The sequence below is a fragment of the Aptenodytes patagonicus genome, chromosome 2 (assembly GCF_965638725.1).
Source record: "Aptenodytes patagonicus chromosome 2, bAptPat1.pri.cur, whole genome shotgun sequence".
In the NCBI taxonomy this organism is placed as follows: Eukaryota; Metazoa; Chordata; class Aves; order Sphenisciformes; family Spheniscidae; genus Aptenodytes; species Aptenodytes patagonicus.
Window position 1 is genome coordinate 74,673,625 of NC_134950.1, and position 63,200 is coordinate 74,736,824.

At 41.6% G+C, this 63,200-nt stretch overlaps 1 protein-coding gene across 1 annotated transcript; it reads right to left on the minus strand.

The window, feature by feature from the left end:
- Positions 1–21,188: 21,188 nt before the first annotated feature.
- INO80C (INO80 complex subunit C) lies at positions 21,189–52,900 on the minus strand. The gene is made up of 5 exons (XM_076330237.1): positions 52,696–52,900; positions 32,013–32,123; positions 29,033–29,144; positions 26,666–26,733; positions 21,189–21,914 (listed from the first exon to the last, which is right to left on the minus strand). The coding sequence occupies exons 1-5, from the start codon at positions 52,828–52,830 to the stop codon at positions 21,783–21,785; spliced, it is 558 nt and encodes a 185-aa protein (XP_076186352.1). The 5' UTR covers positions 52,831–52,900; the 3' UTR covers positions 21,189–21,782.
- Between the last annotated feature and the right edge of the window lie 10,300 nt (positions 52,901–63,200).

Below are 63,200 nucleotides of genomic sequence, written 5' to 3' on the forward strand. Positions count from 1 at the left end.
TGTTGTATGGATGTCCAAAGCTGTCCCCAACAAAATAACCTGCAGGAAGGATTAACACAATCCCTTTTTGTGTTTACACAGGCCCTCTCGCAGGCGAGACCTCATCCACTGCCAGGTGTGGTCGCTGCTGTGGGGAGCTCACTGCTGCGTGTACAGTGCAATGACGAGGGGCAACAAATAGAAAGAAAAGAAACATAAAGGAAAGAAGGTGGTGTTACCACTAAGATGATTCAGCAACGCAGTCTCAGAGAGCTGTGCATTCATTACTTGCCGTATATAATAGTAATTAGTAGAAAGTATTGCCAACCTTTTTTTTTTAATGCGTGTCATCCAACACATTTTTGTATTTTTGCATTTACATTCAGTTTCTTTCTTAAACTGAGTATGAATTGACAGGTTTAGCCCATAGCTGCTTTCAGCGTGCTGGGAGGGGAGAGTGCCGTTTCTTTACCTTTCTGCCGTTTGAGGGAAAAGCAGTCGTTCTTTACACAAAATCTGCATCAGTGGCAGCTTTCAAAGACTTCCTTGCTTGATGTCTGAATTTAGTTTTTAAAAATTTTGAAGTGCCAGCTTTTTCTGCATAAAAGCTGCTTATCCCTCAATTGCAAGAACTTCAAACAGTTTGCTGACAGCATCTAGACAGCCCCAACTGAAATAATTTGAGATGTTTACAGCTTCTCTTTGCAAGTGGGGGAGATTAAGAGCAAAATCCTACGGTGATGAAGATCTTTACACTGAAGTCCCTTTCTGCTGCTGATCTCTACACATCTTCAGGCATGATCACCGCTTTCCACTTTTCCCTGCCTTGCAGTGAGTGTACACTGCCGCTGTGCAGATCCATCTGCAGAAGCGGCCTGTCCCTCTGTGCTCTCTTGATGCTGGACCTTGGCTCAGCCAAGAGGCAGCCTGTGCTCCACAGTGGTGCTTGGTGGTTGTCTCACACCACTTTATGCTAGTTTGCAAAGCCAAAGCGGCTACTTCACCCATTTCAGTGTCTGACATTAATTCATCCCTCCTCCATGCCTCCAGAATAGTAGAGGAGCACAGCGCATTTATGCTTTGTTAAATCTGCACGATAGGTGGTGAGATGCATTTTAATTCTTTTCATCTGCATATGTGCAGCATAGAGGGACAGTGTATCGATTTTTCTGTTTATTTTCCCATCTCTAAATGAATAAATGTTTTTCGCTCAGCAGCTGTAGGCTCATAACCTCAGCCGATATTTGTCTTTTCAGTTGACGCTTCCTTCCAACTTCCACTTACCTGTTGCATACCTTGGGGATCTACCTTTACTCTACACGGTACTCAGAGACATAACATTAAGATACACCTTGATACCAGGCCCCTGTTTGCTGGGATCTGAAAGGAGAAAGCAACTACAGGAATAGGGGCCCGCAGCGGTTAGGAAGCTGACCCCTGTGACTCAGCGTGTACAAAATGCCTGAGTACCTTTGGGAACACGAACCCTGGTGTCTGTGTAAATGGTCTGCTACAATACCAGTACCAGGGTCTATGGCATCTCTGTCTGTCCATCCGTCCCCAGTTTCTACTGGAATAAGCAGAGGCTCCACAGGTCAGTGGATCTGGGCAAGGAATTTTTTACTGAGGGCTTTTGGAGGCAGCTTTTGGATGCAGAGCTCCACATATTAGAAGAGAACAGGGCCTGAACTGAGATAACACGATTTCAAGCAGCAGGTGCTGTGATCCTTCTGTGTCTTACCATCCTTTCAGCGGCTCAACTCTGCACGCATGCACAGGCAGTGGGTATCAAACAAGCATTACGGGCTCATGGCAAGCTGTTTGTCTCCTTTTTAACACAGTGCAAGCACTGTATATCTAAGGAAATGGAAACTCTGCAACAGCAATGGAAACTCTGCAATAGCTGCAAGCTGTTGCTTTAAACCTGGAGGAAACGAGCACCTGCAGCCTTTTGGGGCTTATTTTGTAACAGCTGCTGTTTGCTGGGGCTCTCTCTCTTCCAACTTGCAAGTACTCCTTTCCTTTTTTCCCCCTTTGACGTTATTTTGGACTCCTTTCTTCTTGCCTTTTCATGCCCTCTGTGATTTAAAAGAATTGGTTATGAGAAAAGTTGGGTGGAGGACCCAAGCAACTTTCTTCCCAGCCCCCTTTGCATGGTGGTGTGCTGGGAAACCTTTGTGAAGCCCCTTAGCCCTGTCAGAAGGTGTAAAGCACCAAGTCCCACCATGCTCCTCTGCTTTATCTTCCTCTACCCTGTGCATGGGGTCATTGGTACAAAGGTGGGCCCACGAGCAAAACCTCCTTCCCTTTCCCCCCTCTTTGCCAGCAGCCCCACATGCAGACATCTGCAGGCACAGCTGTGCCAGTACCACCGCAGGGGAAATCTCTGTGCTGGCAGAAGATGGTTCAGCAGTGGCTTTCCTTGCCAGGCCCCCAAGTGTGCCAGTCACTGGTGGAAGCTAGGTTTTGATTTGCTTTTCCTGTCTTTCTGCCAACTCAACATATGAGGTGGTGGTACTTTTTGTGATATTTTAGTAGTTAACAAATATTATGTGCGTGCTGTGAGAGAAATCCTACGCTGAAATGAGATAGTGTGTAATGTATGTCTTCCTTTACAGCACCTTTTAAATGATTCTTCTTTTTTTAAGAAGCCTGTGGAACTGAAGCATAGCAGAGGAAGACGGGAGAAGCTGAGAAGAAACAACAGAGAGGAAAATCTTCGACTTTGTGGCTATGAGAGCAAAAGGCAAAAAGGTAGGATTGCACCTATGTGGTTGTTAATCTTTCACCCACTCACACTGGCTGTAAGGTAGCTGTTGGCTCAGTTTGTGCCACTGCCCATATACTGTCATTGGACCCTCACTTTCTAAAGGTGGAAGCGGACATTAGAAAGCTCCAGAAGATCAGGGAGATGGCAGCCAGATTAAGGCAGGCTTTAGCGGGCTTGTACTCCAAATGGCTTGGCTCCGGGCGAGTGAGAGAAGGTTTGTACTGCTCTGCAAGTGAGTTGGCCCTCACAACCCCTTTTCCCCACCCCAAAGTGTCACTGCCTCTTTGAGACCAGCCCAATTTCACCACCACCTCACATACAAATACATGAAAAAGAGCAAAACTTGGGTTTATTTACTGAAGCAGCTACCTGCTTAGTGTTTAAAACCGTGGTTTCATTTCCATAGTATTATATGGCAGCATCATAACCTTTAACAGTCCATGAATCAAAAGTTGTCAGCTTTTTCCCTTCTGCCATGAGCCTTATGATTCTTGCCGTGTGCTTTAGTTTCTTGTGGTTAGCTGAAGCTTGCTTGCAAATTTTTCCGGTTTAGAAATGTCCATCATTTCCTGTGCTCTTTAACAACAGAGGAATGCCAGCCAAGGGTGCTCTCGGTAAACAGGGTCACTGCCTCTCCCTGTTTTGAAGTGGGCTGCAGTGAGACTCCGCTTTATGCCTTTCCCCTGGCGGGAGTGGGGGATTGGGAGCCTAGAGGGGGAAACTGGCCTGAAAATGTCAAAAAACAAACCAAACCCAAACCCCAAACCCCAAACAACTGAAGAGAACCCCACAACTTTTTCTTCAGTTGTTGAAAAAAAGTCTTATATACTTATGTGGAAATTTTCCTATTATTGTTATTATTTCAGCTTGTAGTTGGCCATGGGAACGTTTCCAAAGAAACCAGTACTCTGGGAAACCTTTTGTTTTCCAGAAAGGCTGTTATTCAAATGCAATTAACATAAAAACATAAAAATTGTCTAACTTCAGAGACAGAAGAATGGAGGAAGGAAATGTGAGAGTGTGTGTGCACGCAGGAGGGAACACGGCAGTCTGGGGTAATGTAAGAGGCAGAAGGGGGAGACCAGGGGGCTCAGGTCAGCGCATGGATGGGCACAATTGCCAAGGAGGGTCGGGATGGGGAGACCACACACACGGGGGATGCAGGAGCAGGGTGGACAGCTCGGGGCTGCTGTCACCTTGGAGGGTAGGACAAGCCAAGGAGAGGTGCAGGGCCCGGGGCAATGGGGTCCCAGGAGCAAGGGTGGAGATGCCCAAGTGTCTCTCCGTTCTTCAGGCCAGGTATGAAATTTGTGTTACGTGTTTTGGCAGCTCTGAGTGCCTGTTGTGATGAGGTGCAGCTGTGGTTTCAAGACCAGGCTTGTGCTCTGGCAGCCCAGGGCAATGCTCCCGAATCATCTCGCTTCCCACCATCAGTGCTGGGCAAGGGCACCAGCAGCTACAGTGTTGATGGTCTTATTTTACATAAGTACAGTGCAAGTTTTCCCCACCATTTCTCCAGTGGGTTTTGAACCAGCTGGCTGACTTCAGTCTCACTCGGGAGGGCAGAAGGTCACTAGATATTAAGGTACTGTCTAGCTGTGTGGAAACGGAGGTCGACCAGAGGGAGTTTCCAGCTGCTGTGAGGCAGATCTGCCTGCCTTTCTCAAAAAAGCGCAACTATTTTAAAGTCTGAACTGCATCATATGCAGCCTGAAGTAAGGCATTTTCTTTTGCAAGGGCGGTGCAACAACTATAAATTTACAGATCATCTGTTTAGGCCTTTCAACCTTTCTACCCTTCTTTCCTCCCCCGATTTTCCCTCATCTCTTACCCTGCTCACATCCACACGCGTCGCTCTCAGCCAGTCAGAAATGTGGAAGAGAGCTCAGTCCTCCTCGGGGGGGACCTAGGGGACTTGAGAAGCAGCCAGAGGTAATGATGCAGGCAGGAGACCTGTGGAAAGGAGAAGTGGCAGTAAATACTGTGAAGGCTGAGATCACCGGGGATGGGAGAGATGAACTGGAGTCACTGGGGCGGAAGGGAGGGACATGGAAGTTGATTAAATATCGCAAACCAGCCAGGATTCCCGAGTTCAGCGACGCTCAGAAGAACCTACCTGTGTCCCAGAAGCACATTTGAAGCAGAAATCCACAAAGACATTTGCTTAAATAAAAATCTGAAATGGGAAAGCTTGTTGTAAGCTAGACAGTGGTCTTGCACTCTGAAAAACCCAGAGAAATGGGGCAAGAAGCATTGCATAAAAAGGCAAAGGGCGTGTGAACAGCAGGGCCGGCAGAGCTGGAAGTGAATCCCAACAGGTGGAGGCTCGGGGGAGCACAGCGTGCTGGTGGCACAGGAGGAGGTGTCCAGGACAGTTCTCCTGCTGCAGAAGGAGGCTCTGCAGGTTTTTGGGGCAGTGTTCCTGTGCTGGTGTTTTCCTGCAAGCCCTCCCTCGCATTCAAAGTGCAGCATAGACTTTTAATAGATGATCAGTAGCGGGTACCGCAAGGTCCCCCCACTTGCATCCTTCTGTCTCGTTTCAAGACCAAATTTTAATTGAAACAACATGTGGCAGACAGGATGAGTTTCTATAAATAGGCTCTAAAATGTTGTCTTAAGAGGAATGTTTTCCTGCAAGCCTTCCCTTGCATTCAAAGTGCAGCATAAACTTTTAATGATGATCAGTAGCCAGTACCGCAGGGTCCCCCCACTTGCATCCTTCTGTCTTGTTTCAAGATCAAATTTTAATTGAAACAAGATGTGGCAGACAGGATGAGTTTCTATAAATAGGCTCTAAAATGTCATCTTAAGAGGAATGTAAATTCCTTAAGAGGAATTAAAATGTGACCCAGTTCAAATACCGATAAGAAAAAAAGTGTTAAACACATAGCCCCATTAGACACAGGAAGGTCTCCTTGTGAATTGTTTTATTCTTTGGCAGATATTTATTTAGGCTCCTTCCAGCAAATGATAACATATTTTCTGCTTTGGTGCCCAGTAAATGTATTTTGCTAATAGTTTCCATTCATATTACACTTTGTATTGTCATTGAATTTGTTGCACAGATAATATGCACTCTTACTAGTTTCTTCTTCTTTCACAATTTTTAAAGAGTTTAATTTATGTCATCTATTACCTGGTATACTGAAGAGACTTTGTTTGGGTTTTCAACCAAATCCTCATTTAAAATGTGTAATTTTTCATGATAGAATATTCTAGGACGACCATATGATTTATCTGAGAAACCATTTAGAACATTGTAGAGGTGGTGATGGAGGGTTTGACACCCACGTAGGGTGTCTAAACTTCCAGTTGCATTTATGTAACACGGTATTTAAGCCATCTGAGTGCCCCCAGAAGTTTACCTGTATGAGTAGCAGAGGCAGCCAGGATTCAGCTTTTGTTATTCAATCTCTTTTCAACATATGAATTGCTCTCAAGCAGCTGGTTATGTAAGTCGAGGTTTGGTAAGGTTATATTTTTTAGTACTTGACTCTCTGCACTGCATATTTTCTCATTTGGTTTGGGTTTTTTTGCCTCGCTTTCTGAGGGGTTGCATGTATCATCCTTATTGCTGAAGTTCTGCAGCAGCATGTGTATTTTGAGGAACATATATATTAGAAGTGTAAATATGTTTTCACTATAAAAAATATAAAGCTAAGAGTGGCTAAAATAAAAGCCCAACGTACATTTTTTTAGTATGCTTATGCAAGTTTAAATAAGTGAAACATAGACTTTTAAAGATTATCTGTACTCAGTGAGCTTGACACACTATTACTATAGATAGTCAGCACTCAGAGCCAGCTACCATTTTAAGACCAGTAAGAACAGTACTGTGTTTCTAGGGGTTATATTAAAATGAACCACTCCTTAACTGTTCCGTGAAGTTAAAGAAAACTTCACCCCATACAGCAGCGCTGTTTATGTACATGCTGCAGAATTTTTCAAATGTTTTGAAATCTGTGTTATACCTGTGTGAAAGCCATTTATATTACATCAAGGTTAAGAAACAACACATTCACCAGTCATAAATGCAGAGTGCAGGCCTAAACATTCAAAATATAGGTGGTTTTTCCCCTTCCTCTTTTTTTTTTTTTTTGACTGGTGGATTTAGACGTAACACTTACACTAATGGAAGCTGTGAGTTTAAATATCTTAGGCAGTCTCTAGCATGAGAAGTCACAGAGCTTATATTACAAAATGAAATATAAAGTTGCCTCAAGCCACAGACAGCAAGCAGTTTGTTTTGGTAAGGTTTTTGGGACAGGCTGACAGTTTGGTTTATTGTGACATTGCTATTGCTTGAATTTGGGCATTAATCTTGCTATCTAGTGGATACATCTTACAATGTGTTTTAAAACTTGTTAGCCTGAGTACCAGGGTATAGGAAAGCAGGATAAGGGGTTGTGGTTGTGGAGGAGCAAAAGAGAGGCCCTCTGCCTAAAAGCACATGGTATGTCTCCTCTCCCTCGAGCATTAAACACACGTTCTTCAGTAGCAAAACACTGAGGACAGAAACCTCAGGAGAAAACAGCGTGCCTGGCACAGGCCCCCTGTTCGGCTTTCTCACCAGTTTGGAGACTTCCCTCCGGGCACAACATCAAAGGGCCTCAATTGCTTCCATCTCATCGTGGTTCTCTGTGGTGGCAAAAAGTGGGCGATAGAGGAGGACTTTTAGCTAGGTGAGGCCTGAAGTTCCCAGGAACCGAGAAGATCCACAGGCTCCTGGACCGTCTTGTGCCCTTTACACACCTGGAGTGCTGTACTTAGTCAGCCACACCACGATATAAAGCAGACACGACCCATTCATTGAACCAGTAAATATGTGAAATAATACGAGGTACGTGCCGTATGGCAGTAAGCATCTCTGTGAACCTTCAAGTTGGCATTTAGATTTGAAAGCAGTAAACTGAGCCAAACTGAGACCTGTCCGCACCTTTTGCAATAAAAAACTCAAAGCATACGTGCACAAGGCAGGACTTGGAGTAGATGTGCTGCGTAAAACACCAGCTAGGCAGGTCTATCTGCAAGTGGAGAAAGAACACGGTTATTTTAAAGTTTGAACTGCACATGTACAGCCTTGTATGAGGTACTTCCTTTTGCAGAGGAGAGAAGATTGCTGAGTTTTCTAAATTTGCCTCTCTCCCTATATCCCCTTTCAATGCCTTTTTTGATTTTTTTCCAGATAGTCCTGGCCTTTGTAGGAATCTGGTTAGGGAATAGAAACCATATTGATTAACGTGGGTGACCAGTCACACAGCATATTTGAATCCTGAACAAAAATACTTGGAGATATTGGTACCGTTCAGCAACCCATCGGCAAAAATTGCTTTCATTGAACCTCTTCACTACATGGTTATAAGAAAAGACTGTAAAACTGTTATCCATTTGTGGTCAGAGCAAGTATCAAGTACAATAAATTACTGAATACTTCTGTAACTGTAGTTGGCAGTGAATTTGCTTTAACTTCAGAAGAGCATTGCAAATGAAATCTTTAGCAGAGATGCAAACCGACTGTGCAATACTGGGCTTTCTGTTCCTCACGCCATAGTCTTGCTCACAGTCCCAGATTCGCTATGCCTACCAGGAAATATATTCTATTGAGGCAGCAGAAAATTTAAGCTGCTTCTAACTGCAGAAGCCAGCATAGCAGCTGAGCTATTTGGGATGAGAGCACCATGAGACAACTGCAGTTCCAGCAGGATTTGGCTCGGGGATCGTGTGGGAAGCCTTTCCACTGCCAGACCAGTGATGAAAAAGAGAGAGGGGGTGAGGGTGACATGAGCTCCAAGTTGTGAATCACCACTCGTGTTGGCCCAGGAGTCCGCAGACGGAAAGGGGAGGGAAGCAACCACTGAAGCTGAGCGCTGTGGACTCGCCTCCCCTGCTCCCCGCTAGGAAGAACTGCGCCTTTTTTTCCCCTCTCTGAGATATGCCTTCCCATACGGCATTCGCCAGCATCAATTGGAGTATCTCCCTCCTGCATCCTAATCAAACGGTGCTGACTCCGCAGAGGCGGTGTTAAGAGTGACTTCTGACATGCTGGCCAAGTCAGCTGGTGGGTTGTTTGCCTCAGGCCTGGCGGGTAGAGGTCTCCGTCTAATTTGATTCAGGATAAAATGATTAACAGCAACGAAGCACGTGCAGACTGTCCAGAAAAGGAAGGAGTCCCTATCATTGAGAGAGCGCTTGACTCTTGGCTTTTCTTTTTTCCTCAAATACATTTAAAATGTTGACTCCTTCTCCCACTGGAGCAAAAAATACCATCAGGTACAAGATGGCAGTGAACATACTAAAATGGGTGTTACACCAAAAATCAACAACAGATGAAAAAAACAGCTGAGGAAGAGGAGTTTAAAATCAGAACTGCGCGCATCCTGAGATGTCCCTCATTCTAGCGAGTACATCTTTCAGCCAGCCACTTTGGAAGTGATTTCCTACTGCAAAGGACAGGTACCCATCCAGCTCCGCGCCAGACCTAAACGTCCTGCAACGGCAATCGGCCAGGAGCGGGATTTTGGCCGTCTCTGCAGTGGAAACGCACGTCAGCCACAAAGTGACTTCCAAGTCTGGGACGTAATTTTCCCCAAATGTGATACAGAAGTGAGATTTTGCCCCTCCCTGTTGTTGGGGCCTGGGCTTATTTACCAAGAAACGCTGGGGAGCTGCACAGGTACTCATGGAGTGAGCTTTAATATAATTTAATTCCCGCGAGGAGCCTGCTTTTCACCCTGTTTCCTGGTCCCTAGGGAAACAACCGGGGAAAGTAGGGCCCTTTGCAGCAGGCTTGACCCCGTGTCGCAATAGATGGAGCCACCTGTGTCTGTGTCACTGTGCCCGCGTCCAACTCAAACAGCTCGCTTCCTGGAGTCCCCGGCCAGAGGGGAATGTCGCGGTGCGTCACCGCTTGGAGCGGAAAGCGGATAGTGCTGTGGGGAGCACACGCTGTGACCGGCTTGGATGTAGGCATTGCTCCTGTGAGCTCACGGCAGCAGATGGCTCGTTCCTGTACTTGATGGCAGGAGAGAGGCAGGGAAGCGGGGGGGGGGGGGGGGGGGAGAGTTTTTCCCTGGAAACCTATCTGTCTGGCAGATATCAAGCCCAGCATCTGTGTGTCCTGTGAAGTTCAGATAGATGTGTTACACCACTGATTCAGCCCTGGAGCTCCCCAGCTGCTTGGCTGGGGGTGGGTTTGGCGGACAGTCTTGCGTGAGCCTATTGCAAAAGTTAAAAAGTTATTTTCTCAGCTCTTCTCCCTTCCCCACCCCCTGCCGAGACACCAAACCTCTGGTTCCTTTCTCAGAAACTAACTGAAGCTTTGCTCCACTAAAGCTTGGCCACCATGGGAAAAAAAGGTATAAAAATATAATGGTTAATCTAATAAAATAGATTTTTCTCTATAGAAATACGTTACAGATTGGATGACAGTCACATTTCTTTCCTTTTTCTGTATTTCTCCCTTTCAGCAGTGCACACACATTTCCTCTGTGATGAGGTTCCCACCACTGCAGTTTTAGGCAACCTCCATCACACAGCCCTGTGCCGGGGCTGGGCCGGGACAGCCAGCAGCAGAGGAGCTGTCTGGGACAGGAGCTGTCCTTTGCGTTCCCCCTGCGTGGAGAGGGAGGGAAGGGGGGTGACACGCCTCTCTACTTGTCTAAATCAGCATATAGGTGGTGATAGATAATGATAAGGCACGCTGAAGAAGTGCGTAAGTCTTTTCATCCAAGATCACCCCTATGGCATGTGCAAAACGGTGGCTTTAATGAGCTACGCTGGCTCTGGGTGGGAGGGAGAAGGTTTTGCAGTACTTTTGCCCACCCCCTGTTCATCCAGCCTGGCTCCCTGCAGGATAACTTGTTTTCAAGGTGTGTGAACAGAGATGCCACTGCCTTCCTCCAAAGCTCAGTAGCTGGCTGACTGCTTTTTTAGCGTGAGTGTTCAGAAAAACAATCTTAAACCATGGTGTCTCCAGAGGTTTGTGGTAAGAAAATAATGTTAATTTGCCCAGACTAGAAGCAGAAAGATGAAAAAAGAGTAAAATACACTGTGTTCTTTGTTCCAAATACCTGGAACTAGTGTCCTTGTTGGAAACAAGTGTGTTAATGGGGTTTTTTTTCCTCTTATTTGTGGAGCAATGCAGTATTGCTGCCACAGCACTGGTGCACTGTACAGCACAATCCACCTATTTTCACTTTTTAAGGAGTAGTGACTCTAATTACTGTAGATACTGCATTGGGTGTGCACCCATGCTTTATTGCATTTTCCAAAGGGGAGTGTTTCGTATCAGCTTCTAGAAAAGTTCAAGATAGCTGCCTGTGTCATGGAAAAATAAGACTTGATTAACAGAGGATGTTGGAAGCCGAAGTAAATACTAGAAATGTGTAAAGCAGTTAAGGTGGTGTAGATTAGTATGTATGAAGTGATGTGTAAATCTGAGCGCTTGACATGATTAATTTTACATTGAAAGGGAAGTCACTGTGTTACTACATTTTTAGTTGGAGGTCCCTGCTGACGGCGTTGGAGCTATTTCAATGTCCCACTCAACTCAAAATCTCAAACACCATGAAGATTTAGACCTGCATTCAGATCTTTCCTGACTTGCAAATACGAAAGGACAAGTAATGAGAGAGGAAAAGTGAAACTTTAAAAAGCACGCCCGTCAGCAGAAAGCACTGGTGTGCACACGTGGCACCTCTTGGTTGAACCGCATACCCAGCGTTTAAAAAAATCCCTCCCCGTGAAAGGTGGAGGTGGTGGTAGCTGGATAACAGGACGGGCTAAAAGGCAGGAGGAGCGCTTTGCAAGCCTTTGAGTCTTGCCTCAGAGCTGCTCTTACCCCTTTTTGTGTTTGTTAGTGGGCTGTCACACACAGCCACAATAAACAAATTGCTGACAAATAAACAGGTGAAAAGCTGCAGTTATTTAAATCAGTCACTGAGACACATCCAGTTAACTCAGTTATGCAGAAAGCATGAATTATCATGTTCTTACCCTGTCGTTTAAAGACAAATGTTTTACAGCACAAACCCCATCATTATGTGTACATATAAAAAAAAAAAAAGGCTTGGTTTTGGTTTGTTTTTTTTTTTTACAGCAATCATAAGACTTTTAGACTTGCTAAGAGGTGGGTCCAACTTGTGGTTAAATCCTGCAGACGATAGTCTTGCTGATCTCAGGATTTTCCAAAGATTAAAACGCAGATGTCTGGATTTCTCAAAACCCCACGAAACTTCAAAAACATTAGACCCATTTCACTCTTCCCCAGATATCCGAGATGGCCATAAACCGCTTGAGCATCCTGGCAAGATTTCTTGTAATAGACAATCTGTTGAATAGCTCTTAGTGGCTTATTAGCAATTTTAGGCTTTATATTTTAGCAAATGAAATAAAAGTTTATCCCTTAGCTTTTGCTTAACTACGATAAATTATTTATAAGGTGCACCCCCATGTGTGTGCAGGTACAATAGTTTTTCCAGTTGTGCTATTTTTATAACAGAGTACCATTCAAAACGCATATATGTGGGGGTTGTTCTGTATAGAGATATATATAAAGTCTGAGCCAAGAAACACAAAGAAATCTCCCAGTAAACACTGGCACTCCTGTGACGGTGATCACCGTGCCATGCCCAGCGCTGCTCGTGGGCCTTGCTTCCTACAGGAGCCTGAGGCCAAGGCGTGGAGGTCTGTACCCACCCACCGCGCGGCCCTGGATGCGGGCTCGTCTAGATGAGAATTTGTGTTAGCTGAATCAAATGAAAGTCACTACCCAGAGATAAGTCTGAAGTGCTCACACACTCTGAGTTCCTGGCAAAATCTTTCCCATGCATATATTTACATTATGGGTTTGTATATATATTTACGTTCAGGGTTTGTAGATAAAGTTACAGTGTGGCAAATATCCCTAATCTAGACAAGTTGGCAGGAAAGAGAGAGTATTAAGAACAGAAGAAGTGCCCGCATGCCTGCTTGAGGGAAATCTGGATGGTCTCAGTGTGCGCGTGCGTCTCTTACATTTACTCGAGTTGTTTTAAGTTTCTCAAGTGGTAACTGCGAGCTGTGGGAAGCCATACAGTTCGAGAAACTTCTTGCTGATGGAAAACACTTTGTATATTAAGATAGCTGGCTGGCTCCACGGCAAGCCATTTTTGATTTTCTGGTGAACTCATTCCATTTTAAGCTTTGCTTCAATGGCCCTTTTGACGGAAGGACTGCTGTAGAGGATGCTTCTGGTTTTGGCCCACCCTGGGGTTTCGATTATCCTTTGCAGAAGGCTGCCTTTTTGGCAACATGGGCCATTAACTTTCCTCTTGTGGTTTCAGCTTTTCTTCTTGCTTTTCCACTTGGGATTTTCCTTCTTCCAGTGCTTCTTTTCTGTTTTCAGTAAGCAGTTTCTGCAGATCTCCAGGTGAATTCTACTGATTTTATATAAACACCTTCTTTTGATTACCTTGGTCATTTATTTTTCAGTCCTTGTTTTTAAGATGAATATCACAGAGCTGTGGTGGTTTGAGGGGTTTTGGTTGGTTGGGTTTTTTGAAGCAGGGAGGGGAAGTGGGAGGTGGAGGGAATCACATCTCCCAGGGAAGGTGCTGTTACTAATTATGCCTTGGAGATTATTTCTTGGTGACTCAGATATAATTACTACTTGATCAAACTTGTATGTGCTATTTAGGACAAAATAAAGCCCCTCCTTTTGTATGACCCCAAAACTAAGCTGTTACTTCAAATATTCATTTTTAGGGGGGTCAGGAAACTGCATCTGTAATTCTTACGCATCCTACAGCCCCTGGACCTCTTCCCACAGAGGCCACCCCTGCAGCCCCCCTCCTACCAAAACCTTGCCACCTACACCCAGTACAGAGGTGCAAAGGAGGACTTTTAGGACACCTCTTACTGCTGGATTCTGGTTATGTCTTTTGAGAACTGCTTAGAAATGTATGTTGTAGGACAGGATTTTTAACTTTGTCCAGTGTCTTGGCTTGACCTTGTGACGTAAGTTTGGAAAAGCTGGAGGTGAAGAGTAGTGTTCAATAGGTCATGAAGGTAACAGAGACGTGGCCTGAAAGGCAGAGAAGTTCTAGGAGAATGACGAGAGGTCCCCTGTCTGCCCTTGATTATTTTTTTTTCCATGGATGCTCATGCTTTCACCACTTCAGATCCAGTACTGGTAGCAATACCAGGTACCTTCTGGTGACAAGAAGTGCTTGCTATATGTGAGCTGGTCAGATGATACGGGTGTTGAGTCAAAATCCACTAAGCTGGTAAGACTCATTCCCAAGTCTTCAGAGAGGAGCAGATCCCCAAAAGGGACCTGGGCTGAGTTTAGACAGTCTGTGCCCAAATCTGCAGTCCTCCGTATCCTCATGCAGCTGCTGACTGGATCCTGGATGGTTACCCAGACATCTGAAGCTCTGCCTTTGAGCGTGCCCGGAGACGTGTCAGCCTCGACAGAGCTGAGCAGCTCAGTGCCAGCCTCCTGCCCGCGTTCTGTCCTGCAGCAGCAGATGCAGCGCCCTTCCAGATCGCACTCTGCAAAAAGGCTATTGTAGGCTATTGCCTTCACTTGAAATACAGCCAGTACAGGGATGCTGCTGCAGTTCCTGCTGTCCTTGTCCAACCGCCCAGGGGTGAGGATGCTTCCTCCCCGCTCTTTGATATGCGCTCAGTCTCCTCTTTCACCTAACAGATTCCAAGCACCTCTCCCATTCTCTGGAGTGGAGTGTCCGAACTACCAGGGCTGTGTAATTGTTTTGCAGTGAGTGCAATCCCATGATTCACAGAGTTGGAGGGATTAATCGAGAGACTGTTGCGTGCAGTGAGCAGAGCATGTGTGCGAGAGGTGGAAGAGCAGGGTTCCGCTGCTTGTTCCAGAAATCATCCATGTGACCTATGCGTATTTTTTACGAGAGATATAAACAGACCTTGGGGTGAGAGTCACTGCCCAAAGGCTCCGGAGACGTCTGCGTGTCCCAGTGGTGCTGTATACAGGAAATGTACAGGAAGAATGGCTTTTGCATCCTCTGTCCCAGTGTGATCTTTCGGCTGGACTTCTCAAGGTCCATGGAGAATTTGGCTTCCAATTCATTATTAGGTAAATTATAAGAATGTAGAGACAGCTGCTGAAATAGTGGGGGTTCGACATGCCATTTCCCAAGGGTTCAGGAAGCATGGGGTACTGGCGTGGAACATCTCATACTTCGCTAAAACGGTGGTAATAATTCTCAATTTACAAAGCTCGTAGGAAGGGCTCGCGTAACGCAGGAAAGGAGTTGCTGGTATTTATTTCTTAGCTCTCTGATTTTGTACAGCCTGGTACAAGAGATGAAGCATGACAAACAAACAAATTCTTGGTTGTGTGAGGCCAAAAATACTTGGTTGATTGTGCTTTGCCATCAGCTTCAGTAACAAAAGCCCGTTTAATACAAGGAGAACAAGGCTTGTGCCTATTAGCTGCTGTCACTTGTGCACATGAGACTGATGGCAGCCATTGACTCCACATCACCAGCTATGACATACCTTCCAGAAAGGCACAATTTGAAGTAGTGAGTTATGCTCTGTTTATGTTCTTTATTCCAAATAGAAAACCACCATAATGCCATATGTGTTATTTCAGAGGATTAAGAAACACCCACAGAGTGTTTTATAAATTATTTTTCTTCGGCATAGCCTTATACTGTCATGGCAATTGCTTCTGCAGTCCCAGTTCCAGTCCTCTCACCTTACTCTAAGTCCAGCTCTTGTTGAAGTTCCTAAGATTTCCTCTTTTATTAAGGTTATTATCAGACCCCACACTGCCTCTGTTGTCCCCCATGCAAGAACTGCTATTCAGGCACATTCCTAGAGGCTGCTGGCTTTTTCCAGTTGTTTGAAAGTAGGTGCCTGCATTTTGGTCCTGAGCTGGAAGGCAGACTTCCACCACGAGGTTGCCTGCACGTATTCACCCCCACCATGCTTGCTTAGCCACCTGGTGAAGGATGCAGCTGTAGTCACAGGACAGGGGAGGTGCACGCTGTACAGCCGGACCTCCACCGTCTCGGTAAGCAGCCATGGCCTGACGGTTTCACACAATTGACCCCTCTAATCATTTGGGTGGAGTTCAGACCACAGGAGCACCCCTCCCTGTGGGTGGGGTCACTCCTTCACTCCTGTGAGCACGCAGGGGTTACCAGCATCCATGTTGTCTAAGTTGGAAGATGAGAGAGGATTTGGGCCAACAGACAATTATATTAAAAAAGATCCTTAATTCTGTTGCCTCTATGTCATCTTGATGCATTACTCATGAAACTAATGACCTGATGCACAGCATGTAGGCAACGTATGTGTGTGTTTATGGTGTCCTTTTAGAGGCATCTTTTCCTGGGAGAAGAGAATCAAGAGAAGCTCTCTTGTAAAACTGCTGTCCCTCGGGATATAAATGGGATCACAGCCAAAATTCAGACATTTCCTATTACCCTTGCTTACCCAGTGCCCGCCAAGTACTGACCAAGCAGACTAGGCCTGCATCTCTGCTCATAAGGGTTTATTGCTACAGATACATCGGGTCTATACGGAGGCAATGAATGTGCACGGATACCAATTTATTTTGATAGGATGAGGCAGGAAACACTTTCTTCCCATGAATGGGTAGGCAGCTTCTTCACAAATTCCAAAACCTGATGCTGAGAACTTGCTTGTGTGTGACCTGTGCTGAAACAGTAGTACCCACACGAGGGGCGCCTAGTCTCCTTCTACACAAACCGTGCTTTGGATTCAAGACTCGCACAGAAAAGGGACGCTGTTCACATGTGCTATGCATGGTTAGCGGCTTGTAAACGATTTCTTCACTTGAGAGAAGAGTAATTTTTGCTTCCCAGATTTGGGACATTGGAGAAGACTTCAGATTGTCCATGAACCAGGTGCAGTTTTCTGGGGTGCTGTGCTGGGCGTACCGCAGTCAAGTAACAGAGCCACAGCAGTCAGCACGCACTGACGGGAGCTCTTGCCCAGAGAACACGCTGGCAAACAGTAACCACAGCCGGTCCCAAAACCAACTTACTGTTTAGTCCACTAGTACTACAATTTTTATGTAGATATTACTGATTTTAGGCTACGGTGTCAGAGAAAGAGATGTTCTATACTTGACACATGATCTCATAGGTCATAAATCGTATACAATTACACAAACACTACTTACCAGTAGTTTAAACAGTGTTTTTTAGTTGTTATTATCTCTCCCAAGAGATTACTGTTATTGCTGTCTGTAGGTTGTGATTTACAGTAGTGTAATCATCTGAAAAGACTGCATTTGTTAAGTTTCTCAGATAATACAAAACCAAGTCAAGCAATACTTACAGATACCAAATGGACTTAAACAAAATGCTTTTCTTAGCTGAAGATGCATTATTTTATTGTGTCCCACCCATCCACTCTCCAACAGGCAGAGAAAAGTTGTTTTTAATTGGGGGACACATACTAAAATGAGAAAAAAATACAAAGGGATTTCTGTGAATTCTAATATTAGTGGTATCATCATCTTAGTGTGACTGAAGTGTTCAGTAACAATACAAATACCGCTTGACTCTTCTTGTTTAAAAGAGCACTAAGTCAGGGTTTTTCTCCCAGAACCTGACATCAGGTCTGTGAAAGTCGTCTTCCCTGAAGTGATTCAGAAAGAAAAACTATGTGCTATTTTGTCTCGAGTATGTAAAACATGGATATTGTTGGAGATTGTAAGAGGCCTGAAAACCCATTGGTAAGTTTTCTAGTAATAAATTATTGTTTATTAATTTACTAAAAATTACTTAGCCCTTCAGGAAAAAGATTGTAATCATGCAGGGAGTTTGAGCTTTTTTCTTAACAGAGTGGAGTTACAAAACCTTTTTAACCTTATACTAGTTAATTTTTACTTTGATATTCTTCACCAGTAAAAAGCCTTCCCCTTTGCTTACCTTAATTTCCTTGTGCTTTGGTGGGGTTTGACACTTACAGGCCTCTACCAAAGGAGATCAAGGCACATCTCCCTGCGTGTGCCTGCTACTCCTGTCCTCCATGGAAGCCCATATATAGCAACTCCATAGGGATCCAGAACGCTATGATGGAGAAAGCCGGGAAATACAGGACAGTGAAATGCAGGGGCTCTGAAATGAGCCGGCCCAAGGCCTGTCTGAATTGAATTTTGCTGCTTTCCCGGACATGGGGCCGAGGTCGTTCCTAGTACAGGTGCAGCGAAGGGCAGGACTGAGGCGGGAGGTTTCCATGGGTACAGACCTGCTGTACAAACCAGCGGTGAAAAATCAAGGCAAGAGCCCTGGAGCTCCAGCATCCTGCTCTCCCATCCACTGGAGAGAATGGGAAGGCGGAGGCAGCAGCTGCAGCTGTTGAGACCTTCACTCCTCTCATCGCCCCCAGCACACCCCTTCCCCTGGGAGCAGTCCTACAGCCCCACGCGACCCAGCCCCCGCCCCAGCTGCAGCACAGCGTCCTTGCAGCACCAGGGCTGTGGCCATACTAGTATGTAGTAGTTCAGTTTTGCTGCCCTGGGCCCGACTGCTGCAGAGGCAGTTGCCTGCTTTGCCCAGGCCTAGAGAGCAAGTAGATCCACCCAAAGCATGGGGTAAATACAAGCTATCACAGTCTTAAAACAAACAAACAAACAAACAAACAACAGAAAACCCCACAGTAAACTGGAGGCGAACCCCCGCCTCCAGTGTTTGCTGGACCAGCAGTGTTTGGGGCAGGTAGCCGCACAGGAAAACAGCTTGGCCTCTGGTGAACATCCTCATTCTTTCTGAGGGATAGGACAGATGAGGCAAGGAAAATATGCTTTCCACCCACGAAAAAGACTAAGGGTAAAGCTTTGCCAGTTGGACTGTACCTTGCGAGTTGCTGGACAAGCGCACTTCCCATTAATGTCAGTGGGATTTCTGGGGGAGCTTAGCAACTGGCATGCTGCAAGCTGTTGCAGGGGCAATGGAGGGGGATGACAGGGGAACATATTAATGCAAATGCATGTGAGGCTGAAGCCATCCATGGTCTGTATTAAGTAACGCATTCAGGTGATACTTCACAGTAACGGTTGTACTTGAACAAATTAGTCCTTAGCCTGACTGCTGGCTTTCTGCTTTACAGATACGGCAGTACTATTAGTCAAAATACATTCTCCCCAAGTCTGAAACGGTATTTGTCACTGCTTCTCTTTTCAAATGCCTTTCTTTTGTCCTCTTTGCAGTTTAAATTCAAGTTATTTATGTTTATCCAGATAACATCCCATAAGTACTTTTAAATATAAATGTACTCCTCAATTTTCACTTCTTCTAAAGCTGGCAATAAAACATACTTTAAAACTACTCCATGGCACAGACCAGCTCTTCACTTAGCCGTATTTTCTCTTACATGCAGCAAGGTAGGTATTGCTCAGTTGTCTCATAGAAGGCATTGAAGAGAGGAGCAGGTCCAGATGCTGTTCGCAAAAAGAACCTAGTCGGACTGACGACGTCGTACATGTTGGCTGCTAGATCTTTTCTGTCCTCGGCTTCCTGCTAAAACAAATGCATTTTGATTGTTCCACATAGTAAACTGTTGTTGATCAATGCAAGGCTGAATGGTGCTGGTGGCTGACTCATCTCTCTTGGCTTGACTACTGCACAGCCTAATGAGTAAAAGTGAGGTACTACCGACTAAGAAAAAAGGGCCAGTAGCCAGCAAAGGAAAAAACAGGCAAAGAAAAGGGATTCTAGCAGCCATCATATGGACAGAAAACATTGAGAGAAGAGTCACTAACGTTTTTGCCAAATCTAAGCTGTATTTAATTTTCTGATGTCGATTGATTCAGTAGGACACAAGTTTTGAAAATGGAATCATAAACATGGTGCGGTAGAAATTAGCTGAGAAGCAACATCTTAACTTACAGCGCAGGAGTGCGTGGAGCACTCACTGGTGGTGAGGGAGCCTGGGTTCCTAAAGTCATCCCAAAGAATGTTAAAAATGTTTGTAGGAGAGAACAAGCTGGTGAAATACGATTTTCTGAGCTGCTGTCTGCTTATTTAAAGCATAAATGATCTTACAGCAGTTCTATGTGTTTTCTTTTCATATCAATGTTAGGCTTATCTTATAACACATCTTTAGTTTGTAAAGTAAGTTAAAAATATCCATTCTAAAACTTGGATGCAAAGAGAATGTAGCTTGGATGCTTACTGGCATGAAGAGAGATATCCTGTCTTATTCTTTTTTGTTCTGTGATACAGTTGTAGCATTATCTGGTATCCAGGGCTTTGAAGGATCTATTGTAAGCATGTCAAAGACTTTTTAAATTACTTTGGTTTAGTAAATATTAGATCACAAAAACTGAGGAATGAGTCCCACGGACGTTCATTAAACAACGTGTCCCATTATTGCTTGTCCTGTTTAGGAGTTGAAACTAAACTAGCATTAGTAACACTCTACATATTTATTCTTTCAATGAGAAAAAAATCTGTTCTAACAATTATCATGTCTATAGAAATGTGCATTCAAGACACAGTTTAGACATTAACTAGTCACCACTGCCTGCTGCTTGTGCACTCAGAGAAAAGAGGTGTCTTGCACAAGATCCCAATGTCCATGATGGAGCTGGGGTGAGACAGGACTGCTGTCCCGTGATCAGTGTCTCACCTCCTTAGCGACCTGGACAATCCAGGACTAACAAGCTATGGGACAAGTGTTCCACTTGGCAGTTTTGCACATGGGAAGAGAGTATTCCCACAGCAAGTGGTAACTCACCTAGCCGCCTTTCTGGCTAACACCCACTGGCTCGGAGAGCTAAGGGAGGTAAGTGCCACAGGTACAGGGCAGTTGGTGGAGCAGGGGCATGAAGGCCGCGTGGTTGGAGGCTAGGAATGGCTGAGCCTGAACTTGGACTCCAGATTAAAACTTGACAAAAGCCTAAGGCCGGGACAAAGATGCAGAAGTGAGAAGACAACAAATCAGCATAAGAAAGAGGACAAAAAGAAAGAATGGGCAGAAAACCCCCTGCCCCCTTGCCCCTAGACCTAGTTTCAGGAAATCATGGTCATTCTGATGTTGGCATATACTTGTCAGCGCCCCCCCAGTAAGAGTCCAAACTCTCCTTCGGTCTCCTTCCTCTAAAGGGTGACAACGTTCAGTCGCTATAAGTTATTCTTCTGGTACCTCATGGTGCAAAGGTCAGTGTCCTGACGTAGGAGGTCTCACCTTGCTGAAGACCATCTGGGTGTCAGAATGCCACTGGACAGTGGAATTCCTGCTTTTTTTAGCATCATTTGTAAAAAGTCTGGGAAATTAGTACTTTTTTGTACTAATTGGTACTAATATTGTACCAACTAGGAAAGGTAGAAGAATAATCAGGTTGTGAAATGAAGCACTCAGAAACTACGAAGTGTCACAATTAAGAGTTACCTGGTGATTTGATTTGATTTGATTCTGTCACACATATTCATTAGGATATTTTAAAAACAAGTTTGAGTCCAACTTTATTTATGCTGACAGTTCTTCAATGCAAATTATTTGTGTGAAGCTGTTCGTTTCCACAGTGCTCAGTACCATAAACAGTCATCACAATAGCAGCACTTGCTAGGTATTTCAGCTTCATTTTACAGATGGGACAAACTTCTTCATAGCCAAGTGGCAAGCGCATCTGGCAAGGCAGGTTTAGAAGTTGGGATACCTTGGTACCTTTTCCTTAATTCAAATGACTGTTTCCTCTGAGCCAGAGCAGTACATGAAATATACAGGGTAGACATGAAATCCCATCTCTACAGAAATTAATATAACTCAGACATTATGGTGCAGATACGTATCCTTAAGGTCTAAGTTATTCTGTTCACCAAACCAAATTGCTTACAAATTGGCAAACTAACAAATATCAGCATTTATCAAAATTAAATCCATATGTTCTTCAAATCCATGTATCATCAACTACTTCCAGATGTAAATATCCATGGATAGTTTTAAGGAACCTCAGTCTCGCAGTCAGTTTCCATCATGATTCTCAAAATTAGCACTGTTCACAAGCGATATACAACAATATTTGGTCTCTTCAGGAAACAATACTCGTTGCTTTCCTTAGAGCCAGGTATCCTGTAACCACATCTGAAGGGAGCATCCGAATATAGGCAAATTCTTCAATAGTACTAAATCTCAGCTTGCTCTGGGGATCTGTGTAATTTGCCTGAAAAAGAAACAATGGCAGAGACACTATTCAAAGAACATCTCGAAACAGAATACTAAAAAAAGCGTCTAATTACAAGACCACAAAATAGTGAATTTCTTTTCCCAGTAACAGCACTGCTGTTCTACCATGTGACCAAAAGTTTGTACTTTTTTCTTTCTCCTCGTGTCAGAACTTATGAGAAGTTAACAGACCCCTATAAAATCACATTAGAAATGCATTAAACATAACAGAGGGCTGAAACAGTTTCATACAAAACACAGAGCAAAAGAAATTCCTCAACTCTCTAAACTCACCCTAGCAACTCTGTGCCTTGTGCAGCCTCTCACAAGGCAGCTCTCCAAAGAGTCAGGCTGCTGCCAATAAATTACCCACAAAGAGGCTGAATTATGGGTGCTCTGATAGCTTTGGACTGAGTTTCTCTTCCTGCATACAACTTAGCTTTTAATTTACTTTAAAGTGGTTGTTAAAGCAAGGGTGTCTCAGCTTATGGTTCTGTGACTGAACTGATAAGAAATTTGAACTCAGCATTGTGCTTTGCTACAGACGCCTGCTTTCAGGGTGGCAGCCTGGCCAGCTAACCCTGAGCTACGCTTGTATCCTCTGCTATATTTGGACCCTGGGCGCCTGGGAGCGGTGCCAGTTTCCGTCCATCCTCTCCCCTTCCCTGTTCCTACAGAAACCTTGAGCTCAGATGAGCTCGGGGGCAGCACGGGAGGCTGGGCTGGAAGAAGGCAGTCTCCAGAGTATCCCCTCTGCACCTTCAGCCTCCAGGACAATCACCGCCCGTTCAGCATTGAATTACCAAGCGCCTGCCAAGGCTCTGGAAGTGTCTTCTGCACCTTTCTTTAACAGGAGACAGTGGCAGGCTGCAAGGCACAGGCAGCTGAGATCCCTTAAGACATTGCTACTAAAAAAGAAAAGGCCAGGAAGAGCTGGAGCATTCCCCCCATCCATACTGTTGAAGTGCAGAGCCCTCCACCATTTTTATGTTGGAAAGGATCTGTTGACCATGGTAACAATCCAGTTAATCGTCTGGCCTGATAAGACTTCGCAGAAAATTAAGTGTTATTTGTAGCTTGTCTCTTTAGAAAGAAATGCTACAAGGTTAATTAAACCTAGTCAGCTAACAGTCAAACCATCAATTAATTTTCAAACAAATGGCAAAGTTAGGACATTAGGAGTGAATTATCCCTGGTGGTAACTTCACGGTTACAGCAGGTATAAATTTATTTTTATTTCACACTTTAAATCTGGCCTCATGTATCTAAGAAAAAGCTAACCAAGTAGACTGCTTTTCAAATGTGCATGATTCTGTAATAAACTAGCCAAGCAATATCTGCAATTTGTGTTGCGCACCAATCTAGGTTAAAAATATTATGGCAGTTCTTCACCATTCTGATACTGGGCTGTAGTGTTTGCACACACTAATGTACGGTAACTAATCATTTATGCCATGACTTCAGTCGGAAAACAAACTACCACTACTTCAGCAATAATTAAAACAGATTAGAAAAGTAAAGTAAGGGGATTTTGCAAAGAAAAAACTCGTCATGTTTAGAAACTAAAGTCAAAGGCCACAGATACATGCTCTTCAAATACAATAAATTAGTTATCATCTCAATCTCTTTCTATAGTAACAAGGCTGATCCATTTTCAGAAAAGGAAGAGAAATATAAACATTTGAAAGTTTGGCCTTTTTTTAATCTGCTTTACAATAAATTACTTTGTTTTGCATGTTAAAATACCTAAATACTCATCTTGCAAGTTTGGAAATAAAGTTTTATTTTGCAGTGTCAATATAGCAGATAATAGCTTTTGAATTCTAGACTGCCCTACAAATATAAATTGGCTGCTCTGCTTAGACCACTGGTAAACTTAATTCCATTTGTGTTACACACAGAAAGAGAAGAGGATCAGTAGAATTTAATTGTGGCATTTAATATAACTGCAGGTATACTGATGAGATATTGTTTTAATACACTTCTCTTTTTTTGTACCTGCTAGACCATTTAATTCTTCCCTAAATGGGTAATGCTAAGGAATTTATTTTACTTTTTTTTTTCCCCATGGGGAATCCAGCATTCCCATAGAAAATATATTCTTACACAAACACTTTCAGATTTTACACAGAAAATACAGGGACATTTTTCTTATACTATATTTCTAAAATATTCTATCACCCCACATATCTTCCTACTAGGAAATGATCTTGAAAATAAATTTAGTGCTTCTTATGAAACATTTCTGGCTTAGCAAATTAAAGGACACACTGTCTCAGTTATCTTAATAAAAAAGATTTTTTTTAAACACGATATTTTTATCATGGTCTGGAGAAACCTTGCAGGCCAGGTAAAATAGGAAACTTGACTCATGATGCAATTAGAGGACGGAAAATTAAGGGGGAAAAAAAAAAGAAAGTGGAAAGACAAAAAAAGGAAACAAAAGCAGCACTGAATGGACTAATATAGAAAGGAGAGTATTTATACCGAGCTAGAATAGTTAAAGTCCATAAATCACGGATGGAGAGGAGGAGCTGGTAAAGAAAAACTGAGGAACTGAAAGGAAGACTCTTATTTCCTATGGCTAAACTGACCCTTAGCTGGTAGGGACACGGTCTTCACTCACACCTATAACCTGCATCATCATCTCGCCATAGGTGCAATGACTGACTAGTTTTGAAATGCATCAAAGGCCAGTGCCGGAAAGCATTATTTGGTTCCTTGGAGAGGGGGCAGTGAAAGGGACTTATGCCCTTATGCTGTCTGCCCCCCATAAGCCCCTCACAGGTCAGAGATGTTGCTGCAGCGCTAATAACACCTGGTGTGAATGCTACTAATACTTGCAAAGCAACTCTAAGGGGAGAGGATAGGGAACAAATGAACACCATTAAGTGACCCAATATGGATTTTTTGCTATTTTGGTGAAATCTACTCCTTATTATTTTACATGTCCACCTATCCCCCCTTCCTCCATCCACTGCATCTTTATATAGAGTAGGGGTACTTACGCAAAGTTCCTTATTCAACTGACCCCTGCTCCTTGTCTGAAAACAAGTTGCTATTATATCAAAACAATACTCTTATGAGTACAAGACTGTAACTCCGCCTGGCTGGAGGGAACTATTTTCCCTGGGTTTGTGAGCAGCCTCTGTCATTTGCTGTCTGCCAGATCATCTGCGAGGGAGATGTTGCTTTCCCATTCCCTCTTGAACACCAAGAGTTACCAGCCTCGATCCGACCAACCCACTCCATTTCTAAATCATGCTCAAAGGCACAGGCTGGAAACATGCCACCTCCTAGGTGCCTTATTTAAATGTGTTACTTAAAAAATAAAAAAGTCAAAGAAAACATACGCTGCCAAATCAAGAACTCAAATGTTAGGATGTGCAGGATTACAGTTGGTGCTATAGCTATTCTTTGATCCCTTGCACTGTGTATCCACTATAAGGCAGTCCTTAATTAAGTGCTCACCCTTTTTTTTTTTCCCCAACAGGGGCTTTCACCTAATTCAGTGAACAGAATGCAAGGTGCTGTGTTAACCTGCATCAACATACATAACAAATGTGTATATTTACAGGCATCTCTATAAGGTGATATCAACCCTGTGAGGTGGGCTAGTGCCCTATGGATGAGAAACAGATTAAACTGGGGGAAGGGACCCAGAAATTCTAAGGCTATATGATGTTACAAAGTTTTCATTACTGTTGTTATTTAGCATAACCATTACTTAACCCTTTTTATAGTCCAAAATACAACATTCCCATTCATTTCAATTGTAATAAATGCATAGGCTTCTGCAAAATAAATCACTGGGGGCTGAAGGTGAAAAGTGAAAAGATATGCTGTTACTAACACCTGTTTTGTTTTAAGTAAAATTATTCATGTCACATAGGAACAGTGTCAGCAGCAGATACAAAATTTTTGTTGGGCAGAATTCAATGACTTTACTCCTGTTTTGTGCCAACAGAATCTTTGGGGAATTCAGGTGCCAAATTGTAACTACTGAGACTTTTTGGAGCATGTGCAAACTGTATCTATGTCAAATGTGGGGATTTTTTTTTCCTTTTCTTTTTCTTTTTTCTTTAACAAAACCATGTAGAAGAGCCCATCTGTGACACACAGGCTATACATCTGCCAAACTCCAAGTTCCAGCTCTGAAGCATGGGGGTATTTGAAATTCTCAAAAGTCCATGCCAAATGTCTGTCTCAGGCTGATTTGTTTGATGGAAAGTTTGAGAGTAATGATAACAAGATTTTTTTTTTTTAACCTGGGCCAATCAATATAACTTTGCCTAATCTCATTCTTGGAAATTGCTGAGCCATCTTTTTGAAACTTTCTCTAAAAGATAAAATTAAATAAATCAGCCTCAGGCAAATACTCAGCATAGAAAGTTTCAGTCAGCTTGGCAAAGTTAGGAGTCATGGAGACTGTGGGCCACCAGCTTTCACTGTAACAATCTAAAGAATCAGAAATGATGGGGACCAATGCAGACTCCACAGCTGGGAGAGTGGTGTGACAGAAGCCACCTGGCAGGACAAGGTACTTAATCTGTCCTGACATATTAACATCCTAAGGATTTTGTGATGTAGTGACAGTATTTGGGATTTGGCCCTAAATCACTGGACAACTATCAAGTGCAAGGCTGAATAGGAACCTTAGCAAGTACAGCTTTTACAAAAGCATGCACCAGCTTTATTTCATTGTGGAAAGTGAGATGCCAATTTTGAAGAGAAAAATACAATACTTACCGGGAGTCCTGAAATGTCTGAGTATTTCTTGGCAGGCTTAAAGGAAGGAGGAGCATCAATATTAAAATCTAGAGAAAAACAAAGGGATAAATTCAGTGTGCTATATATATTTTAAAACACAAACCCCAAATGTAAATAGGTGTCCTGCTTTTGGCTGGGATAGAGTTAATTTTCTTCCTAGTAGCTGGTACAGTGCTGTGGTTTGGATTTAGGATGAGAACAATGTTGATAACACACCGATGTTTTAGTTGTTGCTAGGTAATGCTTACACTAGCCAAGGACTTTTCAGCTTCCCATGCTCTACCGACTGAGAAGGCTGGAGATGTACAAGAAGCCAGGAGGGGGCACAGCCAGGACAGCTGACCCAAACTGGCCAAAGGGACATTCCATACCATGTGACGTCATGCTCAGTATATGAACTGGGGGGAGTTGGCCGGGGGAGGGGTGACCGCTGCTCGGGAACTGGCTGGGCATCGGTCGGCAGGTGGCGAGCAATTGCATTGTGCATCACTTACTTTGTATATTCTTTTATCATTATTATTATTATTTTCCCTTCCTTTTCTGTTCTATTAAGCTGTCTTTATCTCAACCCACAAATTTTACTTTTTTTTTCCGATTCTCTCCCCCATCCCACTGGGGTGGGGGGGGAGTGAAGCGAACGGCTGTGTGGTGTTTAGCTGCCTGCCGGCTTAAACCACAACTGTAGGTAACAGTACTTCTTTAAAATGCCACCTTTACTTTCTGAATTCTCTATTAACTAGCAGCACTAAGGCAAAGAAATACGAAGCAGAATTACCTCTGAATACATTTAGGCTGTTAGCACTGTAAACAACAGCCTGATTTTGCTCACCTCTCTAAATAAGAGTTCAGTAAGCAGAACTGCCCTCCCCAAAAGGAAAAATGCAAGAGAGCTATTTGAAATGTATTGATTTCTTCAAAGTCTTAATGAATTCCCTTGCAGTCAGTTATTTGCAAAGAACAGTCATTATCATATGCATGGTGTATGTTAAGACCTCGAAACATTGCTCAAGACTGCAGGTCTGAAATACTATAATCCAGAAAAGCAAAGTAATCTTTTAAATCAGTTAAATCTTTAAGCATGTACCACTTTAAGGCCAGTCAATGACCTAGAGAATTGTCTGAATGTTTAAATTAAATGATGGAAATTGCTGTTCTTTGGTACCCTTTAGATAGCAACTCTCGTTCATAAACATTTTTAACATACAGTTGGTATGTTTAAGTAGTTAAATCCCCAATTGTGGATGTTTACAAAAATATCTTGTACCTGACTCATTTCTTTCCTCCTTCCTGATCTCCCTTGCACCTCATTCAGATGCTATGATCAATTCAAATGCTCCATGCATATCAAATTTCTAACTCATCGTCTCATAATTCAAAAGACACTAATGCCACAGACAGCTGGTTTTAAATATGCAACTGAATTTTTTTTCCCACCTTCTTAAAAAACAGCCTGTAAATTTACTGTTGCAAACAGAACATAATAGAAATAGCAACATCAGCAGATTGTCAGTTACAATAGCCAGGAACACACAGTAGTCTGCATTTTTCTGTAACAGTTGCATCTAAAACACTTCAAAAAATGGCAAGCTATTTTTGGATAAAGCACCAAGTCTGACAAAAAGTATATGCATATGCTCAATTCTGAGATGTCTCCACTTGCTTAGGTAAAATCTGAGGACCACATTCTGTCTCCAGCTACGTTCACTAGTATCCTACTTTACAAGTAGACTTGAAGTATATCTAGATTAAGACCACTGCTGTAACTCTGCTCCTGTAGATGAACACCAGCTAGCTGTAATCAGGACTGCTAATAGTGTAGTTTCAGCTGTGCTGAGCTGAATAGGGGATGTAGGATTCAAATCTCCCAATAATCTAGGATAAGGAGCTGGATAGGAAGCTTGGGCTGAGGTCTAAGCTTCTGCAGGTACGTGGCTTAGCAGAATCTATTTGAAAATAGTTCAAATATAGCTAATCAAGCAGCAGCCACCTGTCAGAAGACATCTGGGCTGTATGCGGAGGAGGAGGCGGCTCCTCAGCAGTGAAGAGGTGACAAAAACCTGATGGGAATAAGGAGTTTCTGACCTGGTTCGGATAAATACATTTCCTTTATTAAACTCTATCCCCAAATGTATTTGAACTTTCTCACAATACTCCAAATTATTTGCTTCCCCCTACTTTCCACTTAGGGTTGGTGAGTGTGATTGGACTAGTCTTAAATGTACTACTGGACCCTGTTCAAGCAGGATACTGCATGCGCTGATGAAATAATTTAGGTTTGTTTTAAAGAAAGGTATTTGTGTGGATTTTATTATTTATAAATACATGCAAAGCGTCTAAGCAGCTTACAGCTAGGATCATTTAGTTGCCATGGCAATGCCCTTTCAGAAGCAAGAATTTGTTTTAGGTTCTTCCAAGTTCTGTTCTTCTTGCCAGCTGCTGCTCCACCAATGCCGGAGTGCTAGAATTAAAAATATGGTGTTTAGAGAAAAAATAAATAAAGAATACTACTTCAGAGTGTGACACTTCCATTTCATAGTCTTTCTGATACGTCTCATCTTGTCATGAACATTTGTTATCCTCACTTACTTCATCAGCAGGCTAATATACTGTACACTTTAATCTCGGCTGCAAGAAGAACAAAGCTTTTTGGACTGTGTCAAAGCTACTATGTTTGGGATTAACTGAAGGAAATGAAAATCTGCTTTTTACATGGAAATAGAAAATCAATGTGGTTAGGTTTAGCCTGAGATTACAGGATTCTGTATGTACTTCCCATCGTATTAGAACTTATTACTATGAAGTTGTGTTGAAAACTGTGATTACACAGCTAAATTTTCTCTCTCCTTTTTATGGCATATTACAGGTGCAGCTCTAGCTCTTGTAAATTATCCGTGACTGTAGAAAACGTAACTGATCTTGCAAAATGTAATGAATACTATGAGAAACTTTCTGGAAATTGTATTTTTCTTTCAAAGGATAGAAGAAGAATAGAAAAAGAGTAATAAATAGAATGTTGGCTGCCAAGACAATTTTGCATTTTGAAAGGTACACTAATGGAAGGCTTGCCACAGGTACTATAATGGTAGTTTCAGTTATCAAATGTGACTGCTACAAAGTAATTTATTTATGTCCCTCCAGAGACAGAAGCTGCACAACATACTGTACTACTTCTAAATGATCAAAGGACACAGATTTACAGCTTTACTTCAGAAAAGAAAATGTTCTTACAATTGGGGAGTTGTTGCTATTTCTGTTAATAATTACTACCTGCCACATCAGTCCCATCAAAACTCAGCAAAGTTCTGCAAACACACTTCTGCTGTGACTGGTTTATAAATTAGCCTGTTAAATTGCTGAGAATGATAGGAGGGATTCAATGAGAAAGCTTTTTTTTCCGTAGAAGTAAGATATATTCAGAAAAGATGCTCATGAGCTGATGATAGTATCGGGTTTTGGCAATGGGTATCCAATATAGAAAGTACATGCAAATGTTTGCTCTGAGCATAACACCTTAGTAATCTAGAGATCATTGTAAAATAGAGACTGCTGGAATATGAGATGAAAACAGACGTACTACCACAGTACTAATTCAAATTCATTACATGAATTTTCCCAAAAATCATTGCATAATGATTTTTTTTTCAGTAATCTGGTTTCTCAAAAGCAACTATTGGGTTTATATGAACTTATGCCTTCTAGGAATGGGGCTGAGTATCACCTCACATACCTACAATCAAAAGGCAATGACTGCCAAGCGCAAATGAACCAAGCTACCTCTGCACTACTGAAGTTCAGGGAAAGCTAGGACAGGTGGAGCTATTCATTGCTCTACACAATTGTCAGAAGGTCGTCTTCCCCTTCCCCATCGCCAGCAGATGCAAATTCCATTCAGGAAGTTTAGAAAAAGGTAATTTCTTCCTTCTTCTCTGCTTTTAAGTCTATCCTCTGCAGCAAGCTAATGGTTCAAACTTGGTCATATTTATAAGAGACAGACATTAATTGATTTATTTTCTTCCTTTTAAGGTAAATTAGGCTGGAAGGATGCAAAAAGTCAACCAAATTGTTACTACCAGTTCATACCAACAAAAAGCTAGTTAAAACTCAATACATTTTTTCTCAAATTAGTTACTGTATCGGGGAGGACAATTTCATGTTTTTATTATAACCGCTTATTATTTCTGCAGCAGTTGCCAAAGGCCCTGTACATTCATTATTATTTCAAGCATGCAGACATTAGTATTGCCTCTTTGGAAATGGTGACATCCCTCTAAGACGTGCTGAAGGATCAGCACAAGGCCTCATGGCTATTTAAATCCTATATGGAAGCTATATGGAATGCCTCTGGGTGCAAATGGAGCTTTTCCAGTAAGCCCCATTTCTCAAAGACGCTGGTGCTCGCTGGAGGATCAGAGTGAGCCAAGTATACAGTCGTTTGAGTGCCCCTCTCGTGACAGAAGTTGTCTGCAAAGCAGACATAGAGCAACTTGCAAGTCAGAGATTAATTTTATACCCTCTGCCAAACCTGTGCTTAGTGAGCTGTGCGAAGCCCGATTACTCAGGTTTTATGCTGTGAGATATTGTATCTTATTCATACAGAATGAAATCTGGGATAAAATCCTTCTTTCTAAGTACTGGCTTAGGACCAGCAGTCTGAGAAGTTTGCTTGTCTAGAAAGCGTTTGTACAGTGTGCCAATGAGTTGGCCCTGGCACAGCAAGATAAAAAGATACTAAAAACAAACCCAGCAGTGACAGCATTACTAGCTGTAGTCTTCCTTCACCTTCTCCCCCAGTTTAAACCTCACAGAGCGTTTGCTTCTAAATCTAGCAATTACCGGAAGAACGGACACCACAGGTTTATTAGAGTTTCAGGGACTGGGAGAGGAGCAAAATGCCAGTTGCTAGTGACTCTCTGGTTGATTTCTAGTTCAATCGTTTTGCAGCCTGCCTTGGCTAGGAACTGGGAGATGGGATTCCTACATTCACAGCGATATAAATTATTCCTCTCTAGCTGTGGTAGTTTGTGAAATACCACACTATAAAACTTCTGCACTTACCTTAATCTAGCAGGTTTTCTGACTGTTCCAGAGTTTAATATAATAGTTCTGCCTCTGGATCAATGCCATTTTCATGCTATTAATATAGTGTGCACTTTGGACCATGGTGTGACATGGACTTGAGGTTAATTTCTTTAAAATTGCCAACCTTTTATTTGCCCGTTAAGCTGACTTTCTTAATATTTACATTAGCAATATGGTTAAATAGAATCCTAGTTAATGTTCTATTTGAAGAGTTTAGAATTTCAAATTGTTAAAATAATATACTTACAATGAAGTTTGGATCTTTAAATGGTAACGGCTTGACAGTTGTTTCCACTGATCCTGTGCTGGAGTCTGTGTTCAGAAATTTGTTTTCATTCATGGCCTCTCCACCTGCACTCTGAAGAAAAAATACAATCTTATTGCTTGTTACTCTGAGCAAGTTTAACCGGAGACAGAGCCGTCTGCTGTATTACCTACCTGTTGCCTTTTTAGCCTTTCTATCTCTTTTGAATCTTTAAGGATGTTGCATGCCAGCAGTGGGGAAGCATGAAACAGAGTATTTGTCAAGAAATTTACAACTGACACATAAAGGGGAGGAGGGGAATAGAGTAGCCAAAGCCTACTGAGTAAAAACAGCCTTGGGTTTATTTCAGTATTAATGAAAGCCATCTCTATAAAGTGCAAGACGGCATGTAAAACCAGAAACAGCAGAAGTGTACATTGGATTTGTTTCAGAATGTTCAGTACTAGAGCATTAACAGGAATATATAAAATTTATAAAAAGTTTTTTGTCAAGGTTCTAAAGAATAATTGATTAATCAGTTTATTCTCCATACTTGACTTCAATCATGTCTGAGTGAGGAATGAGGGGAAAAAGAGATTTTATTATATATATTATTTCTATACACAAGCCTCACAAAATCTACATTGGTATTAGTTGGTGTTTTCTAGGCTTTTCTTTATGGTTTATTTATTTAGCAGGAAGACATTTAGTCCTTCTCCAACTAACATTTTTAGTTGGAGAAGGGGTGTGTGTGATTGGAAAGCTAAAAAAGTTGTGTGGCAGTCTAAGCAATTTCTGAGAGTTCTGCATGGCTGAGTCTATCTTGTTTTTTTATTTTGCAAGTGCCCTGTAAGTCTCCACCTACCAGAGCTAGCCCATGCTACATACATAAATGTTCCTCATGAAATCCTGATCCATACTGAAGCCAATGAGAATTTTGCCACTGAGTTTAGCAGTTCAGTCAATAGGATTTCATACCTTGATTCTTTTTTCTTGACGAACAAAAAGCTTGGCTAAAAGCTGAATCAATATTTACTGAACGGGTGGTTAAACTGTTTCTTACTTTACCTTCAGTCAGATAATACTTAGAACAAAAAAATGATTTCCTGTGAAAACGTGCACTGCAAAACCTTCTGTGTTGATACAATGCTCTTTTAAGTAGGAGAAAAAAGGATCATTATTATTAGTGAATTATGGGAGTACCTCTAGACACTGAGACTATATAGCAAAGGCCATGATTCAGCATATCCTTCTCCATGTGATTACAAGGGAAGTGTTTGTATTCTTAACTACATGCATAAGTAATTGCAGGATTAGGAACTAGGCAAGCTGAACTCTTCTTTGGGGAAATACATCAGTTATTCAACAGTGCCTGTTTTTAACATAGCAAAGAGAGGTCTTAAATATTCAAAGTATGGTATAAAGAAGCATTCAATTGAAATAGTCACGTTTCTAGTGTCTTATTAAAATATATGAATAGATGATCTATTTTCAAAAGATCATAGTACAGGGGATACTACCATAATAACATTAGTGGAAGCAGCATTGAAGTCTGTAGTTTAAACTTGATTCTTCCCTTGCTGAGGACAACATTAAAAGGCAGTGATTGTCACAGAAACAGAAGAAATGCAGATGGGTGTTTAGAAACGTGCATTATGTGACAGTGAGCAGAGAAAATAGTATCTTCAGCAATCCTGAAGTGGCTTTATATAATGAGTTACTAGGTTTCAAACTATATTCTTGCACATGCACACTTCCAGCACTTTGGATTTCAGCAGCAAACATTAAAGTCAATCTTGAGAAAGACAAGGCTTGAGATACAAGATTATTTTTTATTAATAAATTATCTCCGATACTGCTCATTATCCGTGTAAATTCTGTAAGCGGAGGAATCAGCACTCACAGTTATTCCTCAAAGCATTCTCGCCTTTCATTTGGTACCATTTGGTCGGTTTTAAATCCAAGCCTACAGTTTTTTATTAATTACTTTATCACTTTTGCCCCTTCAGTGATCTTCTCCTAAGTATTCTGTTGTTTATGAAACAGTTTTTGAGTAGCATTTCAACAATATCTCAAAACAGTACCTAGTATTTTGAGATGGAGCAAATATAAATGGTTTATCAGTAAAGGGGAAGAAGCTTCCTTATACATGTAGTCCTTAATTTCTGTAGCTGGGTACATTTACATATTACACTCGCTGTCTTCAGTGGGTTTTTCTGTGTGGATTCAGTGCTAATCTTGCTGGCACATTGGGAAGGAAAGCAAGGAACTGTTCCTGGCAGGACAATTCCTGAACGTAAATTCTACACGTTGTTTCTTTTCCGGACCAAGCCCTAAGGGATTTCAGGTATTAGTGCTGCTGAGTCAGGATAACTCACGTTACAGGCCAGATGTTAATTTTGTTTGTGCTAGTATCGCTTGCACAGGGATGGCAGAGGCAGCAGGATCCGGAGCAGCAGCTGCTGCTTTTCTGGGCCATGTGGACACCCAAGCCATCCTCCAGTCCCACTGAGACATCACGCCAGCAGGAGCTTCTGGATCCGTCATGGACAATTTCAGAGCAGTGGTTTCCTCTCCAAGGCAAAGGGTGCAGGCTGGTGTGCAGGACTGTAAAGCAGCTTGCATACCATAGTGGTATGCAATTGATACCATGATTTCAGAGCCCTGTGATAGACTGGGAAGCAAACAGGACTGAGTACTATGATCCCAGTTAAATGCTGGGAACTGAGATAAAGACATACATACTATAGAGGCATGCCAGTTCCCTCACTCAGCATTGCTTGTATGAAAACTCTGATTTGTAGCAGTAGCACTATGGAAGAGAGTGCTACTCTGAGTGCTACTCAGCTAATGTGTTTTTCTTTCTGGAAAAACATTAAAGAGTTGAGTAGAAGCACTGCTTCCAGAATAACGTGCTACTGCACAGAGGAGTGAACTCCGGCAAGTACAGAGCTTTGAAATGCTCTTTCTGTGCAGCCTGCAGAAGTTTCAGCCGATATCCTCAGCACTTTTTCAGCCACAAACTGAAAGTGTCTCAACAATCTACAAATCTGTCCAGCCTATGTTTTAAAATGCCAGTATTTAAAGCATAAGAAACATCATTTAATGTTTCAGGTTTGTTTTTTGAAAGTTTTTTTAAAGGTGGGGAGGGAGATGCCGAGTGAATTTTAACCAATATGGATCTACCTTTGTACTGCAAACCCCATGTTTCCTGAAAGTGAGTAATACAGTGATAATACAAAACATTATTTAAAGCCTGAAAGAAGATTCCTCAGTGAACAATTACTGTACAGTAAAGGTAATCTTTAACTTTTAACATTTGTTGAACAAATCTCTCCCAAATGTGCTTGTTTGCTTGGTCATTTAGTTTGGAAGATAGTTCATTCTTCACTGTCATGTGTTGGGGCAAACAAACAGGAATGAATTCAAATCCCCTTTGTAGTCCTATGAAGCGATGGCAGTCTTGTGAGTGCAGTGAGGAAGCGCCTGTCACCAGGGAATGTGTACTGCTCAATGTGTGCTGTAACCCAAAGTCACATGTGGGGTAACTTCCCCTTCCTGCCAAATTCACAACTAGTCCACAGCACATTTTCTCTATCCAGCCAGTCTCTTAGCTAACGCCCTCACCCCTGGCGTCCTAGGATAATCCCAAATGCTTTGCAGTAGGGCTAGAAAGTGTGACCATGGGCTGAAACTCTGGATAGCTTCTTTAAAGCTTCTTTTTAACTGATCTTGTAATGTAAACATCCTTTATGGGGAGCTCAATATACACTTCAAGGAGAGAGACAGTGAAGCAGCTTCTAATGTGCACTTTATAACTAAATTGTGTCTTTTAAATGGTGGTTTCTGTAACTAGGGCTAGAGGGAATTTGTGCTAGAATAGTCACTAAGCAGTCTGTATTCCTCCATAGGCTGCTGAAGGTTGTAACAACAAAGACTTTGGAGTGGCTTTACATTTACAGGGTACATCTGCACTGGCAAATGAAGATGTGATTTCAGTACAGCGGAACATGCTTATGCTAGTTTTATGCCAAATAACAATAAAAACACTACAGTAAACACTGCAGCTAAGTCATCAGTAACTATGTTCATCCTTTCCCATCGACTCTTCCTCTGGCTGTTAACCTCCACAGAAGTACATGCTGCCACCAATTCTCATGTTACCTCCCTCTGTCCTCCTCCTCCTCCTCCCAGTATCCTCCTTAGCCAGGCGCAGACCAACCTTGACTGGAATGGCATGTTTTAGAAGTTGTAGACAGCAGGTCAAAGGCTTCTTATAAGACCACCTGTGCAATTTCATTCCCTCTATAAAGTTGCGTTTATGTGCTTTAGCTGAATTTTAACTACAACCACAGTGTGACAGGTTGGCAACCTCTATCCCTCCTGGGATAGACGGGAGCAATAGTGAGGGTGCTGCTTCTTTTTTGCATTTCTTTTCACAAGACCATTTATTGAGTATTCAGTGCATCCCAGCTGGGTGGGACACTGTCCTCCCTGTTACGTGCTAGGATTGGGTGACAGCTGCCGAGTGAGGAAGCTGGCTGAGGACTTCACTTGGTTAGGAGACAGCAAAAATTCGAGAGAGAGCGAAGACCTGCAGCAAACACTTGGGAGTCCTAAGAGGTTTGTTGTAAGAACAGCCAAGTCTGGGGAAGAGACCTGAGCTAAGCTTTGCTACCTTAACACTGGTTTCTTTTGCGTAAAGCCAAACCCCAGGAATGAGTCTAATTTGGACCCTACTGTATATGCTGTCTGTGCTGGGAGAAAACACACATTGGGAGGCTGCCTATTCACATACTACTTTCAATCTTAGGTTTTGGTAGATCTATTAATTTTTTCAATATATTCTGTTCCAAATTCCCTACCGCAGATGTATTGGTTTTCACATGATTTCCAAAGATTGCTCCATCTGTCTGGTTTTATTTAGGGAGAGGACAAGCAAAACTTGTAGACCATGGAAGCTAAATTCTTTGTTTTGGCTATTTCTAGGTAGAATCAGCATTGTGGGGTTTGGGATGGGCGTCTGTGATGGGACTAAATACCAGGTGGAATTAACTTATTATGAAAGTGCTTGTCTGAATCATCATTCCTTTCCCCGCCCCCCCCAGCAAGGATTAAAACTGCGTAACAGAATAACTGATATATGCTGAAGTATAATTTCTTACCTATTTACTTTTGGATTATATTCTATAATATTTTTTCATTATTTTAGACTAACAGGATTTTACAAAGTATAAAAACCAAAAAAATATGAAACATAAAAGTCAAAGACGTAAATTTGTGCATTTCTGGCATCTTATCACTGCATACCATGCATGTCATGGCTTAGAAAAAAAATGGATTTGCACATCACTGAAGGTACACTATGACCGTCAGTGGCCATTTTCACTAGATGTTACAGTTTTACATGGTAAAACAGAATTTAAAAATAGAAGGTAAACTGAACAGTGTGTTGGTAAAGCAAAACTTAAATGCATAAATAAATTCCATAAGAAATGGAAAGGAAGTTTCTAGTTTAAGGGAGCAAAAACAATATTGTAAACATTGATTTTCTCTGTCTGTTTTGTTTTCTGCAAATCATTCATTAGTCAGTTTTAACACCGTACTGAGTACAGCAATTGTAAATGAAGGTGATTACATATGTAGGATTTTGGTTTGGTTTTGCTTCTGCATTCAGTATTTCTGATACTCTGGCTTTGTCTTACAGTGATGACTAGGGGGTTGTATGTCACTAGTGAAAAATAAGTAGTAAGAGGGGTCCGGTTCTGAATCAAGCCCTCACACTTGGTGATAACTTTGCCCCAAGCACCCAGTTTGGCTTGCTGAGGAACCTGCTTGTCTCCAACCTTTGTATGTGAAGTTGAATAAATAGTTTAAATTATTTTTACTTATTTTTGGCAGTTGATTTTCATAATTACAATACTACTACAATGACATGCTTAATTTCATTGACACAGTTGTTTTAACTCAGCCTCAATAATGGTGTATGTCTAATTATTCCTGTAGCAGGTTACTTCTAAAGCAGCAATATCCAACTTGTAGCAACTTACTCAGCTTTTAGCTGTGTGTAAGTTCTGTGACATCCTCACGAAGCTGTGGCATGCAGCCAGGGAAGAAAATGGTAATTTATAAAATAGATGGATAATACCTGTATTTTCACTAGCAGCCAATTACAGTGAGTGAGAATGCCATGTGGAAACAGAGCACGAATGTCACTAGATGACAGCAGCGATGATATGAGCAGACTTTTCAAAACTGGGAGTAGACTTTGAATGTCAGCTATTTAACAGAGTCCCAGCTAATACTGCTCATACTGGAATGTATATTAAGCTCTTTGATTAATATATTAGCTCTCACTGTAAAACAAGCCTGGCACAGGCTCTTGCACATTCTGAATATTTAATTCATTTAACTTTGCATGATGACATGACAGGAGCCATTAAAACTTGAACATGTACACTCTGGCAGACAAAAATGCAGCTCTTTACATTGCTGAGAACAATTCACAGAGAAAGGTGTCAGAATTAGACGTGCTTAAGCTCAAGTTAAAATGATAGCTAAAAAATTTCTCATCACCAACATTATTAGCATAGTGTATTTCTGAAAGCAAACTCACTGATCACCCAAATAACAATGTAAGACTGAAGAAATAGCACTCTTGAACAAGATTAACTCTCTCCACGTCTGTGGCTGAAAGACTTACTTAGTAACATGAGCAAACATATCTTAACCATCTGGTTGCATTTTACTGATTCTTGGATTCAACAGGAAAAACTTTTTCCCTCTTCCTTTCCACTCACTAAAAGGAAGCCCAATACAATTTCCCCAGCCTTCTCTCTCTACTCTGGTACGTGGTAGCATTTTAGGAATGTTCTCCCTTCACAGAGGTCCTACCTTATTTTGGGGTAGGACAAAAAATATTTCAGCTTGAAAATGTTCAAATGCCAGGAAGGAAAAAAAACCTCATCTTGCATATTCGCAGCAAATTTTGTTCCACAGGGTACTGAAAAACTCAATTTACTAAACAAAAAAACTGCGTAGTAGCCAGCTGAAAACAGGTATGAAGTACAGTGCAGATCAATGTCCTTGATTTCAAGCAGCTAGTAGGGTGGGTGAGACAGTCATGCATACAGTGTAAATTGGAAGTAAATCCATTTAAGTCAGTGGGTTTCATCACTGCCAACTCATCTTAAAAGACAAGGTACAGGTTTCTGCTTCCATTGACATGAAAAGAAAATCTCCCAAATGTCCGACAACAAAAATGTTTTGTTTAAATTACGACATTGTCCTCAGATGCTGCTGCTGCTTTCACTTATAAAGAAAGCCGAAGGAGGGTTGTTAAAAATGAACATAACAACACAAAGCTTGAAATTAGATTGTTGAATTATTATAATAATAGTTTATAATTCCAAGTATATGTCACTAAATGTACTTCAGCTTCTTCTAAGCATTTCCCAGAGGACTTCTGAGTCATGTGTCAAACTACTTTTCTGTGTGACATTTACTTACTTACAAAATCTGTCCTTCCTAAAGCAGCAGTTCTTTCCCTTTAACTTGCTGAGTATTTCCGCTAAGCATCAGAGTTAATCAACTATGCAAATTAACTCCAAACATATGACTAAAATTTAGAAATAATCTCACCTGTTGGGTGTATAAGAGGGAGGTGTTTGAAGCAGGGCATGGAAAATGTTTCAACTGCAATCTAAATAAATAAAGATAATACATAGAGACACACATGCTGTCCAGAAAGCAATCTGTACATTATGCTTTCAAACTTTTACACTGCTGTTTTGAGGTGAGTTAAAACGTCTTACATTCCAACTGCCTTAGAAAGGCTGAATAAAATTTTACTCATGCACTGAAAGATTGGACTGTCACAAAGTGATGGATAGCTTTTCTATGTTCTCTGTAGGGCATTTCAATACCATAGACTCCAAGTGCTCTTGATTAAAAGGCGACATTCTCATTTAGGGTCCCGTCACTGCCTGAGCTTCAAACCATTATCATTCACCTGCACTGGTGCTTCCAGTGACAAAATACTTACCAAAATGTATAAAATACTAATTACTTTAGTCACTTTGATAGAGGTGTAAAACACCCTAAAGCAAAGCTCTATTACTCTGTGTGAGGGTTTGAATTCAAAATTAAAAATGCAGCCAAAGGGAGAATAAGATTTTAATTACATTCCCCACCTCTCAAACATTTCTTGAAAACCTAGGGGAAAAAGACCTAGCAATTTCATGACACAAGAACTCCCTTCTTGCTGGTACTGCTCACTTGAGAAAAAAAAAAAATCCAGAAAAATTCAAGTTTACTTTGCTCTCTTCGAAATTATTCAACTTTCAAACACAGAAAGAGACTAACAAGCTTCAATAAAAAGCTTTGATTTCTTCTCAAGAGATTTCAGATGCCAAACATGTTTTTCCATTTAAAAAACTTTCACACACTACAATAGACAAAGTTTTATAACTTACAGATATTTCGAGGAAAAAAATTACTATTTTCTATGGGGAAAAGCCGCAAATAAAATGCAATTGGGATGCAACTGTGAATAGCTTCACACTATCCCAGAAAAGCTTGGTTTAATTTGCATTTGCCACAAAGTTCCTTTTGGCTTAAATAATTGCAAAGGATCTCTCACTTTTAGATTTCATTTGGTAGATTGGGACTATTCCTTGTTTATAACGTTTGACAGTTTTATTAAGAAAATTGTAACTTGGACAAATTTATGAGCTGAATGGCATGCTGAAGCAGCTCTGGAGCTAAAAATTTCAGTATATATGGAATGAAAAAGCACGTGTTAGTTCATGCTTTCTCCAAGAGTAAAACTGAGCCCAGCTAACAGAATATTTTGATCCCCCAAGAGAAAAAAAGCCTTCTAAATTGATGGGCCTTAAGACTGAAAATGGATGGAAGCATACTAGCAAAAAAGACTAGAGTAAATCACAATTGAATTTTTATAAAAACTGCCAGTACGTTCCTTTATCAGAAAAATTCAGTTCAGTCAAGGACTTTGGCTAAACTGCTTCTTAAAGTTTAAAATACATCATCTGATACAGAACAGTTAAGGTCAAAGTATTTCTGGAGAAAAGGCTGGAGGATTACAATATGCTCATGTGCTGTTAACATTGTAATGCTGCTCAGGGAGCATATCAAAATCCCTCTGTCAAATAACAGGCTTCAGCCAAGGTAGGAGAAGGATCCAAGTCCATTCATCTGCGCGGGACTGAACCAGGGACAAGGACAGCAAAAAGATACCGGCTCCTCTGGCTGACGGGAAAGCAATTCCATTCTGCAAAAAATACTCAATTTCCTGATTCTAGTTTGTTCTGTAAAACATTATCCATTTTGACAGGAAACAACGTTTGAGTAACAAACAAAAACAAAACGTTTCTTCAAGGAAAGGCAATTAATTAGTTTTGAGTAAAGACAGGGTGTATCTTTCTTCCAGAGCTCCTACTCTTATCTATTTTTCTTAGGAAAAACAGACCTGAATTAGAACAGTCAAATTTTACATTCAGATGTTACGGACTAACTGGTAAACGAATACAGAAAACAAAACTTTACTCTTGCATTTTCCCTCTTTTTCACACATTTTAGCACTTCCTTCTGTCTGTCTTAATTGTCACTTTAATTAGATAAAAATTCTATTTCTATTACATTTCTGCTAACTACACCTACTGCTGCCATGCTGCATTAGTAAATACTAGCAGTCGTACGGCAAAGGCTTAGCACTACAATCTAAACAGAAGAAGGTTTTTCCATTTATGTACAGGTTCTTACGACTGTCATACCCAAACACAATGTCAGAAAGACAAACGTTAGGAACAGTGACATATGGAACATTCCACTTCTAAAGCAATTGAGAATATTCTTTCCACAAACCTTCAAAAAGTTATCAAAGGCATAACGTATCAGAGAGCAGTAATTGTATCAGATGCTCCAAAGGTCTTTCAAAGAGGACAAGAAAAGAAACTATATCTCAGTTTATAAAAATCTTCAGACTACAAATGTCATCTTTATTGTTTGTCTCATATTATGGGACAAAAAAAATCTGGCTGTACATGTCCTGAATACTACATCCACTTTCCTTCATCTAGCAAACTCAACACCAACCATTCCTGCTTTGAATAGCACACCAGGTCTCCTGTACTCAGCAAAACTGTAGGTGCATTATCCTATGGATACCTACGTTTAACTGGATAATGAAAAAAAACTAATGACTGAAAAAAATAAACATACAATTTAGATGAAAATAAGGTCATACAAGTATCTATTGTAGACTGTTTTGTGGCTGCTCAGGGGAGAGTTGTATAGTGATGCTAATTTCAAGGCAAATTTTCTGAATATTTCTGCAGAAACATTTCTACAAGTAGGTGGTTGTTTACTCAACTATATAAGTTCTGTGGCCATACACTTCACCCTGATACTATTTATTGAAGTTGAGGAACTGCAGCACATCTGAAAAGCGCCAGACAGTTCAGTGTTTTGCATATAAACTTGTATCCCAACTGCCTTTTTTGCTGGACTTGAAACAGAACAGAACTATTAAAAGACTTGACTTTTCCACTATGTTAGAATTAGTGAGGTTTTGGTATCATATCCACGATCGTAGGTGAGAGGGAAACACAGTATTTAATATTTTGTGATGGGTTTAACAGGATATTTTAAGAAGTTTCCCACAATGAATTATTTAGCAAATAAAAAAATACTTTTTGAACAGATGGAAAGGAGGAGGATAAAAAGGGCAATTCTGGCTGCAACAAATAGGTTTAACAAAAATTAAGGAGAAAATGGCATTTCTGACTTGAGAAAATTTAAGGTCGTTAATGTGAGACTCAGACTAGCATTGCTAGTTCTAGACTATGTAAACAAAGAATATCAACTTAAGGAATAAGGACTTTCCAGCTAACTACTTTGGTTTGAGGAGCCTGAACACACTGTGCATATGTCAAGAAAAAATGGCCTTTGCCTATTCCAGTCTGTTGATTTTAAGAGTTAATTTTGCTGTAAGAACATTGTGCTGTTCCTCCCAGGGAAAAGCAGTTCTACTAACATAGAACCATTGTTACAGTGTAAGGAGAATTAATACTGTCTAAATGTAGTCATTGAGTTTTGGGCTTCATTAATACACTATGGGGAAAAGTACCCAACTGAGGTACCCTGACCTGCCTATGGAAGGAGTGTATGACTGCTCATCTAGGGAGATCTTAATCACATAAATCAGATGTCTGAAACGAGACACAGTAACACCGAATCATTGAGGCTGGAAGGGGTCTCTGGAGGTCACTAGCCCACCTCCTGCTCAAAGAGGGGTCAAAACTGACCTTGGACCAGGCTGCTCAGGGCTTTGTCCCAGCAGGTCTTGAACACCTCCAAGGACAGAGATTCCACAGCTCTCTGGGCAACTCTCCATCTCCCTAGTTAGAAATCAATATCCTATAAAATAGAAAATACTGGTTTTATTAACAAAAAGCTCTTTTGGTCATAAGCAGTCATATAACTCACGTTAATTACCGCCCTAATTTCTGCATGTTCCATTTCAGCAGTATTTTGCTGTAGTCCTGATGGTTTCAGGGCATAAATGTAACAAAGTTTCTAGGCAGAGGGGTCATTTTTTATTAAATGCACCTGTTTATCTGGAAAAATTAAGACAAGCTTCTGGATGGACTGCATACCAATACACCACTGATTCAATATAAAGACTGTTTTTATGGCACATAACTTTCACGCAGTTTCCTACAGGGTTTTAACTCCCTCCTCCTTTCTCCTAGATGATGACTATTTTCATAATACTCCCTCCCTTCCCTGATTAACATCTCCTGTACTCCTGGGATGCCACTAACCTTTTCTTCAAAGATGGTGTACTTGATACATACCTAACCAAACTCTAAGCAGTTGTTCTGTATTTAGCTTGGGAAGTTGCCGTTTCATTTTCAGATTTGAAAAAAGACTTAGATACTTGAAAGCTTATTTGATTTTTCCAGCTGTACCACTTAAGTGACATTATCCATACCTGTAAACTTTGTCTCATTTATGCAGAAACTGTCATAGGCGTCTCAGCCTTTTCTGCCCATCTTCTTATGAACGCAGGGGTAAGTAGTGCTACAAGCATGCCAAAACTGTAAGGGCAGAAACGTAAAAAACCTAACTTGCTTAAAACTGTGTAGAAGGTGTCACCTCTAGGCCTGTGGATGTTTGCAAAATGAGGTATCTTTTTAAATTATGTCAGATTTTATGTAATTCACATATTAGGCCGGTTGTGCACAGAAGCACACGAAGTGCGATATTTTGTGTTTAATGAAAATTAAGGACATACGATATACAACAAATAATTTTTCTCTGTTTAATAAATTATAAAAGGATAGATATGATACTAGAAGTCTCTCTTCATGTGGTAAATCCTAGCAATGGCCTGCAATGCTTTACAGGAGGATTTTTCTTTTAATTCCCCAAAATGCTCCTTATCTACAGCAGGGTTTTATAATCAGCAAGGACAACTTTTTTTCCTGAGTCAAGTCAGCACTTACATCCTGGGGCAGGATGATTACAAACCGTGTAACTACAGATATTCACCCCTCCCAGAATGATGGCCTCTACAGTTTAATTACATATTACTCACAAAATAGTTTCCTTCTATCCATTTCAAATTTGTTTCTTGAATTAACAGTGATGGATTTTTATTACAACATAAATGCATGTTATTAGATGGCATGACTATATAGCTTTTTGGCTAGAGTTTTGGAAGGAAAAGATTTCTGATCCCTGTTTGGACAACTGTGTATTTTGCATTAAAATTATTATTAGCCAAAACACGTAACAGAAATAAATACCTAAAATACATAAGCAGACCATTCTGACAACTGTGTTCAATACCAGACTACGGAGTCATTCTCTTTGAATGAACAGACGGAACCTCCATCTTTGGCTGTAGAGGAGAAAACATTTCCATGCTGCCCTCCCACCACACCAGACTGGCTTCCAGCCTGGTGGTTAGGGTGTGCATGGGGAAAAAGAGGGTTTGAATCCCCTCAGGCAGTGGCAGGAACAGGACTAACTTCAGGTGGAGGACACAGCAAGCACTTGTAAAGACCCAGTATAAAAAGCAAGTATCAGTGCCGTAAACGTGGCTCCTGTTCTACTTTTGAAAGAAAGGATTTAATATCTGCTTTCAGAAAGGCAGATGTTCATGGTTCTGAATCCCAAGTGGAAAGAGTTGCCTAAATCTTCAGGGAGAAGTAGAATTAGGACTAGTCCTTAGTATTTCCTGTTAGCTTGTTTTGGTGGCATCTCACAGAGCTTGCTGGAGTTTGTAGAATCAGTTCTAAGGTACTTAGAGACTGACAGACAAGCAGTATGACAGCTGAAGCTGTTAGTCTCCAGGTCTTCCCACAGGCAGGGACACTGGATCTACTAATGAATCAGATCTTGAACTGCTCCAGTTTTCATTTAGTTTGTTACGGTAAACTAATGAAACCTGCAGTTAAAGAGTATCTAAGTTCATGACATAGCTCGCTTGTAGTGGAAAAGTGATTTTCCTTGCCACATGGTCCTGTTTCTTCCTTGTGCTACCTCCAACACCTGTTAGACCTCCCTGTGAATCAGTCCAGTTCACCAATGCAGCAGGAGACAATGCAGCTTCCTGGGAGAGGAGGAAGGTTTGGTAAGTTAGTCTTCTGACTGATGACCTCTATCAATGGCTGAGCATGTCTGGTGAGTACCAAAGCTGGCGTGATCCAGGCAGCAGGAGCATGCAGCCGAGACTTGTGGAGGTGGGTAAGAGTGAAGAAGACTGGAGGAGACTGGGACTCTTTCCTTTTTGATCATGAAAGGCTAATAGATTGCCCAATTGCGGCTCTTGAAGCTGTAGGTGTGCTTTGCAGTGAGACAAGACATACTGTTGATGGATATGAATTCTGCTGTGAGGGCCAGGTGTATTTCACAACACTGAGTGTCACAACTTTTATGGCTTTCTGCAGGTCTAAATAAATAGCCAATGTCTCCAGTCTGGCTTCTTGGAATGATTAAAAAAACGTATTCAAAACCCTTGCGGGCTACCAAATTAATATTTCTATTAGCCCTTTTAATCCAAAATTAATACATTTATATAACTACTAATGCCTAGCTAAAGCAAGAACTGAAATATAACATTTTCTGTTAGCTAAAGGAAAAATTACAATTCTCTACTAGGATAAGGGGAGAAGGGTGAAAAAAATGACACCAGCATACTGATGCCCATAGTAAAAGTCAATACACATATGCTTTTGCCTTTCTCTCTACAACATAACACATCTGTGTTTATTCTAAATCTAAAATCTAATCACATTTGGTCGGGGGGTTGGCAATTCCCTGAGACTGGCATAGACTGGTTTGGAAATTCACATACTTTTATGATTACAGATCATGTAAAGCCTTCAATATGTGACAAACGTCAAGCAAAGTCAATTCTTAACTCTCGGTTTTGACAGTCTCCCTTTTAATCTAGATTGCTCTATAAAGGCAATTCCCTTTTTTTCTTTAATAAAGCTAAACTTAAAACACACATATTCTAACTTTTGCCAGATTTCCTACGAAATCTGCTAATTGTCTTTTAATTATCATTTTTTTCCCCATCAGGGACTGGAGAGATTCTGGTTCTTTAACAGATTTGACTTCAAATGTGCAAGTGACAAAAACTGGTACCTTAGGATAATCCTGGCTCTCATTAGTGGACTGCTTGAAAATAAGCTGGTTTTTTGGGAAGAGTACAAAAACCCCATGGAAGAAGAGATGCTTAATATTTCAGCTGTTCACTGTCTGCTTTGCTGCAGAAAGTATCTTTGTGGTCACATGTGTTTGAAAGGATTAGGAGATGTAAGCAGTGACCCTCTGAGTGCTTCATACAGAGAACTGCAAGTCTGGGGGATTTTCAGTGCTCTGTGGTCTGGTGACAGGCAGTGTGATGCCACAGTATGTTTACCTATCTGTGGGGTAGCTATCCCAGTTTAAACACTACCTAGTAAAACTCTTGTTAAGACATGGCTATTCTTTTTAAACTGGCTGAGTTAGTTTTGTAAGAGCCAAGACTCTTGGGCAGGGTTGCGAATAAGTGTGCAAGTGGCTGAACTTGAAGGGCTCACCTCAGCAACTAGCAGTCGACTATATCTATACTTTATCCAATGAAAGTGCCATTTAAATCAATTGAATTAGGTTTGAGTTAACATCCCCTGGGAGCACGCTACATCTTTTAAGGATATCGTTCCAGGCGAGCGTATGTTTAGATTGGCACTGCCTCATTGATTAAATTAATATATTTTCAGTTACTGTCATAACCTTAAGGGCTGAGAGATGTTTAAAAAGAAAAAAAAGTACAGTCTAGAGCATGACGACACGGTAGCTTTTTAATAAACTGGCAAATACATATGTACTTACATCTCCCTGCTATCATGCTGTATCAGGGTCCTGCTGTCTCTTTCAGGGCAGGTGGATTGGTGAGAAACACAACTTGTTTATTAAATTTGCAACTACAAAGGAAAATCGTGCTTTTCTGTTACAGGAAGTCTTATATGGAATAACGTTATAATAATTAGAGTAACTTTAGTGTTATACTGATTGAAGTAAACAAGGTCTGAATTTGTAAGTAGGTAATTTTTAATTCCAGATCAGAAAGTTATTATAGTGTGACGCACTAGAGGAGGTACTTGTCACAGAACACGGTGAGAGCAGCAGTTCCGCTCAGTAGTTGCAGTGGTACGCACCGATTCTGTAGTTAAACTCATTCTCCCTAACCTAATTTTTCAGGAAATTAGCCAGCTCAAACGGACTCTTTAAAACAAAGTGATTTTAAAATTGATTTGATGGTTTCCTACTTAACAGTGATAGGCTTGGTAAAATAGCATAACAGGAGAATTGAGCAAAGTTACTGATGGTTTAGAGTCCAATTCCACGCTAGGGTAAGCTCTCCGTCTTTACTGGACAGCTTCTGAATATGTAACAGTAACGATGTTAATATGTATATATTTAAGTCTTCTTGTTGAACGCACAGCTGTCTATCAGAACTCTAATCTGATGATCTTCAGTTTACGATAAAACATCATCGTTCAATTACATTTAAAATAAAAATGGAGTTCTAGGTGTATCAGTCACTCCTTTTATTTTCATGTTGTGCATGAGAGGAGCTTATTTAAGAGGATGGTAACTTTAAACCCTTTTGACTTTATTTTCTTATATTGTTGGATAGCTTCTGTTTTTAAGCATAGAACAAGAAATACAGAAAGTGTTAAATATACATACGAAAGCTAGCTACATAAAATGAAGGTTGCCAGTAGTACTGCTGCAATACTCATAATTAGAGATAAAATCAATCTATTTAATAATTTAACTCTTAGATACCATTGCAGACGAGGAAGTTCAGTCTTTATTTTCTAATTGGTACCAAGACCTGCTGTTGCTACAACGATGGAGAGGAAAGAAGCAAAAAGCATTCTCTGTGTATTTCTGTAGTTAATAGGGCAGTTTACATCAGTTCAAAATGTAAGACGAAACGTGATGTCATTCTCAAAGTAAGGCATTTACTATACTTCATTGGGCACGTCTGAAGTTGTTTGACAAATAATGTAAGCAAATACGCATTACCATAATATTTAGCATATTTTCTCTCTTCAATTGTCCTCTGACAAAATCACAGACTTTTTTTTTTTCCCCAAGTCATTCTCTTATCTCACTGCAAATTTTATCTTTAAAGCTTGCTAGCTGTCATGGGCAAGCATTTTGTTTCATCAATTACATCCTGATGTAGAATATACTCTTTTAAAAGCTTCCTGTTGCTGTAAAATCTATAAAACTAATGGTGTGAACATTAAGCTAGAGGAACTGGTGGCATTTTAAGATCAGAGTCAAAGATTCTATCCCAGGTTAAGTGACAGTAATTAAAAAGACGGGAGACCTGGAGACAAGTCTGCACAAGAGCCAGCGATGGAGCTGAACCAGCACAGCAGCTGTTGGGAATCACTGGGCAAGGACACCTAACTGAACGGTGCTATGTAAACCACTAAACAGCATTGGTTTTGACACATGAATGTTACCATTTAATATACATAACAATCCTCAGCATTAAAAATCTTTTGCTGCAGCAAAGACTGAGGTATTTTTCAGTGGCACAACTGCATGGGAGGAATAATTGTGTGAGGCTAATGAAAGTGATGTAATCAATTTGCAATCGTGCTTTCCTGTAAACTTGCTTTTAATTTTACATTTGGTAAATACAGGCATTATATCCAAGAAGCATGTGTCTCCTTCTGTAGACATGACTGACAAGCCCTATGTGCAATGTGCTTCCAAAACAAACATGACTCAATACCTTTGGGTCGGTAACTCATACAAACGATGAAGAATGTTTTTTGGTAATGTTCCTAAAGTGTATCTTAGAGAAAGTAGCAATTCATATGTTGGAGAAACATAATCAAAATTGGGTTTATAAAAATCTGTATGCTGTGTGATAACCGTGCCTTCTTGTAGGATACACACAGTTACTCAAACTAGTTGATTACATTGCTATACTTAAGAAAATTTGTTGTATAAAAAAAATAAACATATTTTTTAAATCAACAGTTTTACCAGACCAGCGTGTCTTTCAGGGCGAGCACTGTGACAGCTACTTGTGACATAAAGCACACAAAAGAAAAACAAGCTATGTGATTTACGGAACTTAACAAAAACCCCTTTTTGTTTAATTTCACAGTGATGGAATCGCAGATGTGGGTAAGTTCACAGTTGGCACAATGTGAAGTGTATTTCCATGAAGGCCGGGCACAAGGTTCTCAGAAGAAGTTACCAGTTAATATAATGGAGAGTCCCCAGATCCTAAGTTGACCCCTGCAAGTAGTTACAAAGCTCTAGGTAGGGATCCTCTTACCTACAGTTTGCTAATTAACCAAGGAAATAATTCACTATTTCTCTATCTGTTTCACAGTGTCAGTTTACTTAAAATAGAAACCATTTCGTGCTGAGCTATGGCACGATATATTTGGCTTCTGAAAGGCTGAAAATAGGCTGTAAAAGGCTGTTAAAAATATCAAAGGGGTTAATTAGTAAAGTGAACAGTCAGAAGAGTAACAAGTGCTACCTCCAAACCTGTGCTGAAAGTGGTGCATATTAAAGGTGCATACCTATCAGACTTCCAGATGAAGAATGTTACTTGTTTGGAATGAAAAAATCAAAATAAAAATACCACAATGATTGGATACTTGGTATATAATATATGCAGAAAAAGTATTTAAAATTCATGGATGACCTAGTCCCTGATTGGCTGAGCCACGTAAAGATTGGATAAATTATAAAATCGAGCATTAAGTGCTTGTTGACTGGCTATCTTCTGAATATCTCAGCAGATTAGAATTATTGAGCGTTTCATTGTGCCACAGGTTTCCTTATCCAGAAAAAGTACATTACTCAGCAATTAACTAAGGACTTTATAAGGACTTCTGGAGATTAAGATTAAATAAGGTACTGCAGAAGAAAGTGCCCAATGATCAATGTTTCTAACTCAAAAAATGCAAAGCCCCCATTTCATTTCTGTTTGAACTGGCTCGCTCCAGAGCTAGTCAGCAACATTGAATGTGATTGCTAGAAGATCAACGAGCTGTTTCTTGTCCCATTCCTGATGTTACACATTTTCTGAGACTCATTTTTTTTCTTTTCCTTATGGGATTGATCTGCACTGCTGAAGTCAGTGAATGCATACGCTGACTTGGACATAATGTTGAGAAATTACTTCTCCACTGAAATCACTTGTGAGAAGAATTGCAAAAACTGTTTATCACACACTATCAAAACCCTGTTTGAGTAAGAAATCATGGATTGCCTCATAATACTGGAAACTGTCCACAGGCTTAAGTTTGGTGTGAACTTCAGAAAACAGTTTTAGAGGCTGAAGGGTTTAGGGAAGTTTTTTTTTAAATATAAAAGATTTTATAAGCATTTAAATTATATGTAAGTATATAATGTTTTATATCTGCATACACACACACACGCACAGAGCATTCCTCTCCATGCTGGAAAATCCAGACTGTTATCTCTAGCAGACCTTGAAAAAGTTGTGAAACGTGATCATGCCAGGCAGTAATTTTTCACAATTGCAGTGCAGTTTGTTAGCTACGTTACGCTACTGGCTCATACTTCCTCCCCTAGGGATAAGCCCACCAGAAAAGGAAAAGAAACTATGTAAATGCCACAGGGTGAAAACAAGTGTTACAAGAACATCATCCAGAATGAGGAAAGGTTTGTGTCTGTGCTCTGGCGTGTGCACAATGGCTTTTAATTGTCTGGAGAGAACTGCTGAAAAACGCAGAAACATTCCCCTGATCTGATGGCTCATGAAAATAAGCAACCTAACTGGCAGTAGTGCATACTTTGTAGCTATGCTACTGTTATAGTTCATTAAATATTAGTGAGAAGAATCATTGGGGGGGGGGGGGGGGGGGGGGGGGGGAGACGAGACAACCATCTTTTCCAACCCTTTTTTGACCACTTTAGCTACCGAAATCTTTCTAAAAGAAGCAATCCAAGACATACTGCACCTAAAGTCTATACAGATGTCATATACACAATGACTCTGAACCTCTTCTGGGGTTTAGTTTTGGAGCATGAGATGCTACCTCATGATCAAGGAGCAGATGTCATCAGCTGGGGATGGGTCTGTGGAGCTGCACGGTGGTGTCACATGATGCAGAAATAGAGGCTGCACTACCCGCTGTGACTGGGGGTCAGAGGTTAGGAGAAACTCACATTAATAGCCCTTCTCCCTCCCCTGACCCTGTTCCCCAAAACTCAGGCTCTGAGGTTACATCTTCATTTCACATTTAACTCTTAGGTCCACTTAGCTCAACTGAGAGACGGCCATAATGCAAAATTGTGTTTGAGCTGCACACAACAGAACTTGCAGCTGTTAAATTGCGCTCACTTGAGCGCTAGTCCCTCCTCCGTGACAGGTCAACTACCTCAAATTAAAATCATCATCACGCACAATCAAGAGGTTTGTGCATGTAGATGTACATACAGGACTCGGGTGTGGCAGAACATCAGGTACAAAGGAAGCTACTGAAGGTAAGCACAGAAAAAACAGCAACTCCAAGACGGTTTGATCAGAAAGCATCAACATACACAGCGCCCACAGTTAAGTGATTTTAAACGCAGCTTTAACTGAATCTAGGTTAAGCTTTGCTTCTTAGTTACACACCCGACGAGAGAAAGCATTACGAACTGTGCTAGCGGTCTGTGTACACGGAGGGGATACAACCTCCACGCTACAGGGGGATGAAAGAAGAGGCGTGAAAACTCGACGTTCAAACGCCTGTAAAGAAACCGCCAGCCCGACGGCCACCGAAGCGCCCCGGCTCAGCGGCAGACACCCAGCCGCCATCCCTTCCCGAGCGCTCGGCAGCTTCCAGCCCGGCCACGGGCGGGACCGGCGAGAAGGAAAGGGGACCGTGGGAAGCCAGGCGGGAGGCAGCAGCGGGCACCGAAGACACAGAAAGGGGCGACAGTCCCCGCCGGCAGGCACACGACGCCCGGGGTGAGGTAACGGACGCCCCGCCCCGCCCCGCTCGAGGGCACGCGCGCTCCTCGCTCGCCTCCCGCGAGCATGCGCGGCGGGGAGGGGGAAATGGTCGTCGCTGCGCATGCGCGCTGGCCGCTCCGCGCCCATTACCTGCGAGCCGCCCGGCGCCGTCGCTTTTTTTTTCTTGGCGGGGCCGCTGCCGGTGCCCGGGCTCGCCGGGCGCTTCTTGCTACGGGATGGGGCGCCGGCGGGAGAAGAGGCCGCCGCGGGGATCAGACTCGCCATTTCTCCCCCCCTCCCAGCCCCTCCGCGCCCGGGCTGAGCACGTCGGCGGGGCGGAACCGGGAGAGAGCGCTCCCCCTCCCCCTCGCCGGGCGCGAGGCAGCCCGGCGCACGCGCAGTGGCGGCGCGGGCGCTGGCCGGCGGCGCTGCGGACGGGCATGCGCAGTAGCAGCGGCGCGACCCTCCCCTCCCCCCGGCCGGGCCCTGTCGGGGGGGCCGTTAGCGAGGGGGCTGTCGGGGGAGGGGGCGGTCACGGCGGTTTGGCCTCCGCTTGTAAAGGTTTCCACCGCGGGCGGGCGAGGCCGGCGCTTTAGCAGCTGGGACGAACCTCATAGGAAGCAGCCTGCCTCCTCATTGCTTCCCCCCCCGCCCTCGGCCTGCGGTAGCCCGGGCCCCTTTTCAGAGGCCTGGCTGTGGCGGCAGAGCCGGCCCCCGGGGGAGCTCACTTCGCCTGGCTGCGCGGCCCCGGGCTCGGCCTGGCGCCCGTGTGCGTGGGAGGTGAGAAAATGTGGCAAGCCTTGGGTTTGCTAACCGTTGGAGGTAGTAAGTGTGCACGGCTGGAAAGGGAGCTGTCGCAGAGTCCCGTATATCGCAGAGGCTTTTGAGTCCTGCAGCATGCAGTCATTTGGGAGTGTAAAATAAAAAGCTGTGTAAGACTCGACTGAATACAAACTGTAGTTCGGGAGATGGGGGAACGTAGCCTGTGCACAGTGCGAGCAGTGGAGTACAGTGCTGTGTTTGCGGGCAATTGCTGTCTCAAGCCTGCCCAAGTGAGGTAAAATTTATGCGAAATGCTTTCAGACCACAAGAAGGGTCTGTGAGTCTCAAATATGTCAGCTTTTTCCAGTGCTTTGATAAAACATGCAGCTGGTTTTAATTGCTCCCTTCAGTTCTGAGATCATGAGCTCTGAGAAGCCTATTGATAAGTGTTCTATGTGGTCGTCCACACTTAAACTGTATAATCTTTTTAAATGCAAGTTGCGACTAATTACAGCTGTCATTAAAGATTTCAAAATATGACTACAGATAGCTGATAGTGAATGTCTTTCTGGGTAGTTTATACTGTTACGGATTTGGTTGCTTCCACCTTGTTTTGACGTGGCTAGTGACCTGGTCCAGCAATTTTTCCTCTCGTCAGAATCTGGAGTAATTTTGCACCGGAGCAACGTACCAGAATAGATTTGTGGTGATTTGGACTGTGCTCCAAAGTGTTCTCGCAGTCCTCTTACTGTCTGTGCTGTTTCATACCCTACCCCAGAGAACTGGTTGGTGGTAATACGGGGTTGCAGACAGTTCTCGAGCTGCTTGGTGGCTGATAAAACTGTTTTTAGCTTCTTTATGCTTGCATGCACCTGCATTCAACATACTGATCGAGTTATTACCATATTTGTTTGAGCTACTTCTGTGCAATGCCTGACTACTAGGTTTCTAGCTGCAGCTGTATGAGATCCTGCCCCAACGCATGCCTTGTGGAGAGGCAGAAGTCCAAGAAGTTGATACTCAGGCATAAAAATTAGGTCATGTTTATAGACGGTGCTGTAATGAGGACTGAGCTTGGTCACAGTAGGGGTGCCAGGCAGTGCTGTGTAAAACAAAAGCTTTGAAGGTGGCCTGAAAGAGGGTTGAGGACAAAAGCCTGGACTGCCAGGCTGTGTTCCAGGCACCTGTGTATGTGGCGGAAAAGCAGGACAAGATTTGCTTTCCAGGGGCATAAGCAAGGCCTTGTACAAACATCCAAGCCCCATCTTCTCCTTCCCGACTGTAGTTGCTATCTTTCTATCTGAGCATGCAGGCTGCCAGCAGCACCGCAGAACAGGCTGGTAAACACGATTGCGTTTGCCCTTAGTGATTGTTTTAGGCTGATGCATGCTATGCAGTATGTGTTTCTTCTCGCTTCAGATGACAGCCTCCTGTCGCATGCTCAAGATGGTGACCTGAGTTTGAAATTAGCAGGGGCACTGGGAATTGCAGGGGAGTCGTGTCCCCTGACAAAGCCAGATCTGCTTTGCGGTGTGCTCAAAGCGTTGATCTTGTCTTAGTCAGCCTTTTTTCGTTCCCAGGGCTGGGTCCCATCTCTTTCCCACGCACAAGCTGTGTACTCAGCTCCCAGGCATGCCCAATTAAAAAGAAAGCATACCTTATCATAGGAATGTTTTTACTGAGAGGAGCATCTTTAATGCTGCTGCAGAGTAGATGTTGCGTGTGAATCATGCGGAGAATTAATGTGCTGCATCAGTGAAAGTTTTTAAATAGCACTTAGCCAGGCATTTTCTTATCTGTACCCATTTTTATCAATTGGTTTACTAAAAACAAAATCACAAGGCCCATGTGTATTGCAGCAATATTAAGTGCAATGCAATTTTACACGGTACCAAATGCTTTACAATCCCAGAAGGCCTATAACTCACTGGAAGATAGCAATAATGGCAATGTAAACGGTGAGAGTGTCTGCAGGGGATGAGTAATAGAATTAGGGCTGCGAGAAGGGCTGTGGAGTTGCAAGGCTGCCTTCTCCCCACCCCTTGAGTGGTTGTCCACATCCAGCCCTGCTGAAAATTAAGAGGTGTTGTTCTGGTGAGTAAGTGCAATATGTATCTTGTTAGGTTCTGGTTACACACTTAAATGGGCAGTTGCTTTGTCATACGGACGAGGGCTCGCCTGAAGAAGTGCAAATTGCAGTTGCTGCTCTGGCTTGGTGTGATGTGGCTCTTCCTGCTGTTCATTTTGAACCTGGCTCGAGGTGAACGCTGTTTCCCTCACTAGTACTGCAAGGTCTGTTTTTTATATGCTGCCTCACTAATAAGAAAATTAAATACAGCTTGGCAATAACCCTCATGCTCTTTGGTGGGAGCAGTCACCCACCTGCCTGTTAGTAATAGTCTCAGTGAACTGGAAAGGCTCCTTGTACTTTTCTCGATAATACGTGAGGAAAAATGCAGGAGTCTCCTCAAACAGGGAAGAAGATCTCAGGCTCCTATCCCAGGTTTGTGAGGTGAGGTTTTGGTTTTGTTGTTTGGGGTTTTTTTTCCACCCTTTGACTGGATTAAAATTAACCACCAACGATAGTTTTCTCATCACGCAGAGGGGATTACTCCAGTGTGAAGCTGTTGAGGCATATGAAGGGTGGTGGGTGCCTCATGATTAGGATAATTTAAGATTAATTATTTTTTTTTCTTAATGGAGGAAGAAAGTCATGAGAGAAGAAAATGTTTGGAAAACCAGCAGAAGGATCTTTAGCATGAGTTAGGATAAAGCAGAGTAGAGAGAGTGAGGCCCCCGGCAGCCACGCTCTGCCCCTGTGCAGGCTGCGTCTGTGAGCTGTGGGGGTCCTGGGAGGGCTCTGCCATGCAGGTGGCTCCGCTGCGGGCTGCGAGGCGTGACATCAGCTGCCGGGACAGCAAGGACCAACCTGAAATGGAGGAGGGTGGCCTACCATTATGAATGTCAGTAATGTGTATCTGGAGGTGCAGGGACAGGAGATGGAGAAGATCCATAGGTGGAAACGGGGCAGCGTACGCTTCGTCAGAGCTGCTCCCTGTCCCAGCCCCAGGAGCAGCTTCCTAGCAAGTAGAGGGTTGTGCCAGCTCCCTTCCTACTGGAACAGGTGAACTGGCCAAGCGGAGCAGCTGGTTGTGGTAGGACACCCTTTGACTGCCACATTCAGGCTGTGCGGGAGCAAATGCCTCAGATGCTTTCAGACCAAGTGCATTGGTACTCTTCTGCTCCATCAAAAGGAAAAGGCCAGTCTCCGCAACTGTGAACTTATTCTGTTCCAAGCTTTGAAATTAAATCTCTCTCAGTACCTAATTTACATCCCACCTGGCTGTTTAGCTTTCAACATTCCTACTGTTCTTACTTCTGTACTACCAGAAAAATGGGCAGGATAAAAATGAAATTGTCTGTGGCTTCACTCATTGGCCATATTGCAGTTTATAAGATTATCAGGTATCTAAAATGGTGCAAGAGAATATACATAATTCCTCTGTACACCACTGAATTAAAAGGAAGGTTTTAAAATTCTTACATAACCTCTTTCTGTATTTGTTTTCGTACCTACAAAGTGGGGATAACTTTTTGCTAGATGCTAGGTTGAACTCAGTGTGGGAAGCTGTGGCAGTGGAGAAATATCTCCTAGTGATGGTTGCGTAGTAATTTGTACCATTACAATTTCCTGGCAACACTATCAGACAACTTTTCTGTTAATTTATCCATCTTTAGCTGCATTTCACAGATGCAATTTGTGCCAGAATTTGTAAGTTTTTAACTATTTAAAAAGATTAAGTTTTAAAAAAAAAAAAAATCCAAACTTTTTTTTTCTTTTAGTTGTGTATGTGTCTACTGGGTGTCATTTGCATTTTTATAGAGGCTCTGGAAAAAGAAAGGATTGAAGTTCTTAGCTTCACTGCTCTATCAGGTAAAAAGCAATGGATTCCTGCAGGGTAGCTTGTGAGGTCTGGTGGCATTTTGTACATTATTCTTTAAAAGTACTTGGAGGCTTTGATGACTTTTCAGAGCCTGCAGTGTGAACTCTTGTGATTTGCATTTGTTCCCTGCAATTTGCAGCTGCAGGCACTGCACTAGCTTTGTTTAAATATAATGCCAAATGCCTTTAAAATAGGTATTTGAACTTTGGATTAAGGAGACTACTTTTGTAATATTAAAGGCCTTTTTACTGCACACATCAAATATCTAACTTTCAATGCAATCCTCCTGTTAGAAATTTTGAAAAAGCCATTTCTATATTCTTTGTAACACAAAAAGAGAAGCAGGGTCTTTAGAAATGCCTTTTGTGCCATTTTCCTAGTAGCCTTTCCTTCTCAAAGTTTATTTTAAAATGTGATGAATTTGACACATCAGAAATGAACAGTAAGAGAAGAGTCGAAGTGCTGTTCTGTTTGCATTTTAGTTGTACTTTATTTGAATTTTTTTGCTACTAACTCAGTAAAGTTAAGTTGGCAGCACGCTTGCCGTTTATCAGTGTTGTTACCTGAAGTGTGGACTTCTGACCGAAAGTTGTATGCATGCTGTGTCTGGCAAGTTTAACCAAAATACTGTATAGGCAAGAGAAATCTAACCCAAAAGGTTATGTTAAATATAGATTTCACTATGGTAAAATAGAGTTCTACACTGGAAAAAAATTATGACATGTAGTATTTGGCTTTGATTTTAAACATTATTCTGTTGGCGTATACTGTAAAACGAAGAAACTTATCATTGTCTAGTTAATGGAACCCTGTATTCTGTATATCCCGGATAATTAATTATTACGCAATGTTTAACATATTTACCCACTGTCTCAAAAGATTTATGAATTAATTTATCGTATTAGATTTAATCTTATCTTTTTGAAAGCAAAAATGGGTTAAGAATTTCCCTATTTAGTTTGCATTCAGATTCTGATGAATGTTTTCTGCACTTACTCATGTGAACAAGTTCTTGATTTCCAAAATGCTCAGCTGAGAAAGATAAAAATGTCATGATACTCATTTGCATAATCTTTAACGCAGTAACCACCTTGAAAGCGCTGTAGGTTTGTAGACTGAAAAAAATGTGGATTAGCTGAGTAAGTAATCTGATTTATTAGCAAGATCTTGGTGGGATGGCAAATAGTTTGTGAGCAATCTGGAGACTGAGCATGGTCGTATAATTAATTTATTAACAATTCTAAATAAAGAATAAATTCTCAGAAATAAAAGTATCCCATTGAATTCCTTAACAGAAGAGGGGTTGAAGTCACTGAATAAATTGCTCACAGGGATTAGCTCATGCATCTCTGCTTGTTAGAGCAAGTCTTCTAGTGCTATAGCACTTTTAGTTCTATAATAATTTGCATTTGCTTGTAGATTAAGGCTGTGGTATTTTTACTGCAATTAGGATATAAATTTGAGTAAGTTAATATTGCCAACAGTATCCCTAAGTGTTAGTGGACCATCTGTGAATGTTACCTGCTTTGCTCACTATTATTTTCTCGATGGGGGAAAAAAAAAAAGAACAAAAGATGAAGATGCAGAGTGCAACCAATCTGTGACATCTGCTTGATAACATCTTGACTTTGTTGGTTATTTGTCAGTCTCACTTTTTTTTTTTTCCCCAACAGAAGCTAGGAATTCAGGTGCTAGATAAACCACTCTGGTGGGTGAAGAACTAGTCAGACTGCACCCAGTTTCTTAGCCGAGGTCTGTGAAAGTCTCTGCTGAGTTGCTGCTGTGCAAACCAGATGATGGGATAGACAAAAAAAACCCACCTAACTAAATTTGCAGCTGATACCAAGCCAAGAGGAGGCTGTAGTTGGAGGACAGGATTAGAATTTAGAGAAAAGTTTTGAGTTGTTTTTTTTTTTTTTTAATATAAATAAATCAGCACAGACAAGCACAAATTCATACTTTATTTTCACAGCCAGTGATCTTTAAGAGTCTGGTCAGTTGACCCTGGGAAATCCGTAGGGGCCATGTGAGGTGACCAAGAGAAGCAGATTGATACTGCTTAGCATCAGTGTAATTTTTGTGAAATTCCCCAAAAGATCATCTCTTTTTGGGAAAAAAGTGTTTTACAAAACAGAAAAAAATGAAAATGATTGGAACAATATAAATCACGGGCTGGGGTAAAAATGAGTGGATAACAGTTGCAGTAGAAGGCATTGCAGGGCCTGGGTGAATTACGAGCTGGATATGAATCAGCGGTATTGCAGTGCCTTGAAACAAACACGTCACACAAGCAGGAAGCCTGCAAGGCACATGCTGTAATCCCTTCACTCGTCAAAGCTTTGGTTAGGCTCAATTTGAATGCTATGTCTAGCTTTGGGCATTGCACTTCTGGACTCTGCAAATCTTTCCTATCTTTCTTGAAGAGAATAAGAGGATGCTCTGAGGTCTAGCAAGCGTGGTCTGTAAAGAGTGATTGAGAATTTGGATTATGTGTGTGGCATAAGGAGGAGGAGGGGGCTGCAGGAGATTTCTGCAGAAAAGGAAGGAGTAAACTGTTCTCTGTGCCCACTATAGATGAACTCAATTTACTGAGCAGTATAGGCCATTCTTTATACACCAACTGCACTCCACACATTTTGGGGGGGTGTTTTGTACTAGTAATGACCCTACTAGAAGAATCTGTTTTGTTACTTTCTTTGGTGGACTCAAGTGGGTAATATGTAGAGGAATTTTGGTGTTGGGGGGGGGTTGGCGTTTGTTTGGTTGGGTTTTTTTCTTTCAATGATTAGTTGACTACAATTTGAGAGGGCTTGGGTTTTCTTTCTAGGTTTTGGTAGGTAAGTCCGAGGATATGAAAGGGGGGGAGGGACCATCTCTCTCCGTGTCTGTAACAATGAAGAAATAAAGGGATTAACTTTGCAGCAAGGAAGATTCAGGTTATATTATAAAGAGCTTTTTTCAGAGAAGGCCAGCTTCACACTAGAATAGCTTGCTTTTGAAGGTTTCGAAAAACAGGTTAGACATCTGCTACAAAAGATCACGCACAACTGATTCTACCGAGAGATGGGAGAGTAGATTAGATGACCTCTCAAGAATTTTTCCAGTTCCGTTTTCTGTGGTTCTGTCAGTTCCATCGTTATTCGTAAAAGGCATGTGCTTTCACACAGAGAAGTGAGAATGTGAGGCTGGCCGTACGGGGTCAGGCTGTTTAACCCGGTACACCATCCTCAGTGGGAGCTGAAAGCAGATATGTGGGGAAGACTGTACAAACAGGGCAACTACACAGGATGATACTTGTTCTGTGCATGGTTTCTGTGTATTTAGTAGCTCTTGGTAGATTCCAGTTCTATGAATTTGTCTGGTGCCCCTTGAACAAGTCTGAGCTGTTGGTGTTCACGGTATCCCGCAAACAGAAGTTCCTGCAGCTGAATCACGTGTGCGAAGACCCACCTCTTTCTTTTGGTTTTGAACCTGATTCCCTTCTAGCTTCATTTGGTGCTTTTTGGCTCTTGTTTTTGGAGACATTAAAGACCCACCCTCTCCATTGCCACTACAGACTTCATAGACCTTTACCTTAATCAGCCTTAAACATTTCTGTTTCTAGACTCGAGTTCTAGCTTACTTAGCTATTTCTTACATGGAAGATGATGCTTGGATTCTCCTTGTTGCCCTGTTTGGAACATTTTCAGCTCTACTGTAAATTCTTTGAGATGGAGGGAACAAACTGCACACAGTATTTAAGATGCAGGCACTCCATAGGTTGCAAAGAGATGTTCTCTGTTCTAGTCTCTCTCTCTCCTTTTCCAATAATTGTTTTTCTGACTGCTGTTGAGCACTAAACTTATATTTCCATAATCGTCTGTCGTGACCTCAAGGTCTCTCTTCCTGAGTAAGACTGGTCAACTCGTATATTTTAAATTTGGACAGCTTAATTCTCCTGTGTATCTTTTAATGTTTATCTATATTGAATTTCCTGTGCTGGTTTATTGCCTAATTATTAAGTCACATAGGTCTGTATGTAGTTCTTCCTTATGAGCCCTCATCTTCATTACCCTAAATAATGAAGTAGCGTCAGCAACTTTTGTCACCTTGCTACACCCCTTTTCTAGCTTGCTTATAAATACAATGAGCAGCATAAGTCCCAGGACAGATCTCTGTGAGGACTATTTACTTCCCTAACTCTTTTAGGCAATTATATCCTATTTTTTGATAAGTTCTCTATCTGTGCAAGAACCCTCATTATTTTTTGGGAGGTGCTTAGGTTCCTTAAGCCTTGTGGAAATCCAGGCAGATTATATCAACTGGATTTCCACTGTCCATGTGCTTGTGGGCATAAGAATATGACAGTAGTAGCAAACAATGTGATTCTCTTTTACATGAGAAACTATTCTTTTCACCAAATACAAATTTGTTCGTTTAATCACAGTATTGCTTTCCTAGTTCTGACGCATGGAATTGCTGTGCTTTTTAATGCTCAGAATACAATTATTTCATCATCTGTGTCTTCATTTTTTGCAATACTGGAATTATAAATGGGTGCATTTTACTGCTTGAAGAAAGATTTTGATGAAGAACATTGTTAACAGTGTGCTGTTGAGTATGTCATGTTATACAGTAAAAAGATTTGCGAATGCATTTGAAGCTTTTCAATAGGCATGATTAGTATTTAAACAAACTAGATTCTTTTTCAGTACTGTTTAGTGTTATATTATTGCGGAGATTATTGACAAAAAATAAGTGTGTCAGCCTGTTGTAGTGTCCTTTTTATTTCCTAATTTGTAGTTGAATACGGCTCAGCAAACTTGAGTGAAAGGAAAAAGAAAAGGTAGCTTAAAGTCAGGCTTATGCTCCCCTGGTCATGTCCTTTGCTCTGAGTTTGGCAAAAGGGCTGAGTTTACTTGCTTGCGTTAGATGGATATATACAGACCTTTGCAAATGTGGAATCTTGCTTATTATTTCATTGTATGAGCAAGCTAAGATCCCTGCTACTTTAATGGAGAGGAGCCCATCACTAAAAATGTAATGCACGTTCTTGTGTAATTAAAAATGGTGCATCTGAGTACTTTTCAAGGTTTTTCCCTTCCCCCAATTCCTTCCTTCCTCCAACACGCTTCTGGCATGGGGGTGTGCTGTTTCCTGTAGCAAATATTAAGGGCTGATATGAACAGAAGATACTGTCTTTATCACCTTTCATCTTTTATGATTGAAAGCAAATGTTTTCTCCATGATTTTGATTTTAAAAAAACCCTACAAATATCATTTAAATTCCTCTCCTAAAGGTTCCAAGGAATCTGTCTTCTCCAGCTAAGGATCTGAGAATGCATATAATTATACCTAATAATTTCACCGCTGTCAGATTAGATTGATTTTTAGTCACTTCTGTGCAGATTAGATTCAGCTCAGGTGCTCAAAGTGAAAGAAGGTGCGTTAATCTGCAGTGACATTCTGTCTCTCCCAATTAGTGAGTTCTAAGAGATGTTAGATAATGGAAGTTTGATGGTGTGAAGCATTTTTGTTCTACTGTGGACTTTAGTAAAGTTAAGAAGGTTTAGGCCTTCAGCGGCAACCATCAGTAACTTAAGTGTTGGGCCTACAAAAAAAGCATGAAAAACTAATGGAAATTAAGAATATTCCTGACAGGTTTAAAGGCTGGGGACAAATGATGGTGTTTAAACTGAGATTTTGAGGGAGACTTTAAAAAAAATTAAACATCTGTAATGTAAGCCTGTAGTGTACACATCTTTGTGCAATCAAAACCTGTCTTTCAAAATTTTGATTAGAGTATTGACACTTATAACGTGTGTAAATTTGCATGTAGTGGTTTATGTAATGCGGCATTACCTTGCTGTCTGGCATGTATGTGTTTCTGTGTAGTGTTGAAGGTCACACACCTGTTTCTTCAGACTGCATGTGGTAAGACCATAATTTTCATTATTTTCAAAGCAATAG

Excerpts from the sequence above, each read along its gene's own strand:
- INO80C (XM_076330237.1), bottom strand. The coding sequence starts at position 52,830 with ATGGCGAGTCTGATCCCCGCGGCGGCCTCTTCTCCCGCCGGCGCCCCA. Across the intron at positions 32,124-52,695 it reads CGGCGCCGGGCGGCTCGCAG|AGTGCAGGTGGAGAGGCCAT; the intron begins GTAATGGGCGCG and ends TTTTTTCTTCAG. Across the intron at positions 29,145-32,012 it reads TTAAAGATCCAAACTTCATT|CACTCCGGCATTGGTGGAGC; the intron begins GTAAGTATATTA and ends TTTTAATTCTAG.